This window comes from Amblyomma mixtum, chromosome 3, assembly GCF_055824585.1.
Source record: "Amblyomma mixtum isolate Tamu chromosome 3, ASM5582458v1, whole genome shotgun sequence".
Classification (NCBI taxonomy): Eukaryota; Metazoa; Arthropoda; class Arachnida; order Ixodida; family Ixodidae; genus Amblyomma; species Amblyomma mixtum.
Window position 1 is genome coordinate 258,159,757 of NC_143014.1, and position 71,911 is coordinate 258,231,667.

General features: G+C 48.8%; 2 protein-coding genes across 2 annotated transcripts; one reads left to right on the top strand and one right to left on the bottom strand.

The window, feature by feature from the left end:
- Nucleotides 1-19,657: 19,657 nt before the first annotated feature.
- Nucleotides 19,658-44,394, bottom strand: LOC149354519 (uncharacterized). Its single transcript, XM_089575996.1, has 2 exons — nucleotides 43,050-44,394; nucleotides 19,658-19,782 (listed from the first exon to the last, which is right to left on the bottom strand). Exons 1-2 carry the CDS (start codon nucleotides 44,314-44,316, stop codon nucleotides 19,658-19,660), a joined length of 1,392 nt encoding a protein of 463 aa, XP_089432122.1. The 5' UTR covers nucleotides 44,317-44,394.
- A 4,834-nt stretch (nucleotides 44,395-49,228) lies between these two features.
- Nucleotides 49,229-49,780, top strand: LOC149354520 (uncharacterized). Its single transcript, XM_089577518.1, has one exon. The coding sequence runs from the start codon at nucleotides 49,229-49,231 to the stop codon at nucleotides 49,778-49,780; it is 552 nt and encodes a 183-aa protein (XP_089433644.1).
- Nucleotides 49,781-71,911: the final 22,131 nt, after the last annotated feature.

Here is a 71,911-nt window from a genome sequence, read left to right on the forward strand (position 1 = left end):
CTGCGCGTTCTAAGACACCCTGACCTAGCTTCAAAAAATAGGGCACTGCCTCTTGAGTTATCATAGAAAAATTACCGACGATTACGTTACTTCCTAATGCGAAATTTTAGCGCAGCAAATAAGCTGTTTCACCTTTTCGATAGATTGAGGCAAAGAAATCGAGCAACACATGTATGCGCTATCACAGAATTTTTTTTTAGCAGACGGAGGACTTCCATCGGTCGTCTCGCTCATGGCTCAGAAAGAACTGGCAGATAATTTCGCAGTGGCGAACGGCAGCGGCAATTTCGGCTCGGGCGGTGCACATATACAGATCCGCCGCCACCGATCTGGCTCTCTGATTGCCACCGCACAGGGCGAACGGCAGCGGCAATTTCGGCTCGGGCGGTGCACATATACAGATCCGCCGCCACCGATCTGGCTCTCTGATTGCCACCGCACAGGGGTTGCAATGGAGGAGGAGCGAAGAAAGGAATTAAGTTCGAGCCGGCGCTTTGACAACCGGAGACTCGCAGGAAGAGGGGGGAGGGGGGCGGCGTGTACACCCAGCGGCAAACGATGGGGGCAGAAGCGCGCGCAGCAAGCGGACAACACGATAAAGGGAGGAGGGAAGAGATAGCAGCGACTGACTGATGCCGCTGACGCCGATAGTGAGTCAACCACAGCTGCGGATGAAAGGGGGGCGGAGCTGGTTACGAGGCCGACGACAACGCCGACGACGACGCGAAACCCAGGAACGGACGCCAAAGAGCTGCGCTCTAAAATTCTTTCCTGATCTGCCTTTTCCAGTATCGATATAGTTCTACGCTATGTTTCTTTTCCGTTGAATTCATCCAATTTTTAACTTCCGCGTTTTTACCCTGTCGTTTAATGCTCTTTCGCTCTCCGTCCTCATGACCGGCATACTTACTGGTTAGTTTTCTAGTTCTTTTCCGTCACTGTGAGTCAACGCGATTTCTGTATAAATATTTAAATACCTTAGCTGCCCACCTGTTATCGTCCAATTTCCTCAGGCGTTCTTCATATAGTATTTTAATCTTAGCTTCCCGTGCTTCGAACGATGCCCAGCCCATATCCCCTTGTACTCCCTCGTTTGTGGTTTTGCCGCGAGCACCTAGTGCTAATCTTCCAACAGCTCTCTGATTTACGTCTAGTCTCGACTGAACTTCTGCCCTTAAGCACAGAACCGCACTGCCGAAAGTAAGTCCCGGCACCATTATTCCTTTCCAAATACCTCTTAGTACTACTTTATATTTGTTGTACCCCCATAATGCCCTATGTTTCATTATCCCGGCGTCTCTTCGCCCTTTTGCCCTAAGAGCCTGTTCATGCTTTTCCATGTGTATCTGCCCTTCGTTTAGCTATATCCCGAGGTATTTGTATTCGGCCACTTTGGGTATTTCGTGGCCTTGTATTGTAAGCACCTGATCAGTTGTATCGTTAAAAATCATCACACCTGATTCAGTTGCCCTAAAACTGAATCCTAGAGCATCTCCTTCGTCTCCACAGCAATTAACCAAAGTTTGTAAACCTTCCTGGCTCTGTGCTAACACTACAATATCGTCCGCATACATTAAACCCGGGAGTCGCTGCTCAACTACATTTCCGCCGAATCTGTACGACAGATTATAACCTAAATTACTTTCTTCTAGCCTTCTTTCCGTATTTATCACGTAGAGCATGAACAGCAGCGGTGATAGAGGACAACCTTGCCTTAATGCTTTGTGCGCCCCCACAGTTGTGGTACTTTTTTTCCCTTCCCATCTAATTTCAACTTCATTATCTCGGTATATTTCCTGTATAAAATCAATTACCTCATGACCGATACCTAAATCTTTCAATATGCTCCACAGGAGTTCCCTGTTCACGTTATCGTATGCATCGCTTATGTCCAGAAAGGCTGAAAACAGAGGTCTGTTTTCCGCCTTAGCTATTTTTATGCATTGGGTAAGTACGAACAGGCTATCATCTAAGCGCCTACCCCTTCTGAACCCATTCTGAAGTTATCCGAGTATCCGATTACCTTCTACCCATGACTGCATTTTTAATTTCACCGCCTGCATTGCCAGCCTGTACATAACAGATGTTATTTTAATCGGACGGAAGAATTTTATGTTCATCTTATCTCCTTTCCCTTTATAAATCAAATCAATTTTACTCTGTCTCCAGCTGTGCGGAATTTGCTGATTTGTTATGACTGTCTCCAGAGCTTTTATCAGCGCTGCCTTGCTCCTTGGGCCAAGTTCATTAATCAGCTTAATTGGAATATCGTCTATTCCTGCGGATGTGGTTCTAGGAATATTCGCTTCCGCCTTTTCCCAGTTAAGACTAGTCAGTTGTAAGTTGTTCTCTATTGTGCTGTCCTGTGTTGCCGCCTCACTTGGGGAGATTACCCCATTGTCGTTGCTAAAAGACGCAGCTATAAATGACGTAATGTAGTTCACAGCATCGTCCCCCTCTAAATATTTTCCCTATAATCTGTTCCTGCGTTCTTAGATTTGTTTTTCCCAACCAGATTATATGGTTCCAGAATTTTCTTGGCCCCCCTTTATTTGCCTCGCGAACTTCAGCCAGCCATTTATAAGAGGACTGCTTCATTTTAGCCTGGACTAGTACCTGAACTTGCTGTTTCTTTTGTCGATAAGATTGCCATTTTTCGCCTACATCCTCTTCAGATAACTGCGCCCTCTTTGCTTCTCTGTGTTCCCTTGAAGCCACCCCTCGTTGTTCGATGGCCTCCTTAATTTCCATATTCCACCAGCCTCGTGGCTTCCTCTTTCCTCTCCAGCGGTTTACTCCTTTCACTTGTTTCATTTTTGTAGCGATGAGCAGCTCTAACTGATTATAATCCCACTTTTCCATGGGGCGTTTCTCGATTACTTCTTCTATATCGGCTGATATTAGCGCTATTTGTTCATCGTTTAATTTTGCGTTGTCTTTTTGACTTCGCTGCATTTCTCTTTTGACTAGGGCTCCCAACTGTAGACTAATACGTTTATGATCACTTCCTAGGCTGTACTTCCGCTCTTCGTCTATTTCCATTATTGCGAGCTTGCTATAGATGCCCTGCGACATTAGACAGTAGTCTATGGTTGTTTGCCTGTTACGGGATTCCCACGTGATTTGTCCCTCACATTTAGTTTCTCTATTGACAATAACTTGGTTGTGCCGCTCACAGAAGTCTAGCGTTAACTTCCCGTTACAAACTGTGTATCCATCCAGATCCTCGATGTGGCCGTTCATGTCTCCAAGAAAAATAATACCGACACCGTCTGCAACCTGCTTTATATCGTCATTGAGGCACTTAACTAGTTTCTTGTTTTCTTGCCTGCATTTTACCCGGTCCCTAAATAAAGTACCCCTAGCCATGTCCTTTTGCCAGCAATTGTACCTGATACCCAGATATGTTCTTTGCAAGTTGATTTTATTATTTGCCAATTTGTTCCTTGATGTATCAGCATACCTACTCCTCCTCCCTTCTTCTTCGTTGTTGTTCTGTTGCACCCTTCCCAGACATAGCCATCGATTAAAGGTGGATCTTCTAGAACCCTCACATGTGTCTCGCATAGAGCGTACACACCTACTGCTTCGTCCTTTAACTGCTGTTCTATTTCTAGCCATTTCGCTCTCTTTCTACCCCCTTGCATGTTTATGTAACTGATCCTGGCGTTAAATTTCTTTTTCGTAGTTTTCTTTCTGGGCCTCCTAGTGGCCATTTTGTTGGGCTCAGCCGCCATTGTTACATTTACTACATCGCTTCTACCTATCCCTACGCCCTGAGCCACCGTGGGCCCCCTAAAAAAGCTACCGCTCGGCCTCCCATGCGCCAGCCTATCTCTTCTCCTACCCTTCCTCTGAAATGGATGCCATCTCGTCCAAAGTCTCTGCTCTGTGCACTTCCTTGTTTATGTCTACCACCTCAAAGCCTTTCTCGAGGCTTAACTGCTTTATTTCTCGATTAAGATTCACAACGTCTTTAGCAACCTCTACATTCCTTCCTTGTACCTCCGGCACTGTACACACCACGATCTGCGCTTGCTGTGCTATCGTCCTTATACCGTCAACTCCCTCAGTTAAGCTTTTCCCTACTTGTGCGGCGTTACCATTCTGGACAACATTTACCCCGCCGCTACCACTACCAAGTTACGCCTTGCAACCTTCTCGGAAAGTTCAATTTTTGTCGCTCTCAGAACATCGTCCATTGTCCTTCCCGGAAACACCCCGACTGCTACCCGCCTATCACCCTTCACACGGTACAGAATAGCTCTTTTGTAGCGCCTCATGTTTGAGTCACCAGCGATAAGCACTAACGTACTCTGCCCCTCCCTCCTATCTTCCGGATCTTGCTGCCTCTTATCAGCGACAGTGACCTCATTTCCTGGAATTAGCTCGTTCCCTTCTCAGTATCGCCTCTCGACTTCCCAGATGCCACCTGTGCGTAGCTGTTCCTGCCTAAACATGTCTGACCTACTGGCTTATCGCTGTCCAAGCCAGTGCAAGCCCCATCCACGTGGCTGGCGCTGGAATGCCCGCCAGTGTGGCTTCCAATGGCGGTGCCAGCCGTTTTCGACTCCAACTGACAAAGCTGTTCTTGAAGCTTGCGCTTCTCTGCCCTCTCTGTCTGTAACTCTGTTTCTAGAGCATCCATCCTTCGCACTTGTTTGCTGTTCGCCTGTTCAGCCCTGTCCAGGCGTGCACCTAATACGCAGAATTTACACATAAAATCTACGCCTTCGGAATCCTCCACCGAATCGAACCGCGTTTCTTTTAAATTCACCGACGCCTCACACTTCATACATCGAACCTTCAGTAGCTTAACCATCTTAGCAACACTCGATTATTGCTTCCACCAAGTGCTAAGATATCTACAGGCTCGTGACAAAAAAAAACACTCGAAAACACGTGCGCAAATAAAATAAAATCCTGTCTACCGCAAATGCCGATCGATCACTTAGAAAAAAAATAGCTATCTCTCTAAAAGTTAACGCACAAAAAAGCACTGAAAACAAAAAAAAAACTGCCGGCCAAATAGTCCCGGCCGAATATAGGCCACTGACCTAAATTCTATTCCCTAACCTGCACTTCCCCTAACAGCCTAAAAAAACTATACACACTTTTAAAAATATTAAAGGAAAGTACTCATCTACTTTACGCAGTCGCTCTCGCAGTCGGTCCGGTGCCGGTCTCCGGACAAAACGCGGTACCACAGAAGCTTTGCCGACCAAAAAAATTAGTTCGGATTCTTTTGGGTACCCCCTCGTATGCTGCTGATTGCTGTATTACCTCGACCTCACTTGTGGAGCGGACTGTCAACATTTTCAAATTACCAGAACTCTGTTTTGTTTTGATGCCACACCTGGGTGGAGGCTTTTAATTTATCCAAGAGTGATCTATAAGATGTACCGGTAATAAATAGCCAGTGCTTACTAATCATTTCATGAAGGAAACTTCCGCCTAAATCCCAGCAGAATAGAAATATTTTGCGGCTGCTTTCTCGGTAAGTCGGTCTTCGAGAGCTCATAAACACGACATAAAGTTGAAGGCTAGCGGAGTTTCGAACTTCCCCAGTCGAAATTTCAAGCAGGACCCCTTCATTCTAAGGGAAATGTATCTCTCAAATTATCGTGCCGTCCTTGTGTGCTGTTGCATGGCGTGGGATTCATCACCTCAACCAAACATACCAAAGCTTCAACGCGCATAGTCACGTGCTGCTCGCTCTTTTCCAGCGACTACGGCTTTCAAAATGATCTACAGATATTTATAAGCGCCAGCGGTGGCCTGCTGCGGGAAATAAGAATACTTGCGCTTTTCACTATTTTATAATATTCTCAGCTCCAGAACAGGCATTTATGAAGAAAGGTATCTTGAAAAACCAACACATGTGTCTGCACGTACAGACTATTGCCGATAATTCTGTGGACACGCTTGCACAGTTAACATATTAAGGTACTGCTCCTTTCCTAAGACAACATATGAGTGGAATGATCTGTCAGAAAAGAGTCCCTCGCGGACCCCTTCATCTTTTATCTCACATCTTATAAATGTTCTGCTTGTATAAGTTTGACACGTGCTTCTTTTAGCAGCAGTTTATTCCAGCCTCAGTCCTAGTGCGATTGAAAGATGCAATCATCATGTTAGCCACTTGTTCTCGTCTGTTGCTTTTGTTTTGTCGTCGCCTTTCGCAGCTAGATTGTCATCTGTGTTCTCATATTCTCTTTGCCTCCCTTTTACAGTAATACCCGTAATGGCGTTGCAGGTATGAAAATGCATCATAACACATAAATACAAATAAATACTGGCTGATTGCAGCCAGCGGAATAAGCTGATTTGGGGAAATGGGAACAATGTGTTTTAGCACGTCACGTTTTATTTCGCTTTAGGTTCGAGGGTAAGATTTTAAGGTCAGGCTTCAGGCAAAGGTCGGTGAAATCGGTGAATGGAGCCTATAAAGTTCTGCCACTGAAATCTTGGGAGCGCTTGACGCACCTTAAGGGTACTGCGATAGCGGTGTGCTCTGGATACGTTTTGGTTTATGCTTTATAATGGTATCTGAGAGTTTAACGTCAAAAAGAAACTCAGGCAATGCAATGAGGGACGCCGTAGTGACGGGCACCGAAAATTTCGACCACCTGAGGTTCTTTAACGTGCACTTTCATCGCACAGTTCATGGGCCTCTTTATGGAAGTTGATGAAGACGATGACATGCAATGCTCAGCACGAGTGTGTGGCAGTTAAAATTAAGGGGTGATTGGATGTGGCGATACCATAGGACTGTTATGCAGTGGCGAGAGAAGCTTACCTGTTCGAGCCACGGCGCGTTCGAAACGCCGGGGCGCAGTTGCTGCAATATTTATTTTGTTCCTGCAGGTCGAGCCGGCTTCAGACAGACAGACAACCGGCTGTTTCGAGGTTAGAAGCCTCAGTGATAGCGCACTAAAAAAAAACCGCAAAATATAATTCACCCTTTCGAGGTTTCTAAGTACGGAGCAGGCGGGAATGCAACAGGTATGATAGCGCAGTTGCGTAAGAATATAGCACACCGCATTCACCAAACTCATTTTTCCCGACCTAGCACTGTTCTTACCAGCCAGCCCTTAAACTTTTTTATCATGTAATAAATTTGCCCGCTCGTACCTTCGTCTTAGTTACAAAATTAGTTTTTCAAAATATCTTAAAACAACAAAATCAAACAAAAAGCACGAAGTTAAAGTATACCTCACATGTTTATGCGCTGTAGAAAAGGTGTAGAATACATCTGAATGCGCGGAAAGACCAGCTTAATAACATTGAAAAAGGAAAATTAATATATCGAAAAAGTCATCCCGTGTTGCTTTGCGCCCCTCGATGACCTCGTCAAAACATCCCTACGACATGTCCTTTTCTTCTGCACGACGGGATACGGCGTGCTTTCTAGGGTATCCTAGAAAAGCATCGCAGCCTACACTTTGACGCCGTGGTAGCGGCACCGCGACGACCGTAGGGTGTGCAGCAATGTCCAAAAGTTACGCATCACCGCAATCGCTGAGAGCTGGGCGAATGCCTTGTCAGCGATCAATGCCCCTTGCAACGCAGGAGGGTGGTCTGGTAGGCCTGCAGTACACGCCATCGGTCAGGCAGGTGTTGGACACCCTCTGCGTGGCCGGGGAGGGCGTAGTGTCCCGGGCATGGCCTGCGAGCATGTTCCGAAGACAGTTTAGAAGCAACACTACAACTTTACATATTCTGTTGCACAACAAATTAAATTAAAACATGCGCAATAACATTGAGCACGTTATTGTTTTGTTTCCACTCGTTGTAATATGGCTGTGGATACTAAATTCTACTTTCGCGCAATTATTCTGGATGGGAACATAAATCAAACTACCCTAAAGGAGAAGAAAATAGGAGCTTTAGTCCGCCAGACAACAGGGGTTTTACTAAACAGAGTAGGCTCGTAGGCTTAAAGCTTAAAATATTTTCTTGGACTTTAGGGTCACGCAGATCCAGCACGATTTTGTACACTTCACGGTGTTTTGTACACTTCACGAGGATTTTCTATACTTCACGGTTTCGCATGTCTATTGGCTGCAGGAAAAACAAAAAGAAATGTCCAAAGCACACAATCGACGTATTGGTAATTTAAATATATGCCATTTTTATAAGGCCAGCTGTTTTTTGATGTTCACCTCTGAAGAAGGAAAATTCTCCTGATAGCAGAGAAGCTGTACAGACATCACAGTGTGATCCGCTTCAAGGCTGCAGTTACCGTGTACACATCCTTCGCTACAGGCCTATATGTTCGTTAGAGATGCTACTGTCTCTCCGCATTCCGAACTGTGCATCCTCCAAACGACGAGAGCCTTCTGGAATATTCCTGTGACCGGCACTCAGGTTCTCACAAAGGATGGCGCTGCTGTGTTTCGCAAGCGGACAGTTCCAGGAGAGCAGCTTTCGAAGTTTATTGGATGAAATTTGCCGAATGTGTTGTCCGTGGGAGATTTTTGTAAAGTTCTTTTAACTAGGACTATTTTGAGGGAAACTTCGCTCAAGGAGTATTTCACTGTAATGGCTGCTATTTGCCACTACTCACCAAATACACAAACTTGGACGTTAAGGAAAATGGTTGAAATTTCATACAAGGCAGAAACGTACAGAAACGTACAGCCCCCTTACAAGAATGTAAAACTGGGCAATGTCAAAGGGAAAGAACAGAACAGATTGTATTAAAAAAGAAATGTGAGATAGTGGTATTCTAGCTAAAAATAACAAAGACATTAGTATTTACGGGGCATCCATTGGGAAGAACAGATACTCACGGTTGTCGAACACAGGGTACGGCAGGGTCAGCACTGAGACAGGGGCTCAAGAGAATAGGAAACTTACAGCTAGAAAGCCAGGACTCACTGGACACCTCTAGGAGCGCCCTCATGTGGACTGATCGTGACGGTTCTACTACGCCTCCTTTTTAAATTAATAAATGCTCTGGAGCCTTCTACGGCTGCACTCCAGAGAGCGCCCGCAGTAGCAGCCGGCTTGGATGAGATTATTACTTAGGGTGTACAAATGCGGAATTTAGTTTAATCGGAGAGAATATGTGTGGTAAGCTCCGAACATTGAATAATGAAAGATACGATGGTAGTATTCAACTGATAAATGAACATTAAAGCTGTGTGCATGGGTTGAACAAGTAGGATCACCGCTTCAAACAGCGTTGAAACAATTCAGTGGAAAAACTTCCATTATTCGCATACCCAACAATTCCGGACATAATGTTGAGCGGGAAACCTTTTACGAACGCCATTCTTGCATAATTATTGATACAAGAGTTCCTTATAACAATCAATATATCCACAGATCACCACATGGAAGTCTCGCTTTTTTTTCTATAACGTTTTTGCTATTGTCAAAAGCGTTCCCCATTGGTTTTCTATGGCACTGTTCGATGCTATGGATGGAAACACTTTAATTAAAAAGAAAGATTTTCCCACATATCGGAATAGTGGTCCATTACCTTTAATAGTTTCACAGGAGTATCTTAAATTTTTTCTAATTTTCAAAATTTCCCTCCGAGAGTGTTGGACATCAGCGAGTATGCAGCAGCTGATGCTGACGTTACTTTCGTTATCATGCCAAGTTCGCGTGTTACTAACGAACAGAATGGCCGTGGAGCAATCCTCAGAGTCAAGGGTTATGGCCGGTTTCACTTCCTTTCCCGTGTTGGCACGCATGAACAGCAAAAGTAGAAGCGAGTGTGGGGAGTTTCACCACAAATTCCAGGCTTCGCTCACTTTCGCGCCTTGCCTGGCATCAGCGGAGAAATTAAGAGAACCAGTGCAGAGTTCCATGACAGTTGACAAGAAAAGCCTCTGCTGTAAGCACCGTAAAACAGGGGCTCTTAGTTCCAGCACTCTTCATGCACTGCGCTGTCGACGATCGACGGCACCCCGGAAAAATATCCCGAACACTTTATTTCGTTTTCGGGTCGCACATCCATTCTTTGGTTTTCCTCCATCGTTAATCACTTACCGCTAGTTAGTCAGTCGTCTCTTAATGAAAAATTCAGGGGGGTGCTTTGTTGACCTAAAGCGCGGAGAGGCGAAAGCCTTAAGCGCGGTGTCGCTGCTAGTGTCGCGATGTGTGGTTACGATGTTAAGCTTCGCCTCTGAGTGTGGAACGCGATAGCGTCCTGCAACGCTGTCAGGGAGTCCACAGAACGCCATCGCCCGTTGGGCTCTACGTCTTGCTTGTCAGTAAATTAGTTTTTGAGGAAAGGAAATGTATCTGTCTCACATAAGTCGGTGGACACATGAACCTCGCCTTAAGGGAAGGGAGGAAGATGGGAGTGAAGGAAGACACCGTATTCACTAGACGCGCCTTTGTTCATTCGAAACCATCGAGCGGGCATGGCGGAGCGGTTACCGTGCTCGTCTCACACTCCGGAGACCGGGGTTCGAATCCCGAACTCGACGAATTTCCTAATAGGTTTTATTTATTTATCTGGCCTGACTAGAATGGTTTTTTATGCTAATTGGGTAATGAAGAAATTAACTAAGCTCAGTCCCACTTACTTCGAGCATCACTATATCATCCCTTTAATTGGTTGCATGGTTACTAGCCAAAGTACAATTGGCCTCGTTTGAAATTCGCGCACTGTGACGTCACGACCATTTCGACCATTTGAAAAGCGTGACTTCTGTCGACAACCCCTGCTTACAACGATGAGGCATTAAAGGCTTCCGCCATAAAAATAGGAAGTATTGCAAATTGGACGCATAGTTACTGTACACACTCCAAAACGAAATAAAAGCTACCACTTGGCGCACAGGATGGTGCACAGAGCCCCGTTGTTACGGTGTTGACATCTGTGAAGGTCTCGAAAGCAGTTACGCGTACAAGAATGTTAAGGCTCGTGAAAACACTTCCTGTTATTCAACCTATTTGGAAAATTCGCGTCCTTCTAGATAATAGAAATACACTGGAGGCTAAGATCACATATTGATTATGCTGACAAGAAACGTAGAATATTCTTATAATACATGACATTTTCAAAATCTAGTAAAACCTTATAAATAAAAACAGTAGCGCTGGTCAGGAAAGCATCTCTCGTTTATGACTTACGGCCGCAACGTCGCCACCGCTTAGCCTGTAGTGAGTACCCTGCACGACAGTATAAAATGCGCCTCTTGTTCATTGAAGCGCCTCGCTCTCCATCTAATACATTTAGATAGAGAGTACGAAGAAAGTTCCCAGGACCCGAATGAGTGGTAGAGCACTGCCTCATGCCGCTTGTTTGCTTTCCTTGCTCCGGGAAAATGAGCATGGGGAAAGAGCTGTCATTACGTTGACTCTTCGTCTTCATGGGCGCCGAGGGACTTTGGCTCACATGCTCACACATGCACATCGCTCGCATTTCCTCCCATACTCCTCCTGCGTCTGACTACAATTCACCTTCGCTAAAACGAGCCAAATGGCAGCTGTAACACTGACCTCGACCTGCACGCACACTCCTGTGCTTGGCGGGACCTCAGCACTCAAAGGGCCCAGGATCCATTCGCAGAGCAGATGTGCCCAACTGTTTCCGCCTGCAATAAAGGAATATCAGTCATTTCTGCCCAGAGCCCGCGGGAACAGCAACTTTGATGTCGCTTTGAATTGTTCTCATTACAAAGCCAAGCTGAACTGGGACTTTCTACAGGGTAAATGTGCAGGAGATGCACACCGAACCAAAAGCTCTCGGACTCTCCAGCACGCCATTAAAAATGATATTATGGTTCGTTTTTATACAGTGACAAAAGAGGAGTTCGCAGTAGGAATAAAGTTGTCTCTTCGTTATTAATGGGCGAGCATTAATTGGCTCGGTTGGCGAAAACCCCGCCATAGGCATAAAGCCGTGGCAGGCACGCATGGCAAAAGAGCGTGGTGGAGACGCGCACGCGAGTGACGAGTTCACCTTCAATGCGACACCCCCCCCCCCCCCCTCCGACAAGAATAACCGATTACTCGATGAATGGAAACAGGTCTGGGGGCCGCCCTCCTCCTACCTGGGCACGCTATACAATACCCCCTCGCTCGATTAACAAGGCAGACCAGGCTCAAGATGGGAGCGTCTGGTCCCCACTGCCCCATGCATTGGGCGAGGTGCCACCATTGTCGAGCCTGACTTTATGTGGTATAAGTAAACAATGGAGTTGCGTCTCCGCGAGATGCGCTAGAAACTACGATGCACCCCTGTCGTATTCACGTAAACGCGGATACAGGTTACACACAAGAGAAAGCCCGGACGCCGCCGTCAGTTGCCTTCAGCTTTCGGAGAGTGCGGTGCGGGGCTGTGGAGTCTTCATCTTCCAAGTTGTATCGCTCGCGCCTAAGTCATCTGGCTTGACAGCAAAGCGTCGCCAAGGCGGAAGTTCACTGCCGATGAAGTACGTGACTATTGCAACAAAGCGAACGTGCAAGCGGGCTGCTGCAGCAAAATAACGTTCACCCCTCAAGTCCACGGCAAGTCAGCAACACACTCAGCGACAAGCAGTGCTCTCAGATTTAGACATCGTAAAAATTGCATAAGTGTTTTATAATTTTTGTTTCAAATCATGTTTCTTTTGAAGTTTTATTGAAACCTTTAGTGATGCTGCTCATCTGGTATGAAAAAAGGTGAAACTTTCGTTACAGAAACAATGACAATTATGTTTCAGTTTATTCATCGCAAATTCAACCAGTTTTATTCTTGAAGAAATAAAGCCTAGTTCCTGTACAGATATGGAGGTTTTTTTTGCTTTATATGTTCATGTTTCACAAAGTTACATTTTTTGCTAGATGCCTAGAAGCTCTGAAAGTTAATTCGTTTGAGCCCTCCTCTTGCCTGTCAATACATAACTGCTTTCGCTGTTTCCCTGGGCGAATCAACACAATAGCGGTGAAGAAGTGGCGTACTGATGGGGTCCAGAAAATATCTCTGTGGCGTGAATGGATGCTTCAATATCTCGAGCAACCTGGACCGGTAAGGATGCTTTTGTGAATGAAACGACACATTAAGTATTGCAAACACCATCGTCCCATCACATGATATTATTCTGTGCACGTCTGACCTTCGGCTTCCACTTCATATCGGCAACATAAGCCGGTTGAATGCAGTTCGCAGGCACAAACAACGATCTTACCAAAGTCTCCAGGCTGCGCGGTTTCCTTCTCCCTCGTAATAGCGAAGTTCTTACGACTTCCCTTAAACTCAAAAGCTCTTGAATGGTAAGCATGCGGGTGCTACATACCTTACAGAGATTTAGCATTAGAGAAGTAGCATGCAGGATCCATTTACGGCAAAGAAGCAAACCATGCAGCCTGGTAATTTTTGTCAAAGACAGTGCGTAGTTGGTACCTCATACCTCCTTCGTGGTGGCGGCGGTGGTGGGTCGTGAGCAGGCACATAGGAGCACGGCGTGCAGGAGAGCGTCGTCGCAATACTGGCAGCTGCGGGCAGCGCTGGATGAGATCAACATGTGCAGCGTGATCCTGTGCCCACCGACCACCCCGAAGCCGCGTCGCCGAACCACATGGTGGCAGTGGCTGGAGTCCTGGGAGGCCAGGTGCTGCCGCCACTTGATTAGGTTGAGATAGAGGGTGGTGTTGCCGTGGTACCGCATGGAGATGCCGAGCCTCACCTTGAGGACAAGGCATTCGCTTTGTCAGCGCTCGGGCGCCGAAGACGGTTGCCTCAGAACCTAGAAAATAGCGCGCGATAGTTACGTTGGTTTTAATGATAACTTAGCGATTGGGGTAATTTGCACCAACCGCAGATTATAAAGGGTGGAAACACCGCACCCATAGGGAGGTGTCAGGGCCGGGTTTCGAAGAATTAAGCACAGGCTGTAACAACCAATTCATACTCTATGACCGCAAAGTGGCGGGGTCTGTATGCTTAATATATGATCTGTGCAGAAACAAAGTGCGTCTTTCTAATGCACTGGTGATGCCAGCAACACTCACCGCAACCCTGACGCCTAGAGCGCTCTTTTTATTGCGAAACAATACTACGCCAGGTTTCAGCTCGTCGCGTAGCTCATGGTCGGTAGTAGCCACGTTTGACCTTGAACAGCGTTACTTCAGCCGCGCTCCGCTAGATGGCAGCGCCGTCGGCGCGACGCGCGGACGGCGCTGCAGTGGAAGTTGGCAAAAAGCAAATCTTCAGTGGAAGTTAGCAAAAAGCGATTGCAGGATTGGTGGCTGAAAAGCAGAGATGTGACATCAGGTTAGAAGTGTAGGAAACCGTAGGTAATGAAGATGGCGAATCTTAATGAGAATTGACAACAGAGTGGAACAACAATAAAGAAATAAAAGCTGAGCATGGTGGCAATTGCGCCACCCCGTTTCAAAGGGGGCGCTCCTATCCATCCATCTATTCATACATCCATCCATCGTGCGGCAGCGGCGCAGAGCAGTTTTGTCTGTTAAAAAAACTGTCGAGGTTGGGAATCGAACCAGGGCCTCCGGCATTTGAAGCGCAGACGCTACCACACCGCCACGAGGGCTCATGGTTTGTGCATGAATAAAGGCTCGTCTAGTGAATGCATAGGTCTCATAAATAGAATGAAAGGAATAAAAAATAAAATAAGAAAAAACAAGTGAAGAAAGAAAACAAAGAAAACAAACAAAAATACAATAAAAATAAAAATAAAAATAAAGTAAAAATGAAACAAAACAGCGAACCAGGAAACGCTTTCGCCTTGCATCGATGGCATTCGAATGATATCAGTTAAGCAATTAGCCTAATTTCTAGTCAGACCACATATATAAAAAATAACACCGAGTAGCAAATTGGTCGAGTTGCGGAATCGAACCAGGGTCTCCGGAGTGCGAGACGAGCACGCTAACCACTGCTCCACGCCAGCGTTTTGTCTTTATTGCAACTGCTCAGGTCTCTCCTCAAATCCACGCACTAATCTTTCGCCTTTTCACTGCTCCACGCCAGCTCGACCGTATGTTAGAATGAACAAAGGCGCGTCTAGTGAATACGGTGTCTTCGTTCACTCCCATCACCCTCCCTTCGCGTTACGGCGTGGTTCAGGTGTCCACCGAGATATGCAACACATATACATTTCCTTTTCTCAAAAACGAATTTACCGACGAGCAATGCGTACAGCCGAACGGGCGATGGCGTTCTGTGGACTCCCTGGCTGGGTGGCGGAATGGTGACGTGACCAAATATGGCGGCGCCCATACAACCGCGCTGTTCAGCGTCTATAAATGCGCGCTTGCCTTGGCGTTAATGCTATGCAGTCCTCTAAGGAGAAGTGACAGCGACAGGAAGAAGCGAGAAAGCGACAACGTGCACAAGAGACGCCCGAACAGCGTGAATAACGTCTTTCAAAGCGTCGGGCTAAGGATGCAGCTCGGAGACAGCGTTCTACCTCGTAGAGTGGTTTCACGTCATCGGTCACCGATTAATCTCAACACCTGACTGCTTAGGAACGCCGCAATGCTACCAGGCGAAGGCAAAGCGCCGAAGAATCGACAGAAGAACGCGCACACCATTGGTTTGGTTTGGTTTGGTTTGGTTTATTGGGGTTTAACGTCCCGAAGCAGCTCAGGCTATGAGGGACGCCGCAGTGAAGGGCTCCGGAAGTTTCGACCACCTGGGGTTCTTTAACGAGCACTGGCATCGCACAGCAATCGGGCCTCTAGAATTTCGCCTTCATCGAAATTCGGCCGCCGCGGCAGGGATCGAACCCACGACTTTAGGGTCAGCAGCCGAGCGCCGTAACCACTGAGCCACCGCGGCGAGGCGCGCACACCATTGCTCACGCAATTTACCCGGTTTAACCAGAGCTAAACCACTGCCAATTTATTTTGTTCAATGATGAATGAGCAACGGTAGCCAAAGCAACATTTTAGTCCATGATGTCAAATGAACAGTTTGGTGCAAAAACTATCCCTGCTAAAAAAATCGAAATGGCATGTGATTTACAGCTTAACCGCGTGGCTTCTGCTCCTCAGCGCAGAATTCTGTTTGATGTAGTACATCTTGGTTAAAAGCCGATGACTGCCGATCGGTTGCTCAAAAGATTATTTGGGGTATGAAATAAACCGTAAAATGTAAACATTCTGTGATGTATTTTAACGTAGCTGCTGGTTTCACGTAGATATTCTCAGCAGACGTCCATGAAGTTTTTTCTCATTGAGCTGTTTAATTTCATGAACAATTCTTCAGGAGCTGCTTCTGAACGGGAGCTCCAGAACGCCTTGCGAAATTGTTGCTTGGCCATTCCTGCGTTGCGTGCAATCTAAAGATAATCCGTGCGTCGTCCAGGCGGTCAAATAATACAGCATATGCGCTGCGGCATTCCATCGAGACCCCTGGCTCCATCGATGCATCCGCATTGGGTCTTAAGAGTCGTACAGCAGTTTCTAGCAGCAAGAATTCTCTCTCCACTCTTCACGACTCAATACCCTCTGTTACGGTGACTGAAAAGTAGTCCGTACCGAAGGCACGCCATTCCCGCGCAACGCCATATAAAGAGGAAGAAACACGGATAAAGCTCCGGACTTGAGGCTCGAAATAATTTTTACTCGGTATCTCACGCCCCCTTCAGGCGATAGACTGCCTCACCTGCGGTACTGAAAGCTGCCCTAATACCTGTTTTCTTGTTTGAAAAAAAAAGGTGAGCACATTCATTCTTGCTGCGTGAAATAAAAGGAAGGCTGCAAAACAGTATCACAGCGGCATATCCCTCGCCGATGATCACGTGCACTGTACACGCTGTGCCTGAGTTAACTAGGCATCATAAACGCAGTTCAGAAATGCATGGCACGAAAGGTAAAGGCTAGGGCTTGTTCACAGCGTTGGTCGTCTTTCCTATGTAAGAATGGTAACCGTACTGACATCATTGCAGCACCAGTCGACCACAGATGAAATTACATCTAGACAGCGAATAGTCACTGACCTGCACTTGAGCCGGAGAAGAAGGCGACCGGGCGTCCACGAGAGGGGCTCGTTCACGCTGGGCTTCACGCATCCACAGTGGTCGCCGGTGTGGGATGACAGCACTCGGTTAAGCACAGGGGAACAAGAAGCGCTTCCAAGCTGCAGGCAAGGCAGTACGAGCCGTCAAGGAACACGGCACATGGTAATATCGACGAATTGAGAATCTCGACTCTTCGCGCCACTTGCAGGGTATGGAAGCGATGCTCTGCACTTTTAAGATGCTAGAACACGTTCGTTGGCTGTAAACTCAACTCCTTAGCGCAAGACCCGTGCACGGGCAAGTTACGTCGGGGGTGTAATAAGATCTAGGGATCGTGTGCCATTTCCCGTTCCAGCGGTCGTACTTTGGTGCAACCTATTGGCAAAAACTCGTGTACCGAGACTGTGACACGCGTGAAGTGAGAGTTAGAGCACAGAACTTACCGCTCAGCCCCTAAAAGCAGAAGCTAAGCTTTGGAGCGATAAAAATATAAATTACGGAAGTTAACTCAGGGTTATTTAGGTCAGAGCGCGTAAACAGCTACTCAGCTTGCTACGCTCCGGAGTAATGTGTCTGGGGCACGAAGAAAATCCAGAAATGAAAGGTTTTTCCCTTACTTTATCACAGTCGAAATGATGCCACGCAAGGACACGTCAGATCAGCCGCCATGTTGCACGCGGTGAAGGCGCGAGGACGGCCGCAGTCGCAGATTCGATGCGCGTGCTTCTACCGCATTCGGAAAAGGAAGAAAAGAAGAAAAAGAAACAAATGAAGCAAGTGCTGATAGAAATAATTATTGCAGTGACTGGCTCACGAAAACTACTGATAATCGCTGGCTGCGCATGGGATGTATTGGCTAGTGTTGCCATATTTGGTATAACGAAATGAGTCCGTCCTCTGGTAGCCAAGCTTTTCCGTGAAGTCCGTGCGGTAGCGGCTACATAAGCAGTACAGTTTTACGTTTTACGGCTGCAATGAAGTGCCTCCCAGAGGCGTCAAACAGAAGTGACTTTATCGTGCGGTCCCAAACGTTATCTTAAATTCCGTTTAAGTAAACGAACAAGGTGTGAAATAATAACGTGGCTGAGAAAAAGAAACCTTTCTACAACCAATGCTTGCGATAGCAATAAGCGTTTATTTCGCAGGGAAATTTATCCAAAAATGTGAGATTGATTTAGTTACCGTGACTTTACTGTACGGCCTAATTTTGAAACCGGTATTTTACTATATCTGTTAAAGGGTTGTGAAAAGAAAATGAAGCTGCCCGGCTTTAATTTTTACTGCTTTCATAAACACTAGACATGCTGATTCCGAAATACTTCGGCTCAATATTGAGTCTGCATTTAATAAAGTCCGTTCCAAATCACTGCCTTTTTGCGCTCATGAAACAACCATGCCACGCTGTCGGCCGGCACTTGCATTACTCGACTACGTCATCTTAAGATATTGAGAAACGTGCAGTTATTTTTAACTTTCGTTTGCCATAAAATAATAGCTTTATCAAAAATTCAGAAAGTAAAACAAAGTTTTCCAATTATTTGCGCACGTAACTCTACTCCGTTAAGCTGCAGCACGTGGTTATAGATCGATCACGGTCCTGGGACCGGTTTCGGTTCTGCTTCTCCATCAGTGGCTCTATATAGCGTTGCTGGCGTGAACCTATCTAGGTGGTGTTTCTTGACAGCGGTGGTTTGAGTCAGAGAATTGAGCTGAGCAAGTTCAGCCCATCTCGACGACTCTCTGTTTACAAGAACTCGTACGAACGAGTCAGCTATCGTGGCGCGCATCGGCTCCGCGCTTCTCTTCTTCGCTGCAGAAAAATGCTTTCCGAAGTCCTTCGTAGGTTACTTCCGAAGCGCTGTCCACTGCGGCTTCGATGCGAAACAGGCCTAACGACGACCAGGGCAGCCAGGCAGGCAGCAGTGCAGGTCGTCGCCCGGCGCGCCCGCGCCCAGCGCCATTGTCGAAAGCGCGCTACACAGGCAGACATGCTTTGTCGCCACCTTTGTGGTTGCCGAAAGCTGATTAGTTTTTTGCGGCGAGAGTTTGTCTTTGGTGTCGTATGCAGTTCTTGTTCACTGCTTCACTAGCTACAGGAAGCTAACGACAGAAAAAGAAGCACTGAAATCCCCTGAGCCTATCAGGTCTGCTGGCCATGGGCCGAAGGACCATCTGCGACAAGTGGACTAGTGAAATCTCGTAAATATATACGGCCTTCACCATATTGAGCCCTTTTTCCCGAATTAAAGCTGTTCTTTCGAGTCGATCCTTAATACTATATAATCTGTAATAGGTTTCCATCCTCATACCTTCGTCCTAGTTACCGATTAGTTGTGTGAAAAACAATGTAAATAACAAAATATAGTACAATACACAGAATGTTTCGGAATAGTATTCGTATTGATATACTACAAATAAAAGCTGCAGCATAAATTTGCATCCGCGAAAGCGGGAACACAGTAACTAAAAACTGCGGCTGTACAAATTGTCGAAAATAGTCCCGAACTGATTTTCGCCCCTCGACGACCTCGTCAAAATCGCCCTCCAAGAAGTGCTTCTCTTGCGCACACCGGGATAGGCCGAGCTCTCGTTGGTCACATGGCGAAGCACCGCAGCCTACTGTTCAAGCTGTGGTTTGGACACAGTGCCGGCTCCAGTATATGCAGCATGGTCTAAAGACAGCGCATATACCAAGTTGCCGGCAGCGAATGACGCATCAGAAATCAGTGGCCCTGCCAGCGCTGGAGGGAGCCCAGGACGGCGGACGGCCCCCCATAGACGCCCTCGGCCAGGCAGGCGTTGGACGCGCTCGGCGTGACCGGGGAGGGCGTAGTGTCCCGGGCACGACCTGCGAGCGTGTTCCGTAGCGAATATTGAAGCGGCACCACTGTCTTACGTATTCTGTTGCGGAGCAAATTAAATTACAACTTTCACATTATCAGTGGGCACATATTTCCTTTCTTGCCAGCCTGCGTACGAGGGTGGCCAATACCTAAAGGGGTCGTGAAATTTATATCGAAAATTTTGAGCGGCATGTGTATTTGGAATTCTGACCTTTCATTCTATAGTACACGTTAGGTCGCTTTATCGTCCGTGTTGACTGATTAGCGAAAAAAAGAACAATTTCGGTTTCCCAACGTGCGTCCTCCTCAGCTGTACAGCAGTTGTCATCTTGAGCAGCCAATCAGTGACTTCTTTACTCAGCACAATATGGGGCTTAGCGAGTCCTGTTTAGCCATAGTTGACCGAGGTCAAAGCACCGTATGGACTTGAATGTGGCGTGAAAATAACGTCACGCACAAAAGCCATCGTAACTCCAAAGCAAGGAATTAAAAAATGGCCGATCTTTCCTAGCAACAGCGTCGCCAGCTAGAACGGAGTCGGCTGTTGTGCTTTGAGCCGTACAGCGACGCTTGTGCGAAAGCTTCTCCAGCGTGCCGCACTGGTCGCCGCTTCAGAACTACCTCCCCATTGCAAGCACAACGGCGGGCCAGCGGCAGCTGCGAGGTGATTATGGAAAGAAATTTGCTTGTATCATCTATACATCCTAAATCAAGTCGGCATTGGTAAAAAACCCTCAAAAATGCTACCTTTTTCACATTCCTCTTTCCCAGGGTTTATTATTTGCGTCAAACAATCGTTAGCTCATTTTTTATAACGCCGGTGGATGGGAACCAGACTGGACGGCCCGCCTGCAGGCTCGATGTATTTCACGGTCGCAAAACGAAAAACAAAACTGCCATGGTATCCGAAATTTAGGCTGCCTGCTATATTCCAGCAAAGGCAGCAGCCGAGCTTTCAGCAACGATGCCGCCTGCGGGTGCGCCGGGTGACTAACTGCGAGGCTCCGTGGCTGCCCTGGTCGTCGCTAAGCCTAGCTGGTTTCGCATCGAGACAGCAGCTTAGGGAGCTTCGATACTGGTCAGTGCTGTAATAAAGGTACTGTACGATAGCACTGCTAGCCTCACTTCATTACAACGGCCATAATCCTGGCACAGCCTAGCTTTCAGTTTCGGTAGAAGCTGTAGAAGGCGACAATGGTGGAAATAGGAAATTCAGCTTTTGCCATCCGATTGAGTTTATTATTGATGCTCTCATAAATTAGTTGTGCGCAACACAGCCAAAAGCACTGCAAGCAGTACGTTGCGATGACAGGTGCACTGTTTTCGAATGTGCCGATCAAAACGGCAACAATAATGTTTCTGGTCGTGGCAAGTACATCCAGCATGCGTGATCTGGTGTTAAATTCAACTTAATATCTAAAAACGATAGCTTGATATGATCTGGTAATTCCTGACTAAAAAGTTAGTTCCTTCCCGCGTCGTCTAAAAACAGATAAAACCACTTTCACTGTTACAGCCTACATCACATGATACTGATCTTCAAGAAAAAAGCAAATGAATCGTCTACCTATCTAAGATTATTAGGAGTTATCTCGTCGCCGAAAACGCGCGCCAGATCACGGACAATGCTGACCAAGAAGGTATCAGCCAGTACAAGCGACACAAACCAACACAAATATTTTTACGCTCAACTAACATAACATGGGACAAGTTTATCCTGGTTGTTAAAAGACACTGAAGGAGTGCGAAGATAATATTGAATATTACGTTGTGATAAAACTCATTATGATGTTCTACACCCTTCTCGCTCTTGCTGGTGTGTGTGCTGTATCCTATGTTGATAATGAGTATTAAGCTCCGACTGTCGAGTAATAAGCGATACAATGTTACTGTTGGAGAACCGACAAGCCCGCAAGCTATAGGCATGGGTTTGATCGGTGTGATCGTTGGTTCAGTGTTGTAATAATTTAGTGCAAAACATTCCATTAGTTCAGCGACAAGAGGGCAGTTGATGCTGAACTAAATTAGGTTAGCATGCAATGTTACATGTTGCTCGTGAGAGCAACGGTGGCATGCAGAGCTGCTCTCCGAGCCCCCACTCATTCCCGGCTTCACTAACTTTCGCGCGCTGCCTGGCATGAAGAGAAAAACTTAAACCAATGCAAACTTCCATAACAGTTGGCGAGGACAATCGCTGCCATAAGTTTCGCATGACAAAGGCATCCTCGGAAAATCGCATTCCATACATTGCGCCTTTGATGACGGTACGCCAGAATAGTTTCCCAAGCACTTAAATTCCGTTTTCGGGCCATATATCCTTGCTGGGCACGACTCCGTAGTTAACGATGCACCGTAATCTTGTCCGTCCTTCCTTAATAAAAAAGTAGAAGTACTTTAATTTGAAAGCATGTTTACTGTATACACGCGCCATGACGAAATAGGGGCCAGCGCTTAGCGCACAGGATGGCGAGGAAAGCCACCATGTTACAGCGCTGACGTCGGTGAAAGTCGCAAAGAATGTACCCACACAAGAATGCAAAGGCTTGTGAATCCACTCCGTGTTATTCAATCTCTCTCGAATATTATGGTCCTCTGGGTTATCGGAAATACACAGGGGAATAACCTTTCAAATTGATTATTCGCACAATAAAAGTTTTTATTCGATATTTTCGAAATCTCGGAAAACTGCAAGTGAAAACGGCAGTGCTGCTGATGTTAAGGGTGTCTTGATGTCAGCGCGCCTCTGGCCATCGAGGCACCCTACTACCTCGCTCTTTTACGACGTATGGCAGTCACGTGACGCCGCTTAGCTCCTGCGCCTGCTGTTCCTGGAACTTTCCTCGGTCCCCTTTTGATGGCCTTTAATGGAACGTAGATACACCGTCTGCTGGGCAGGAATGACAGGTAGCGACGCAATCGCGTGCGACACGTTTACACTGCTTGCTCCAAGAGGATGACCCTGGCTAAACAGCTGTCGTTAACAGTTTGTCAACTGTGGCACCGACGTTTGTGTGCCTTCTATGACCCCCCACGCACATCCTTCGCATCCCTTCACGTGCTCCTCCTGCATGTGACCACCTACCATCTTCGCTAAGACAACCAAATGCCGACGGTTCCGCTCACCTGAGCTGCGCGCTCATAGCTCTGCATGGCGGGATCGATACACTCGTGGGCGCCAAGGAACTGGTCACAAGCAATGCATCGCAGAATCCAGCACTACCGTCCGTGCTGTCCTCCGACACATCGCGAGTGTCCAGGAGCCTTTCGCACTGGAGATGTCCCCAGCGGACACCACCTGTAGTAAAGCCATATCACTCATTCCGGTCCAGAAACAGCGGGAAGAGAGGCTCCGATGTTTCTTTGTAAATTGCTTTTAATAAAAAGTTAGGACGAAATGAGACATTCCGCGGAGGAACTGTGGAGGAGATGCAAACCGGAACCGAAACTTCTCTGGCTATCCAGCACGCCATTGAAAATGCTACTATGGTTGGCCGGGGAATGAACGCTTTCGTAGCGTGAAGGACGGAGGGACGCTCTCACTAAGAATTAAGCTGCCTTTTCTTTATGTGTTTCAAATGTTGTTTCATTTGAAGTTTTCTTCAAACAATTCCTAACATACTGGGCGAAAAAAAATTTAAAGTTGGAAGTCTGCAAGATAGTGTTATGGAAATATTGTAGGTAATCGTCCACTCTTCTTATATGCAGCAAAATCTGTCTTTTAAAGTATTTCCATCGATCGCATCGAACTTTTAATGCTGCTGTAAAAAACCAATGCGGAGCAATTTTGACGATAACAAAAATGTGAGTAGAAAAAAAAATGCCAGTCTGCCGTCGGGTGAGCAGCGGATATATTGATTGTTGCAGTGAAATTTTACATTATATGAAAAAATAGCGTTCATGAACGGTTTCTCGCTCAAAGACGCTTTTGTCTAGAATTGTTGGGTGTGCTTAGCGACGTGACATACTTCCTTCAAAGAAAGACGAAACTCTCGTAACAGAAACAGTGGTAATTATGCTTAAGTTTCATTACTGCTCCTGCAACCAATTATATGTCACAAGAAGCAAGCTGTCGTCCTTGAAGGGGCATGAGACTTTTCTTTGTACTTTGCAGCTTCATATCGCTCAAGTTAATGATACCGTTTGTTAGATGATTACCGCTTAAATTTCTTTAATTTGGCTCCCCTCAGTCCTTCTCTCACCTGTCAAAAGATAACTGCTTTCGCTGTTCCTCTCCGCGATGCAACACGATGGTGGTGAAGGAGGGAAGAACTAATACAGATCCGAAGAATATGTCACCTGTGTGGCGTAAATGGACGCCTCACTTTCTCGACTAGCCCGGTCTGGCAAGGCTCCTTTACTCGACGAAACAAAGCACTATGTGCTGCAAGCACCATCGTCCTGCCAGCTTCCTATTATTCTGCGCATGTCTGAACTGCTTCTGCTTACGCTTCTTTCGCTAGCATAATCAGGGTGAATGCAATTTTGCAGGCACTAGCTACCGTCTTTTCCAAAAGCGTCCAGCCTGCCTGCGTTTCTTCTCCTTAATTCGTATATGGTGGGGAACGTACAGCTTTCCCAAAAATCAAAAGGTCTTGAAAGAAGAGGAGAAGGGTGGTCCATAGCTTACATTGATTTAGAGCCAGGGAGGTAGCCTAAATGCTCCATTGTACGACCCAGAAACAAACCGTATAGCGCGATTAAAGACGGCGCGTAGTGGGTACCTGCTTCGTGGTGTCGGCGGTGTTGGATCGTGAGCACGCACATTGGCGTGCAGGAGAGCGTCGTCGCGATAGCTGCGTACCGCTCTGGATGCGACCGATATGGGCCACCCCAAAGCAGCGTCGCCGCCCCATCTGATGCCAGTGGCAGCTGCCACTCAGCTCGAAGGTGGACTTGCGGTAGTATGGCCTTGCATCCAAGGCATTCGCTTTGATGGCCCTTGACGCCGGAAACGGTTGCCTGAGAACATGCAAAATAGCGTGCCATAATTATATTGGTTTTAATGGTACCTAAGTGACTGAACGATTTCGCTGCAAACGCAGGTCGTAAAGGTGGAAACACTGAAAGCACGAGGAAGCGACAGTCTCCAGTTTCGTAGGAATAAGTTCAGATAGTAACAACTAATTCATCCTCTATGACTGCGAGACCTCGGATGCTATGGGACTAATACATGGTCTATACAGAAATAAAGCGTATCATTCAAGGGTTATGGCGAAGCCAGCAACGCTCTCCCCAACCATGAAGCGTAGCGCACTCTTCAATTCGAAATCATTTCTCGCCTCATGAGTGGCATGTACAGGATGTGTCACCACGGGCTGCGGACAGGAAGTGTGGCCACAGCGCGTCCTCATGAACGGTCGATCATCCACTAAGAGTGCAATAATGATTAATAAAGACTGAATGGAAAGTGTAAATGACCAAAGTGCTAAATAAAATTATTAATTAAACAAAGCAAGTAATTTCGCTAATTACTGTGGGTAATTCACGAAATTCGAGAATTATTATAAATTCTCCCAGAATTAAATAAATAATAAAATCTGTAATTAAATGTATCGTTAATTAATTATAACTAATAATAAATAAATTACTAATTAACTGATTAATCAATTACAGTGTGTTATTAAGTAATACCTATTTAAATAGCTAATCCCAATGATTGCTTAAAAAAAGAGAACGGTGGCGTCATAGGCGTACTTTGTTGCACCATTAGGAAATGTATTAACAACGGGACCCATGTCTTTGGATGTGGTCGAACCGAAGTTAGAGCGTAAGGGTGTGCAGAAACGGTACCCAGGTAAAGATTTCGAAGATATAGTAACACAGGATGCAATCGAAATCGAAATGCTTTCGAATTTCCACACGCAAGGACACTTCAGTGCCTCTTTAATGTTTTTCACCAACCAGGAATGGGTGCTCACAAGGAATGGGTGCTTCTCTGCAATGGCTGCAGGTCGTTGATGCCTTCGTGGGCGGGTGGGTCTCGGTGTGGACCAGGAACACGCCGACGCGGTACTGCAGTGAACTCTGCTTGCTGTCCGCGTCGGCAGATGAGGCCAGCGCCGTCTTGAGGCACGCGCTCGACAAGTCGCCCAACTACAATCTCCGCCCGAACTGTGCGCCTGCGCACGGAGCAGAAGAAGAAATTGACGGCCGATTTGCGCAGTTACGCCAACGGCGAATCAGGTCCGCTAGCAGGCACCTCTCTTTTCACTTCGGTTCCGGTGTTCGGCTCCATTGTCCACGGATGGAAGCTGTTCGCATAGCGATAAGTGGTTAATGCCTGTATTGCGGAATTGGTCATTCTGCACTTTACATTCGTAGGTCCTTGGAAGTCCGCGTACCACACCTGACGCAATGGCGCACCGCTTAACCGCTGCGCCACTGCGCCAGGAGTGGAATGAGGACTCACAAAGATCTATTAATGTAAAGATGAGAATGAGCAGTTCCGCATATACGGGCATTAACAAAAGTAAAGTTTCACAGGTCCTTTCGTCTTCCTTATTGCACCAGCGGTGCCCCGCCAGAGACGGTTTGTTCCAACTCTAAGACTGAAGCTTATTTCTTCGCACCAGGGGTGCCCCGTCAGAGACGGTCTTGTGCTCAGTTGAGACGCAGGGATAAAAAAAGGCAATAACTGAAGATTTATATGCAAATATTTACAGAATATACAAGTTAGATACAACGGCAACAAGACAAACAACCAAAAGGTGGATCTGGCTAATACTAGGGGAGGCCCCTACTCGGCGTAGCCGAAGATGCGTAGCATCTCACCTTAGCCCAGAACCCCGCTTCCAGCTCCGGGGCCCGGTTTTAAAGCCCTAAAGGCCCGGTCCACATTTCGTGGCTTCCAATCATGTTACAATGTTCACATGATTGGTTTAGGGAGAGCCTGACCAGCCCTCCAGCTCCCGTAAGGTGAAGAACCCTCTCCACCACAAAATAAAAACAAACACAAATACACATTCGTGCCAGCACGTGCGCGAATCGGTACCGCGGGGCGGGGGGGACACCTGAATTTCCCGGCGCGTTCGCAAGCAGCCGCGTTCCAATGACCCCGCGTACACTACCGACCCTTTACACGCCCCCCCCCCCCCCCCCAAGATTCTACAAAGGGCTCAAATGCCACTTTTAGAATTATAAAAAGAAGGGATCGGTACGGGTCACAAAACCACCCTGTGGGTGACATACCGCAGCTACACAAGTACTGGCAGCGACAAAACCAAAAGCAAAATAATGCACACGCGCACCAACACATTACAGAAAATGCTTACGGGCACCAAGAAAACAAGCAAATTGCACACTAAAATACACCCAGTGGCATGCCTGCCGTGCGCCGTAACACAGCGTCCAAGTTGGTGGGTTGCACCCAGTTCACCACCACCGAGTAGACACCCTCGTCCTGCTCGCGAACGAGCACACGCACACACACAGACACTCGCAACTTGAGCGTTCAGTAGCACTCGCACGACGTCCGTAAGTGGCCACGTGAGCCTCCTTAGTCGCACCGAGCGTCCTTGTGTGCGTTCGAGCCACTACGCGTCTCAACACAAATAACGCCTAACTGCCACTCGGCTCATTAGGCTGGTGCCACAGCAGGGCAAGAATTCAAAAATTGCTGCCCTCCAGGATCGAAAACAACGTCCTGATCCTCGATAAGTCCAAATCTTTGACCCCACGACGCACCTGAGGGCCCGCTCTCTCTGGCGCGCCGGTACGAGCCGCGCGCTGCATAAGGAGCATAGCCCCTGCCCTGTCTAACCGTACCACTGACGCCGGTTTTGCTACTCTTGATCTGGCATACTGCAGCACGGAACGTACTTCTCCACGCAGCGACTTTCAATTTGAAAGCCACGCCCTTGCCTCCTGCTACTTCGCCTCGCTTGGAACCATTTGCCCCGTTCCTCCACGAGCAAACACTGATGTTGCCGTTCCCTGCTTGATAGGCATTTGCCGGCTTCGTGGCATCGTCTAACTCTGAGGCTGCATGAGACCCCTCGCAGTGAATTGACCCTAATTTGCCTTGTGGCAAGTCGCCACTCATTTCCGGGTCCTCAAATGACCTGGCCGGACACACCTCGGGTGCGTTCGACAATTGCACGGCGCTCCACCCGGTAGGCGCAACAGGCCCACCTCCGTTCTCTGGCTCGGATGGAACGCTCCTGCCATCACGAACGCTTCGGGGCACTTCATGCCCTATGCCCGGCACAGTCTGTGTTTGCAGCAATGCCAAATTTCCTTCTTTCACTCGCTCGCCGATCTGGCGTCTGTCTTCACTGGTCGTTTCACGCTGGACCAACTGCTCTTTTTCGCAGCTTGCCTGAGACCAAGCTTTTATTCCTGAGCTCGCGTCCGCGTCCCTGGTCTTATCTGGGGTAGAGCTAATCTCTGCAGATTGATCGTTGCCCTGTTTGTTGTCGCACAGTTTGGTCTCGATCGCCCCCAGATGATCTGACTCGGGCTGCTCCCTTTCCTTACTAGCCGCCCGCGTTGGCGGAAAAGCTGTGATATTTCCGCGCCCTTCAGGAATCTCGTTCTCACTTCCTGAAACATTTGCGGCCTTTCCTAACGAAGATGCGTTCCCGCATACCGGCTGATTGCTTTCAGCGTCCTCACTGCTATTTTCATGACCTGTGCATGACAAGCAGAAGGCTTTACCTTCCAGCACAGGTGGCCTCTCGTCTCGCGACTCGGAGCAGTTGTCCCTCGCTAGTTCACTAGCTCTCCTAGTCTCTTTGAGCTCAGCGAGCTCCAGCGCTAGCTGCTGGCGCTTTGCTTCTAATTCCTCCAAGACGCACTTAACATTCTGAGGTTTCTCCTCGCACAGCGGCGCTTTTCCTCCATTCACTTTCGCAAGTTCAGCCTGAAAGTACGCTAAGCGCGCCTTCGCTAATTCCACTTGGTACCTCACATCGAGTGAGGGCCGGCATGGATAGCCCTCCATACCGCCGTCTGTGTCCCTCAACTGTCCTACCGGCTCGAACACAGGGACGTGAACAATGCGACCAAGGAAACTCACGGTTTCGATGCGTCGATCCGCATTGCCAGCTCCTTGGCGTCGGAGTCCACCGCCACTTTCCCCGGACGCTGCGATGAGCTGTCGCACGCCGCTGCTCCGCCGCCGGTGACCGTCAAGTTATCGACGCGCTGCTTTTCTGGACCGTATGCAGTCCCGCGTCGCTGGACTTCTGCCGTGGTCCTTGCGTCCTTGCCGCCGTCTCTCCGCAGGTCCTTTCTCGAACGCTGCTGTTGCCTGATCGTCGCCTTTCTCCCTGCGTTCAATCTTCTTCCTGCGCCGTCTTCCGATGGCCGCAGGATCCTGTCGACTGCGCCAGTAAAGTTTCACAGGTTCTTTCGTCTTCCTTATTGCACCAGCGGTGCCCCGCCAGAGACGGTTTGTTCCAACTCGAAGACTGAAGCTTATTTCTTCGCACCAGGGGTGCCCCGTCAGAGACGGTCTTGTGCTCAGTTGAGACGCAGGGATAAAAAAAGGCAATAACTGAAGATTTATATGCAAATATTTACAGAATATACAAGTTAGATACAACGGCAACAAGACAAACAACCAAAAGGTGGATCTGGCTAATACTAGGGGAGGCCCCTACTCGGCGTAGCCGAAGATGCGTAGCATCTCACCTTAGCCCAGAACCCCGCTTCCAGCTCCGGGGCCCGGTTTTAAAGCCCTAAAGGCCCGGCCCACATTTCGTGGCTTCCAATCATGTTACAATGTTCACATGATTGGTTTAGGGAGAGCCTGACCAGCCCTCCAGCTCCCGTAAGGTGAAGAACCCTCTCCACCACAAAATAAAAACAAACACAAATACACATTCGTGCCAGCACGTGCGCGAATCGGTACCGCGGGACGGGGGGGACACCCGAATTTCCCGGCGCGTTCGCAAGCAGCCGCGTTCCAATGACCCCGCGTACACTACCGACCCTTTACAACAAACTAACGCTGTTGCGTCATACCCTTAAAGCGGAGCTTAAGTGTCTCCCCCAATTGCCCGTCTGTAAAGAATCCTCCGAAATTTCGGGGAGCGGAAGATTACCCGTGGTGACTGTTGTTACCAGACTGCAATTGCACACGTGCCTTTACAGCGACCGCAGCTTTGGGAAGCGCGGGAACTCCTTTCTGGAGAATAAAATTGTGTAAAAAATTTGTGTTGAGAATTTCGCTTTGAAAAGCATGTGTTTTCGAACTTACATTCCACACCATCGAACGTCTAGTAGCTGCTTCGATACTGAATCTTTTCTACGTCATTTGTACCCACATTTCGTTCTGCGTTGCACTATAAATTGAGAATGCACCACTGCGGGTCTTCAATAGATGTCAGTAATGTCCAGGAAGTGTACCGCCTTTGCCAAGAGTAACCATATGCCTTATGGTTAGGTCCTTACTCTTAAAGTGGAGCCGTTATGGCTTCCCTCAAGATTAAAACGTCTTGAAAAGTGAGGACACGAGTTTTCCTCACCTTACACTGACTTAGAGCTCGGGAGGAGGGCATAAGTCCTCCACTACAGGGCTGAATTAAAAGCACACCGTACAGATCGGATGCTTTTCGGTCTTTCAGTGGTTGACTGGAGAGAAGGCGCTTTCAGGAATGCAGAAATGGGTGAAGAAAAGTTGGTCCCCACACCCTTACGAAACATTTCCCGAATTCCCCACAAGTGCATTTAAGGGCATCACCAAGAGACGTGACTTGCGACTATTCGCGCTAAAAAGCCGTAATGAACGAGGGGCCTCGTGTGAATGGGGACCTGCATCTGCGCAATTCAGTAAGGTGTGATCACTGATCTCCACTAGGTGGCTGGATGCCGCATTCCCGCTTTCCGAGACGAGCGCGAGTGAAGCCACCGGAAGTTGGACCGCTTGTCCCGGAAGTCGGGTGTCTGCTGTGTATTTCAATGCAAAAAGTCGCGACTTTCGCCCTTTCGTTCTCAGTTTTTTGCGTTGTTCTCTTGTAATTTCTGCTGTTATATGAAAGTAACAAGCAAGCTGAACGCGAGAAATGTGAGCATTGTGTGCAGAACCCTGTAATTTCAGAAAAATCGAAGAAAACAGGCATGCAGGTCTCACCCTGCCTCGGCAAAGGGGTACGTGCATTAAACACTATGTTCTTGCCTGGTTCTTGTCTGCTGAGCGTGAAGGAGAAGTAGTGGGATGACGATGAGGCTAGGTCATCTTAAAACCGAATTTAGGAAAGGCACAGCGCGAGAGGAACGACTAACAAGAAAGACGAGCTGCAGAAGCGCTATTAGAAGTCAACTGCACCAAGCACCACGAATAAAAGCCCATTCAAGCTTAACTTGCTACAGTACGAAACAGTACATGACACGCTCCGTCGAAAAAGCAGTACCATACCTTTTGGAGGCGCTAATGTGAACCAAGCGAACACCTTCGACACCTCACAAGATAGTAGCCTAGCCCTCGCTCCGGTTCGGTCTAAAATAATTCGGTAGAATGGTCGCTGCAAAGTAAGCTGCCTGGTGAATGTTTCAACCTATTCTTTCTTATGATTATCCCCCATTGATAGCATAACTTGGGCTTGAGCGTGGGAACAAGCATCACAGTAAAGAGCAGAGTTGGCGAAGCTAGGCAAACGAGACGACACCGAGCCGAGTAGACGAGGCTCCATACTTGCTGCGTGTAGTGACGTCCTGTCGTCTGCTAGTGTCGTCCCATTGAGATGCAATGGACCCTCATTTTTGAAACGTCTTTCCCGAAGACTTCGCTGGTCTCCTCGCTCAGTTGACGTCGCAACAGGTAGGCATTGTCATGTAGAAAGACGAGAACGACGAAAAGACGAAATGCTAACTAGGAAAACAAAACTGGAACTGAAAAACCGTGCTGAGGTTCGATTTCATGCACTGCCAAAGGCTGACTTCCGGGACAAGGCCACTTACTTCCGGTGGCTTCACTTTCGGGCGTCCGATGCGGCATCCAGCTCCCCTAGTGGAGATCAGTGGGTGTGATCGTATATTGTTTTGAAAAGATGTGGCAGTTTGAAATTAAAGTTTAAAGAGTGCGCCAGATCTCCTCACTCGGCTTCAATTCATGTACTAGGGGCAGAAGAAAAAGTGACTGTTCTCTCCTGTGCGGCCGTCTTTAAGCCTACAGCAAGTCAGCCGCATAGCGGCCCTAGTTCCGTTCTGTGGGGTCAAAATGGAAGTCGCTAATCTGTTCTCTGATTTTAATAATTTTTTCTTGATACAAGTTACAATCAAAAAGCAACCTTGATAATTTTATATATGAGAAAATATAATCAGATACAAAAATAATATATTTTTTAGCATAGACCACAGAACTTCCCACTCGGATGGTTTAGTCTTACTCGAATGAGTGCATTCCGCAACGTGTACACTGCAACGGTCTCGCTTGGGTGTTGTATGCGAGACTGTAGCAGCTGCTGGGCTCTGTCATTTTGTACGCCATTTGTGAAAGTCTTCAGAAGCACCTTGAAGGCTTCCCAGTTCGTAAGGCTAGCTTCCTCATTCTCAAACCAGATTCTTGCTGGTCGCTTCAAGGCGAAGAAGACGTACCTTAATTTCGTGGCATCGTCCCAGTTGTTGAAGATAGCCACACGGTCGAACTGTTCTAGCCATTCTTTGGGGTCGGCGCCAGGCGAAGCGTCGAAGGTTGGTGGCACCCGGGGCTGCTGCAGAATGACTGGAGTCGACGTCTGGGGCAAGCTCATGGTGGACGTTGCTGTTTGCTTTCGCTTCCGGGCAGACTGAGGCCGAGTCCCGAACTCAGGTGCGTCCGCTAGCAGATGTCGGCTTGCGCAGTGGACTGGAGTCAGGTCCTGCGGTGAATGACTGAGAGGACTGCCGTCACGACTCGCAGGGGGTGTCCGGTACATGGAAGGCTACCCAGCACCTCCCTCCAGATGTCACGTTGTAGTGACGGCAGTCCAGCGGTCACGAACACAGCAACAAGACTTGCAAACGAAGCTCTTTCTTTGGGCTGACTTGCGCCCGCAAAAGAACTAAACAGCACGGCGGCGGCGTAAGCAAGAAACGAGCTCGTCACGAATGCCAGCCGCTCGCTGCACCGCTGAATTTAAAGCCGACATGGAAACTTCGAGACAACCGGTCAAAATCAACTACAGTAATCTGGAAAAACGCAGATGCAGTTCTTCATGGCTGTGATCAATCGAGATTAGTCCGGTCGCTTCTCGCGTCACTAACACAAATGATAACGCCCCGTTCCTGCGGCCAATTGAGAGCGAACGAACGGACACTACGATGATACGTGGCAATATACTAGTCTGTTGCTGTGGTTATGCTCAAAAAGCAGCCGGAAATACAATAATACGCCAAACTCTGTGTGCGACTGAATTCCAACAAGCTGCAGCGGGATGCACCGGACCAAGTCGGACACCATGCGCCGGTATCATCGCTCGGGCGATACCAGAGGCGCACCCGTGGTAATGGCACCGTATGTAAAACTTGCGAATACCGGCATCACTACAGCCACCACCGAAATCTGTTCCGGTTTTTCCCCCTCCATACGGACCTTTAACATTTGGCGACATGGGGAACCACCCACAACGGCAGAAAACTAACAAAAAAGTAAGAACGAACTGAAGCTTGCCCTGTACGGTATGTTGCTTGCCCGCTCCAATGTATTGAGTCGATTTATCATAGCGCCATTATTGCGGTCGCTGAGAATATGAAATGTTCTTTCTTCATCCCAGCTTCATTCTGATATTTTTTTATAGCACAATGAGCACTGCTCACCGTTCACACAAGTTTAACGTTTATGTATTTTTTTATTTCGTACCACGTTTCTTTCCCTCGCATGACAATAACTGGTGGAGAAACTCGGCGCTCTGATGAGTCAGTTACGTGTCAGACTCTAGCGTGATATAATCGTCTCAAATTATTATCGGAGGGAGGGAATAAAAGTTGCAATCAGTAACTGAATACAATACACGTCTTGACGGCACGACGAGGCCCGCCTGCGAAGGCAAAAATGTGTAGGAAATCGTACTGCGTCATGTGTGGGCACGATCACTTTATCAATCTCATCGGATGCACATAGTGTCGCATGCTGAGGACCCCTTCACCCGTAGCTCGACGCACGGGACCTAAAACAATTTGGCAGTTAAGGAAGCGCTAAACTTTTTTTAAATTCATGGTCTTTGAATTAGGTATTTCAGTTCCCGTTATCAAGGACTGCACAGCTATCACCTGAGATTGCCTGTTTCCTTACCAAGGAAGAGTTGCATGATTCGTTTGGCGTAAGCGTGTCTTTAACACTCGGTAAAGATTGTGCATCGCTGCCGCGCGCTTCATTACCGCTGTGAGCACAGATTGGAGCAGAGCAAGGAGACGATAGACACAGAGAAAGACCACGGCAGAGGCGCTTCGTGTCCGTCATCGTGCTGTGGCCAAAACATTTGTGTTGAGAAGTTGGATCAACCATCCCGACGATCCGCGCTTTTTGAGCGCTGTCAGCTAGAGCTCTTTCAGGACAGCCGCCGAGGCATGTTCTAGTTGAGAAATCTTCGGCACACGCGCGTCGTCTCCGAAGCTCCTCCAGCCTACACCGGAAACCTTTCTGTGGTTCCGATGAGCAGTATGGGTGAGGGCGAGTGACGCGTATTTTACTGCATGGGACAAAAGAGTGCTGACCTCGGCCGTTCTTAAACACTTCCAAACAGGAAGCTGAGCGGCGCCTAGATCCGTGGCCTAGATGTTTCAGATGGAGTGATGACAAATCGTGTGTGAAAAAAACTAAGTCGTTTTAACTGAAGGTACGGCCATCAGGTAGGAACTCTGAATTTCCTTCCGAAGTAAGGGTAGCGTGGCAATAAGAATAAAGCGTTGGCATTCGTGAGGCAGTACTCACGCAAGCACTTTGGTGGGCATTACTCATCCTAAGTATCCAAAACCTCCTCAGGTCTTTAATAAAAAAATAAGCGATAACTCATTGCCTTTAGGTCATAGTGCAGTGGCACGGGGCAGCGATAGGATGCGCTGAAATAATCGTGAAATCTCAGATTTGAAGGTTTGTGCCACTATAATCTGACAACGCTCATGATTGTGGCTCTGCTAAGTACTAGGTCCGTGATGACTGATTCCAGGTCACTGCCAGATGGCTTGGTTAGATGTGGCCCTGTGCGCGGCACAGCTACATCTGGTAAGCAGCCCATGGTATACTGACAGCAAACGCGTGCCTTCACCTAAACGACGCGTGAATGCCGCAAAACTTTCCATTAACAATAACGTCTGGAGCATCGGCTACAGACAACCGTAGCAACACAAGGAAACGAGACAGTCAACGCCAGAGCCTTTAGCGTATGCACCACGAACGCGTGGATTTCACAGATGTATGCCCCATACCATGTAATGCCCCATGTAATGCCCCATGTAATGCCCCATACCAGGGGCCTTTGAGGTATCAAATAAAAAAAAATCAAGCTTAGTTTAGCGAGGACATTCATGATAGTAAGTTTTGCTGTTGCATTGAAAGATAAAGGGGAAAGTAGTCAAAAGTCAAACCCCGCCTTTATAGGCCACGCATTGCCCTTTCACAAGCTGCACTCATGTTAAAAGTTCATCACATTAACCGGATACCCAGCCCGGAAAATCACTTAGAATATTATGAATTCCTAGGTCACGTGAGTTTTCGACAATAAAAAAATTACGGGACACTTTGTCAAGACTAAAGTGTGAAACGGCAGAAGCCTGGCGCCATTGCCAATGATGTATGTTGGGGTCTCATAACTGCCTGTAGGAATGCGTCTCAACTAGCCATGGACGTCTACGGTCGCTACTTTGAGGCGCGAGAGGCCGACCCATCCGCAAAACACACTGCCGCCGCCGCGCCGCGCCCAAGCAGACGGCCGCCACAACCGCGCTTCGCGACAGCGACGTCCGGGCACGCCGCCGAGCACAGGCCGCCGCGTGCGCCGATGCGATGAGTCAGCCCGTGCAGCGCCAAGCCGCTCCGACACCCGCGCCTGACGACAGTGACGGCACACACGCGCGGCAATCAGGAGGCGCGCACATGCGCTTTGCGACAGTGACGTCACGGATTGGAGGAGACCAATCAGGAGGCCGGAAAGACTGGACAGATTCTGCTAACATATGACCTTGACAATGAGTCATTAAAGGCTTCCGCCTTAATATATTTGAAGTGTAAGGGAGACGACGGGCCTATGTGCGACCCGCATGGCCATCGCCTGGTGCACGCTCTTGGCTGGACTAGCTGATCTCGGACTGCTGTTGGCCCTGCTCCCAGTACGAAGCTTCTCCCTATAAACCCCACCTTACAGAATGAAATTATCACACAAGCCTTAGTAATAAGTTGTCTTGATGGGCACTGGTAAGTCGGCTGAAGACTCTTCCGGAAACAGCGTCTATCTCTATCGTACCTGACCGGCTGGGATAAATGGGAGACCCTGTTGAGCTCCGCTGACCCGGGCACGCAGATGATCGCGACGGACCTGGCCACCGATGTCATGGGCCATCATGGACAAATGAACGTCTGAATGCAGTGGGGCAGTGCTGGGGCCCAGGGGCCTACGTCCCCTAAACACCCTTCAATCAATAAAGTTGCTTCCTCCTCCTCCTCCCCCCCGCGGCCCTTGACCTCGAAGGCGGGGCAGGTGGCCGTCACAGGCGCGAATGCCTGGTTAGTGTCTGGCTTGACGAACTCGGCGACCGGCGTACGCCGGAATGAACGCGCCGCAAGGATCGATGGTTGAGCGCCGCTATCGCGGTACAATCCGATTCCCTGGCCACCGGCGGTGAGGAACTCAAGCAGCGGAGGCATTCGTTCCGGTGGGGCCTAGGCGGTGATATAAGGGGCCAGACCAAGAGGAGTGGTGAGTGTATGGGGTCACCCGCGAGCAGCCGGCCGGGAAGGCGCGCTTCCGTGCCAGCTATGCGCGGGCGTTCTCGGGTCCCCAACCCGTGGCGCAGAGTCACAGCCACGGCGGGTTCGGACGAAGTAGGCAACGAACAGAGTACGCTAGGAAACCGTTTATTTACCTAGCGCAAGGCAAAGCACACTGCGGAAGAATGTTCTATCCGATAATAGATGGTTCAGCAGCTTACCAAGTCGTCGTCGACTGGCGTTGGATAATCCGGGAGGGCGCGGGCAGGAGACGGGGTCGGCGGGGCAATCGGGCAGTCACCACGGCGAGAGGAGAGACTAGACAGCCTTTGTTCCCGCGTGAGCTTCGCCTTTTAACCCCTACGACATTACCTCCCTCTTGAGCAACTTGTTGCAATCAAGAGGGGTCGTTCACCCGTCCCTAAGACGCCAGAGCGTAGGCGTGACGTCACGTCCGAGCTGAGGGTGAGGAGAGTTGCCGGGTGCCATCCTCTCCCCATTCCCTGTGGCGTGCGCTCTCGTCTCGTGACTCGGCGCGGGGCGGCGAGGGATATCTTATATCCCACATCCTCCCCTCCTTAAGAAGCCTCCCGGACAGAGAAGCGGGCGCAACGTTACTTAATCTTCTCCGCCATCCAGGGATCGAAGTTCTTCGGCTCCCGCTGGTACACTTGTTGATGTCCGCGCCACGCCCGCACCGATCAGCTGGTCCGAAGGCTTGACCACCCGCGAGATGCCGACGTCGAAAGGTGGCTTGTTACCGGTCGCCGTCTTCCGTGTACGCGCGGCTGCGCCGCTCCGGTGAATATGGTCGACCGCCTCCTTGGCCCCGGCTTCGATTGCTTGGAGGCCAGGTTCGTGGCTGCGCCACCCTCAGAGACAGGGTCAGGTGGCTTCAGAGGCGAGGGCCGCGGCGCTTCCAACGTAGATGCCGGGCGGTTGGGCTGCCCTGGCATGCCCGGTTAGCTAGCGAGGGCCCAGGGTTGAGGTGGTAAAGGGGGCCGCGGCTGCTCTTTCTTCGTTTGGACAGCTTGCTCTTGGGTAGGCGGGTGCGGCGGCGTACAGTCGGCAGGCGTTAGGCAGGCGGTTGGCTCCGATGCGGCGTGGCAGGTAGCAGGGGCGCCTGGCTGCTGCAGGGAGGCGGCTTCAGGTCGCGGGCTGGGCGTAGCGGCGGGCCATGGGCGCGGCGCGTTGCCGAAGCTGGATGGTGGCTTCTAGTTGGTAGACGTGAACGATGTCGTTCTGATGCGCCCTGCTTCTTTTCCATCTGCGTTGAAAAGGTCAACACAGAAGTAACCAACTCCCGCAGCGCGTGCTACGTAGCTGTACGGCCCTCACGAGAGTCATGAGGGTTAACGCAAGTAAGTCTTACGTAACATTGATTGGCATGAGCGGCCCGTACGTTCATGCATCTAACGAGACTGCGTGTCAGCCTGCGCCCTCGCTCTAGTCCGCGCAGGCAGATTTTATTTCTGCCTACGGAGCAAGTTATAGCGGGACGCGGAATTCGCCGGCTGATCGCAGCGCTCGTTTTCCGACTGCGGCGCGGGTCGGGCTAGGTCCTCAACCCACTCATCTCGCTGCACGTAACGTTTCAGGTCGCATACGTGCACCGGTCTGCCTGTCGGTTTCGACCGCAAGTCCTCGAGCCTGTAAACGAGCGAGGAAAGCTTCTCTCGCACGCGAAACGGCCCGATCCATTTCGGCGCCAACGAGGCCGCGAACTGTCTGCTAGCATCGCTGAGAACGTGTTGGCGCCGAAGCACCAGATCGCCCACTTCGTAGCGAACATCCCGGTGCGAGCGGTCGTACTGTGCTTTCTGCTGCGCCCTAGCAGTGCTCAAGTTTCGGCGAGCCTTGTGTAAGGCCTCCGTCATCTTAGCGCGCAGCTGCGTCGCGTATTCAGCTCGTGCTGACGAAGCGACTGGCGTCTTCCTGCTGTCCGTTAGAACCCGGTCCATCGGATTTAGCAGCTCTCTACCCAGATTGAGAGAAGACGGTGCATACCCAGTCGAGCGGTTAACGGTCGAACGCAAAGCGAACGCGATCTCCGGCAGGTAGGAGTCCCAATCTTTGTGCCTCTCAGAGTACGCGACAAGCATGTGCTTAATGTTGCGGTTGACTCGTTCCGTGGGGTTCGACTGAGCATGATAGGTGGTCGTTTTCTTGTGCTTAATGCCGAGTGCAGCGCACGAATCTACGAACACCTTCGCAGTGAAGTAGGACGCGTTGTCCGTTATCAGCTGCTCTGGGAAACCGAACCTGGTGAATACGTCCATCAGCTTCTCCATGATCACTCGTGCCGTCAGCTTTCTAAGGGGGAAAAGTTCAACCCACTTGCTGAAGTGATCCGTGACCACCAGCAAGAACTTGTTCCTGCTTGGTGTCGTGGGATACGGTCCCATGATGTCACACGCCGCGATTTGCCAGGGAGTCTGGCTGTTAATCGGCTGCATGAAGCCGGGCGGTCGTCCACCCCGGGGCTTCACGCTTTGGCACACATGACATGAGAGGGCGTAGCGTGTTACGTCCCTTTTCATGCCAAGCCAGGTAGCAAAGCGACACAACTTAATGTAAGTCTTGGGGCCGCTTGCATGCCCAGCGATGCACGAGTCGTGAAAGTAGCGTAACAGTGCCGCTCTCAACGCTCGCGGTATCACCACCTTGAACGCCTCGCTTGTGTCGTTCTCGGATGGGATATACGAGGGGCGTTCAATAAAGATTTCCCCTGACCCACTTCCTTTGGACGGAGAGCAACGATACTTCGCATATTTATTAGTCCTTCTCTACATAGGTGCCACCCAGGGACACACACTTCTCCCATTGTTTTATTCAACTGTAAACACCTCGCTTGTAGAAGTCAACAGGTTGCACCAAAAGCCATGTTGTGACTTCAGAAATCAGAGTCTCATCATCTGGAAAATGCTTGCCCTTCAAATATGACTTCATTGTTGGAAAGAGGTGGCAGTCTGATAGTGCAAGGTCGGGTGAATAAGGGGGATGCGGTAGAATTTCAAAGCCGCAGCAGCGTGCTTCCATCTAGGCAACATGTGAGTTGTGAACTGGGGCATTGTCTTGCAGAAGGCGGACACCTTTGGTGAGCATGCCACGTCTCTTGCTTTTGATGGCCTCCCGCAATTTCCGCCGCAGTGAAGCATAGTATGCCTCAGTAATCGTGGCACCCTTTTCTAGGAAATCCATCAAGACTACTCCGTGCTGGTCCCAAAAGACCGTGAGCATGACCTTGCCCGTCTAGGGCTGGGCGCGTGCCTTCTTTGGAGGCGGTGAGTCCAAGTGCTTCCATTGCATCGACTGGAATTTAGTCTCCGGATCACAGTGATGGACCCAGCTTTCATACTGTGCAATCAGTCTGTTGAAAAAGTCCTGCTCGTTTCCATGGCACATGATCAAAAGAGCCTGGGAGCATTCGACTCGTTCCTGCTTTCGGAAAGGTGTGAGCAGCCGGGGAACCCAGTGAGCGGATACCTTACGCATGTGAAGATGGTTCTGAATGATTTTTTCCACGGACCCCACACTAATCTTGATATTTTGGGCTAGGTTTCGAACGGTTATGCGGTGATTTTCTAAAATTGCGGGCTCCACTTGCTGGATGGTTTGTTCATCGATAGCGGTGTGAGGTCGCCCTGCAATCGGAGCCGTTTCCACCAAAGTCCGACCACATTTGAATTGACGATGCCAGTTCTTTACTACATCATATGATGGGGAATCCTAGCCATAAACCTTTTTCATCTCATCGAACGTCTCCCTTGGAGTGCGGCCTTTCAAGTACAGGAACTTGATGACTGCTCTGTATTCCATTGCATCCATTATCACACCTCACACCACTTCAGCACGTGTGAAAAGAAGACCGTTATTAGTTGAGGGTTGCACATTGACACGTGACCTATAGGGACTTAAGTCATTACACATGCGCAGTTTCAGCATCCTGCATTAAGGAGAAGTGAGTCAGGGGAAATCTTTATTGAACGCCCCTCGTACCTCAGCAGGACGCCGTCGGAATCCAGCAGATAAGAATCCAGCGCGCTCACAGCACTACCAGCTGTTTCCAAGCGCTCCGCACCGACAGCAAAACCAGCTGTTCCCGTGTGCGCGGCGGGCCGGCCGCCCGGCTCCCGGAGCCCGTCGAACACTTTTCGACAAAATGAATCCATCTGCTGAGCTTCGAGCAGCTCCTTTCTGCTGAACACGATCCCCACGGAACTCGCGTAGTCCACGTGGTTCACGCTCTCGCCTGGGGTCAACGGTCGGTCCGTGTCCCTTACATCGGCTACGGCTGGGGACAGTCCCACACTCTCTCCCTCTGTCGGGCGGTCGGTCGCGTGACCTTCCTCGCTCTGGACAGGCGCTCGCGAGAGTGCGTCAGCCACGGCGTTGTTCTTCCCTCTGCGGTAGCGCACGGTAAAGTCGTAACGCTGCAGCAACAGGGCCCAACGCGCCAGGCGGCCGCTCGGCTCGCTGAGTCGTCTCAGCCAGGTGAGCGCCATGTGATCCGTCTCGATCACAAATGCCACCCCGTCGACGTAGTAGTCGAACTTCCGCAGAGCAAAAACTATCGCGAGACATTCCTTCTCTGTCACCGAGTAGTTCCTCTCTGCCGGCGCCAGTGAACGGCTCGCGAACGCTACCGGTCGGAGGACGCCTTCATGCTCCTGAAGCAACACTGCTCCTAAGCCCAGGTCGCTTGCGTCGGTTTGAATCACAAACTCCCTGTTTAGGTCGGGTAGCTGCAACTCAGCCGTGTCCGCGAGCACCTTGGTGAGGTTGCGCAGTGCAGCCTCTTGCTCGTGACCCCAACTCCAGCGCTCGCCCTTCTTCAAAAGCTTTGTCAAAGGTGCCTGCAGCGCTGCGCAATCCGGGATGAACTGGCGATAAAAGTTCGCCATTCCCAGGAAGCGTCTGAGACCAGCTAGATCTGACGGCGACGGAAACTTAAGCAAAGCCTCGAGTTTATCCTCGCACGGCAGAATGCGGCCTTTGTCGATCGTGAACCCCAACAGTGTTATTCGGGTCGCGGCGATCTGCGCCTTCTTCGGGTTCAAACTGATTCCCGCGGACCTCAGCCTCCCTAGGATGTCCCTCAAGTGGCGCAGGTGTTCCTCGAACGTTTTTGAGTACACCACGATGTCGTCTAGGTATGCGAGCGCGTGGTGCCACTTCGCATCTCCCAGAACACGGTCCATTAGGCGCTGATAAGTAGCGGGTGCTCCTACCAAGCCAAAAGACATTCTCTTGAATTGGAAAAGACCTCTGTGACAAGTGAAAGCAGTCTTCTTCTTATCACGCTCATCCATTTCAACCTGAAAGTATCCACGGCTAGCATCGAGCGTAGTAAAGTACTTCGCCCCACCTAGGTTGGACACTAGGGAAGAAATGGTTGGTAGAGGGTACGCATCCTTTCTCGTAACCTCATTCAGTCTGCGGTAGTCCACGCAAAGCCGATATGTATCGTCTTTCTTGGGAACTAAGACTACCGGGAAGCCCCAAGGGCTGTTAGACCTCTCCACAACGCCAGTATCGATAAGTTCGTCTAAGGCGCCGTCTAGTGCTTTTCTCTTAGCCAAGCTGATTGGTCTAGGATTGCACTTCCAAGGCAATGCATCACCCGTGTCTATTCTGTGCCTTACTAGTGTAGTGAGGCCAGACCGGTCTGTGAATGTCGCGTTGAATTCGTAGAGGAGAGATGACAAACGTGCCTTCTCCCTTTCCGATACGCTGTTCACCTCCGACAACAAAGGGTGCATTGCCCTCACTGGCACGGTAGAACAGCTTTCTACCGCGACAACATTCTCTGTGGGCCCTCTCTCAGCGGCGACTGTCCGCCCGCATGCTTGTTTCCGGGCCGGCGGGGGTGATTTTCCACGGTCACTCCCCGCTAGCTCCGCGTTCGGAGCCGTAATTGACTGCGAGGCCGCGGGCGCTTTTGCAAAAAGCTTCAAGGCGCCGGTGGTGCGCTCTCGATAGCCTCCGCTGGCTATGTCTATCACAATGCCTGTCTTGGCTAGGAAGTCTCGCCCAAGAATTACAGGAACGGATAAACAGGGAAGATGAACGAGGCGTTGTCGCCGCACGCGTCTTTCCCAGCGAACCACTATCCTAGCTGCACCGCTGGATTGCGCTGTGCCGCTCGCGAGGCGAAAAGTGGTATCGCACTCTCTCAACCGGATTTTGTTCTGGCGGAGATGGTTTAGCACTTCGTCACCGAACAAAGAAGCGCTTGCCCCTGTGTCGAGTAACGCGGTGAATTTCTTTCGAGCTATCGTTAGCTCGATGAACGGCGCTGGCAAGTCAACAGAACTTCCTACGCGACATGCCAAAGGCGCTAATAAACCGGGGTTCTCTGTGTAAGCCGCGCGGGATCGAAGGTCGATCACCGGCGGCTGTAGCCGTTTCCCGACCGTGTTTGGTCACGGGCGGGGAGGCGGCCACAGTCGTGGGCGAAGTGCCCCGGCTGGTCGCACCGGTAGCAACGGTTGTTCGGGCTCCGACGGGCTGGGCGCTGGTCGCCACGTTCCGGTCGGTCGTCTCGATCTCGCGGTGCGGACGGTGGGGGCCGCTCGTGCGGCCGCGTGTCGGCCTCGCGATCTCGGCTACAGGTGTTCCGCTCTGCGGCAGCGTGTGCTGTTCGCAGCGCGTAGCTGAAGGGGTCCAAAGCGCGGTCGGACAATTCCCAACCCCTCGGGACACGCTCGTCAGCAAATTGTGCTGTCGCTTCAGCTCTAGACGGACTACGCGCTGAGCTGCCATTCCACGCGCAGCGCGGCTCGAGTGACTGCGATGCAGGTGGCGGCGGCCGATACGCTCGCGCAGAGAGGATGTCTCCCTGGATGCGCTTCGCCTCAGCAGCTAGCTCGTCCAGATCTCTAAACCTGCCTCCTCTCAGGTAGGCCACGAAAGTCGGGTGCGCTTGTCGTGTGACACGCTCAACTTTCTCCGTATTTGTGGCGCGAGGGTCAGCGAGGCGATACAGTTCGTCCATCGCTCGGACGTACTCCAACAAAGACTCGTCAGGGTGCTGGGTGCGGAGTTCCAGCTCTCTCCTCAAACGCCACTCGTAGTTTGCGGGGAGGAATTCGTCGCGGAAGCTTGCGCTAAACTCCTCCATTGTCCTCGCTCGGTTGCCGGTTAGTCGGTACCAGCGGGCCGCTTGCTCCGTCAAAGAGACAGGCACAACACGCGCGAGCAGTTCGGCGTCTGCAATTCCTGTCGCTTGCTGATAACGCAGCAGACGGTCGAGGTACTCATTAGCCCCTGTTCTGTCATGGTACCCCGTGTAGGTAGGTACGTCTATCCTAAGACGGGGTGCCTGGGCCGGGGCTTGCAAATTGTTTTGCAACATACCCGCTAAGCTCTGCATAACTTGCATCGCGTTCTGCAAGAGCACCTCGGATGACTGCGGACTAACGCCCCCGGAGTTGGGCGCAGCCGCTGATGGCGTCGAACAATGAGGCGTAGGTGCCCTATTGTTCGCACCACGGAGCGGCGAGGTGCCCGATGTGGTGCCCTCCGTACCAGGCCTAAGTCCTGCCGACGCGCCCGGGAATGCAACTCGGCTATTCCGCGTGGAACACTCAAGATTTACGCCTTCCAAAGGCAAGTCAAGTAGGGAGCCCTGGCTCTGTGCCGCTAGCTCTGACAGCATGAACAAAGACTGGAAGTCAGGCCTATCAGCTGCCATCCTTTGTTAGCGCGTCGACAGTCGTTCGCTCCAACAAAGTACACTGCTCAATGCCTAGTTCGCCCCACGTTCGGGTGCCAAGATATGGGGTCGCTCGCGTGCAGCCGTCCGGGAAGGCGCGCTTCCGTGCCAGCTATGCGCGGGCGTTCTCGGGTCCCCAACCCGTGGCGCAGAGTCACAGCCACGGCGGGTTCGGACGAAGTAGGCAACGAACAGAGTACGCTAGGAAACCGTTTATTTACCTAGCGCAAGGCAAAGCAAACTGCGGAAGAATGTTCTATCCGATAATAGATGGTTCAGCAGCTTACCAAGTCGTCGTCGACTGGCGTTGGATAATCCGGGAGGGCGCGGGCAGGAGACGGGGTCGGCGGGGCAATCGGGCAGTCACCACGGCGAGAGGAGAGACTAGACAGCCTTTGTTCCCGCGTGAGCTTCGCCTTTTAACCCCTACGACATTACCTCCCTCTTGAGCAACTTGTTGCAATCATGAGGGGTCGTTCACCCGTCCCTAAGACGCCAGAGCGTAGGCGTGACGTCACGTCCGAGCTGAGGGTGAGGAGAGTTGCCGGGTGCCATCCTCTCCCCATTCCCTGTGGCGTGCGCTCTCGTCTCGTGACTCGGCGCGGGGCGGCGAGGGATATCTTATATCCCACAAGTGAGACATACCGGGGCCCTGCCATGCGTAAAAGGGCTTCACGCTCGTGGTATCAGAGCACAATCACACATGTGGATGGGCGCAGGAGCGTATTTGTCGTTGCTGCCCGCGAAAGAATAGCGGTGAATACCCACAAGGTGGATACCCACGAGCAGGTAGTGACTACCCAGATTTGTAGATTGGATGCAGCACGAAGGATGCTGTATTAGAATAATTATCAACTCTGATTTAGTGACAGAGATGGCTGAGGGTGGTAAAAGGGCCTATAAGCTTCAGTTTGTTGAAGACAAAGAACAAAAGAGCGGAAACAGGAATAGCAAAAAAGAAATGACCGAAATAAACAGATTACAAACATTAAGAAAGAATATGATGGAAGATGTTTTGATTCTAGAAAAAAAAATCGAAATGCGGAGCAAATATTTCTATTGCTTAATCCGAGCATAGAAACACAAAGCATAGAACAACCGCTGAAGACAGGTGTAAACTGAGTTTCTAGAATGAACTTCTAGCAGTCGCCCCCTTAGAAGCGAAGCGGTGACTGAAGAGAAAAAAAAATGTATTGTTTCTTGCTCAGCACAATTACGACACAAAGAGGAAATGGCCAGACCAGGCTTATATACGTAAAAAATTAGCTGCGCAACACGGCAACGTAGTCGGCTGAAGAACAGTTCAAGTTTACGCGACCGTCAATCTTTACTCCTCCAAGGGATCAAAAGCTGCTGAAAATCTAGTTTACATCCCTCGCACTCTCGCATTAAAGCGTAGGTAAGAAACCTTGCGGCCGTAATGTTGCGCACAGTTTGTTGTTGTAGAGGTCAACGAGTGGACCACTCAGGGCTGCCTCCGTTATAAGCATCGGCAGGATCATTAAAATGAAGGCCCCTAAGGACGGGAACCCAAACGAACCGCATTGATGGGACATCAGGAATGATCGGAAACGTTGTTGTTGTTGTCCTCTAAACTTGAGCGTAGAGCAAGCAACGCGAGCCATCCTAATTTGTCTTCTGCTTCGTGTTCTTCGTACGCGTGCACCGGGGAGAATGCAGACGTTTCTAAGTGGGGAACGGGAATGTGTGTATGTAAAACAATAAAAGCTGGATGCAGGAAACAAAAAGCCGCGCATTAACTGTAAATTCATTTTGGAGAGGTTTGTAAAACTAAAAATCACCGAATTACAGGTGTCCGTCACAAAAAAGTTCAATCAAAATTTTGGTATGGGCTAATCGGTGGCTGATCTTAAAGGGTCAGTCTACTCACCGAGATGAGTGTATAAATAATGGCATATTCTGGTAGTTGGCACCCTATAACATCAATAACGAGGGGTCTGCGCCCGGTTTAGGCAGGAATTTATATTTTATTTCGGCGTTAAAAGTCGCGTAAAAAAGCATGGTGGCGACCCCACACGTTCATTTTGTTCAAGAAAGTGGTAATCTTTTTTTGTAGAAGCATAAGTGAATATACTACGTACCATTTGTATGCCCCAATGTCAGAGAAACTCACGTTTTGTTCTAGTAAACTGTAGAAGGCGTACCGCTCGCTTTTTCTGTAAATCACATGAATATTTATAATTACACGTACGCAGAACGCAGGCACATTCCCACTTTTAGTTCAGCGTATGCTAGCAGAGACGCAAAAATAAACTTAGCCTATAGTGGCGCCATCTGGTCGTCAGGACGGAAACCATTGCTGTAAACAAACCGACTCTCCACTTAAGCCTAGGAGCGGCAGAATCGTCACTCTAATTATTAAAATAAAGCAAAATTTATCTCTTATATGTTTTCTTATAGGCGAGATGAGACGAAGCGAAAGGCCGGCGCCCCATTTATGGCCAGTGAACGCACTGAAAAAGGCAGCAACAACGAGAATTCAGTCCGAAGCGAGAGGTCCGGCTTCGACGGGCGGGCGCCGCCATGTTTGTCGCCGCGCGGCGGAAATCCAGATGGTTGCCAGATGAGACTACCATCTCATACAGATGTGTTCCCACATTAATAAATTCTATTTTAAAATGTTCTACCGCACTCCTTGGCACCACAGCTGGCTAAACGGTAATTTGAGTAAAGAGCTATCGGTTGCCGCAAAGAAAATATGGTCGATAAAATTCAGTAGACTGACCCTTTAAGGAAAGTATATGCAGCGCAAAAAACACGGACAGCAGATAAGACACAAACAACAAGAGTGGACACAAACAACAGGACAGAAAAAAAGTTCACTATGCCTAGCATGTAACGAATCCCTACTTTACCCAAAGTAACCAGGCACATGTGTTTGTTTCTCCGCCGTCTAGCGCAGCACTTTATGGCACCCTGAGAGTTTTCTACTGTCTACAGATTTTTTTTTCTCGTGGCTTCTGCCGCTTGGTCTTGCAAAGGTGCCTTCGCAAGTATTATCACTGCAGAGCTATTCCGCTCGAAAGGAGACGCAGGGAGCACTCTGGTGGGAGCGTTTATCTACTTGACGGCTCTTGTACCCTCTGCTTCACGGTGCTGTCGCTGGTTTCTGTCCGCTGTTCCGTCATTGCAATTAAGTTAGCTTGTCCATGACTATTAGATATGCTGTAAAAAAAGACAGAGTGAAATCCCCTTTTTAATGCGGACTGCAAGACACTAATACATTGTCGAGCACATGACTCCAGGACGAAGCAGTCAGTGCACCACTTTGCCAAGCGACTCGCAGTTTGCCACCCAGCGAGTATGAAGGGACATGCCAATGCGCCTCTGGTGGGCGAAGTTTGTCTTAAGACGACAACAAAGATGAAAGTCGCGCGACCGATTAGCGCGTGGTGTGCTCAGCAAAGAACATGGATCCGAAGAGCTCCCGTCCTGGACGAGCTTTGAAAAACTCGGCCCCGAAGCGCAGGCCCGTGACACGAGGTAGGCAAGGGCGCCTACACCCGGCTCGCAAACCATGGATGTCCTCAAGACTTATACGACTTGCAAAAAAGAAGCACAGGATGTTTGCTGAATTTATTAGGCCTAGGGATACTTCACTATTGGCCCGTTTTAAAGCATTTCGAAACTCTTTGAACAAAGAACTCAAAACAGCTAGGACTACTTACCACAATAACCTTTTTGATAAGGAACTCTCCAATCGCCCTAAAGAAAAATGGAGGCGCCTTAATCTACTTTTGAATAGTATTACACATCCAAATAACATGACAAGTTTAGCAGTTGATGGAACTAACCTGAGTGGGTCTCGTTTGGCCGGTGCTTTTAATAAATTTTTTACTACCGTTGGCAGTCGGCATCACAGCCCTGACTTCTCAAAATTTCTGGGTGATAGAATTTCACAATCCCTCTTCTTTGAACTTATCAGATGAAAATGAAGTGTACCCTATTTTAAAAAAACTTGAGAGAAACGACAAGCTTAGGCTCTTGCGATCTCCAGAGTCGCCCAATAAAGTATGCCCTGCCTTCAATAGTTCCCTGCTTAACGCATATATATATAACACGGCGCTGACTACAGCCCACTTTCCTGATGATATGAAACTTGCTAGGGTGGCAGTAATCTTCAAAAAGGGAGATAGAAATATTTTAAGTAATTACAGGCCCATATCGGTCTTACCTTTCTTCTCCAAGAGGCTAGAACGCGTAATTCATCATCGAACTCATAACTTCCTTCTAAAGCACTCTATTATAAATGACTGCCAATACGGGTTTACCAAGAACAAATCAACAAAACATGCATTACTTGATCAAAAAGAATATATATTAGGTAATATTGAATCCCAGAAGCTCACTCTTGGAATCTTCGCAGATTTCAGCAAGGCGTTTGATACCCTCAATCATAACACCCACTTTGCAAAACTTGAACATTGCGGTATACGTGGCCATGCCCTCAACCTTTTCAAGTCATATGTCTCCTCGCGTTCACATTATGTTGTCATCAATAATTGCAGCTCTGATGTCCTACAGATTTCAAATGGAGTGCCTATACTAGTCCTATACTTTTTAACTCATATATAAATGGCATCATTAATATAAACAACGAGATAAAATTTACTATTTATGCTGATGACACCACTTTGTTCTGTTCCTCCACTGATATTAATCAATTAACCGATTCAGCGAACTTAGTATTGACTGCTCTGAAGGAATGGTCATCCTCAAACTCCTTGACAGCAAATAAGGAAAAAACAAAGGCTATAATATTTCGTGCTAATAGCAAGTTGGTAGGGAATGCACCACCTATTTTTTCAGTGGCACAGAAATTGAATATGTTCAATCATTCACATCACTTGGCGTAGACTTTACCCCTTCAATGGCATGGGATGCTCACATAAACAAGGTCTGCATCAAGCTTTCTAAATTCATAGGTATCGTCTCTCGCAATAAATATATCTTACCTACAAATATAAAACTTGACCTTTACTATGCATTCTTTTTCTCATACTTAGGGTACTGTTATTTGGTATGGGGAAATACTACAGTGTCCAATTTGCAAAAGCTTTTTCTTCAACGGAAGAAAATGCTACGAGTCATTACAAATTCCTGCTATGACGCCCCAACTCGTACCATTCGAATAAAATACAAAATAATTCCAGTTCCTAGGTTGTTTGAGTACAGGTTTGCCTGTTTTTACAAAAAGCAGACGGCAAGAGATGACCCCTTTCTGTCCCGTATTATGCAGCTGGTGCTACACAACACGCCGTATACCACTAGAAACGCTGAAATGTTTTCGGTACCCAGATGTAGAACAAAGTATGGTTTTGCTATGCTGAAATATATACTACCAAGATGTTTGAACTCTTCTCTTTATAACAATATAAACACAATGTCTTTTCGTGCACTTCGTGAAACTTTTGTTGATTAGGTAGTATTAGTACTTAAATACATATGTCGACCGTTATTTTTTCTTCCCTTGTCATTGTTTAATATATCTATCCCCCTAACTGCATTACAGCACAATCTGTTTTGTTTGAGATGTGAATTGTTATTTGTATGCCGCAAGAACTGCCGCTGCTGTCATCGTCGACTTTTCGGGTAAGAAGCCCGTCAAGCGGTTATTGCGAACCGCTTTTATTTCGTCACCCACGCTTTCTGTACGGCAAAAAGCGAAATAAACATTCATTCAGTCATTGACTATATGTCGGCTCTTGCTTTTTACGCTTGCCCGTCTTCTTGTCTCCAAACATTGCACCTGCCATTTTTCTTTCAATAGCTCGCTGCGTTGTTATTTTCGTTAGCGTCCTCGTCTCTGCCCCATCGGTGAGTCCATGCAAGATGCGCCTTTTACATATGTTCCTATTGAGGAATATTGGTTAACATGCAGATCATCACCTGAGGACGCCTGCCAAGTACATCCCGACCCAATCACCTATTCACTTACCATTCCAGTGCTTCGCTGCCTATCGTAAACTGCTGTTCCGTTCCGAGACTGTTGAAGATCACTTTAGATGTCTTCGCTTGAATTTTTAATCCCACCGTTCTGCTTTTCCTGTTTTGCTTCGTACTTCGCCCCGGAGATAAATAGCAGGGCAATGTCATCAGCGAACCACAGATTACTATGTATTCTCCGTTAGTGTGTATCCTCAACTGGTCACACTCTGAATACCCTCGGAAAACAAGGCATGCTTGGTGAGCTTTTCAAGCATAATATATATAGGCGATTTCACTAACGGATGAGAAATCAATCGTTCTGATCGCAATCACTTTCACTACAGTAGCACTTGTCATTGTGCTGAAAAGCTTATAAAATGCACAGGAAATTCACCGTCGGCAATGGCATCTAGTTGCTGCCCATGAAGATCCTCGCGGGAGTAAAGAATACTTGTAACAGTCACAAACAGCTTCAAATCAACACTTCGCGATACCGCCAATGTGTGCGTAGGTTTGAAGGGCAATCAGTGAACTCAGTGCAGGCGGCGACAAAACAACTTGGGGAGACTCTCGTTCCCCGCTGTTGCACACGGAGAAGTTCTAATTCACTGTCAACACTCGTAACTGCCGTACGCGGCCAATATTATATGTTTCCTTTCATAGCTGCCACCACGATCAATCGAGGCGGGCGCCGAGCGGCAGGGAGTGTTCACATTGGCGAGTCGAGTTCGCTGCTCGCTTCCCGATACCTCTCCCTCCGAACAAGAATTGGCAGTGGAAGAAAGGCGCCGTTCGAGTGCTCTCTTACCCTTTAGCTCGCACATGACGGTGTGATGGAAAGAAATGACCATGCTCAAGGGCAATGCGGCTCCGCGAGCCCGGAAAACTGTACTGCGCCAACGACGAAGCCAGCGGTGGCGGCGAGTTGTCAGCCACGCGAGCGTCTCCAGACCCAGTGGCATGCGCACGACGAATGGCGCTACCGCGGGTCAGCTTCCTTGTTCTGGCTGCCGCCGCGTTTTGGTCCCACCATGTAACATTATGTACCTCTACTATCACATGTGGAGAAAAGGCCCAGGACACATAAGAGCCATCCGACGCGTAGTCAGAGTTCGCGAGATAGCACATCGTTCATCGTCCATGAGGGAAAATTAATCGCAGTTATCGTCCCAATATCGCCAAGGCAGCATGCATTTATACGCACAATTGACCTGTTGTTTATATAAAACTACTGGGATATATATTTTCTTGCTTAAATTTTTTTAGCGGAGCACGAAATTACAATGCGGCTTAATCATACGAATGAAAAAATATTTTACAGCGTCATTGATTGTCTCAGCGCAAAATTTCATGACAGAAACAATAACATCTCTTAAAATATAGAAAGAACAGCCCGATCCAGCAGAAGGCGCAATGCGGCCGCGAAGCGTGTATGTCTCGACCCGGACGCCTAGAAGAGGCGCGCGCGCAAGCGGCTGCTATGCGCTGTGGCTTCAATTTCCTGGCGGAGCAAGAACCCGGATGTCACGTGACGTTTTACTCCACGACGCTGTGGATTGGTTGAGAAGCTCTGCGCCATGAGGTCGCGCCGCAAGAAATAGGTCAGCGAACGACTGCACCAAAAGGGCCGCTGGTGACTTGTTCGTGGCTCCCATTTCGTGACAAAGCAGCGTAATTTTGTCGCGATGGTCGCGCCACATAATTAAGCCAGTTCTTATGACTCAATGACACTTACGAGTCGCGAAGGGAGCGTGACTGGCTCCCGCTTGCGTCCAGTGAGCGGCCGACTGTACTGACGTTCACATTTGCATGGGCGACACGCGGGTCGCTTTCCCGAATTGGTTTCATTCGGAAGGAGAGTTGTCGATCTTGACTAGTGCCGCCAACGAGAAACCGGATGCTGGAAAAACTTTCGTTCACTTCCACGGGGCCGCTGACTGGTTACCCGTTTGAGAGTCGCAGTCGCTAAGTTAAAAAATCTAGCACCATCCGACTGGCCTGCGACTGTATCTCTACGACCAAAACGGTCGCACAGCTGTTGTGGTCGCACAGCTCCTGTGACTAGCAGGTGTAAATGGGCCTTTAAGGTAACGATGTTCGCGAAATAATGGAGCTACCCATATCCGCCCTACTCGGCATTTTTTCCACTCCTCCTCGGTGGCAGCTTCTTCTTCAGCCTTCCCTCTTCGAGGCGAAGTCCAGGATGTAATCTCACAAAAGCCTGCACGTCGGTTGGGTTTCCTCGCCATCACCATAAAATGAATTTCGACGATGAGCTGTTGCGCATTTAGTTTGTGCGTCGAAAAGATAAGACATCGCGACACCACTAAGCTGCGATTGCCTTTCATTTATTAGCGCCTATGTGCAGCCTAAGAAATTTTAATAATACCGCGAAAGTCGACTGACTGCTCATTGAGCACCGCATGAGGGTTCCCAGCTGCGAACGAGGCGAGAGCACACGCGTGCCTATGAAGCCTACTCCCATTACGAGCGTATTCTACCGCGCTTTCTCTTGCGCGTGACAGACGGTCCCCTGTTCTTATACATGAGAGACCTTTCTTAGACCGCTGGACATACGGAGATAAACTGCGTGTATTCGCAATTTCCCGACCGTACTTATTATCAGATTTGATATCTTCAACTCGCACCAATTCAGAGGTTCGGGGAGTTTCTTTACAGCGATCATGAGAAGAATCAGCACGCTAAAAATGCTTGGCAGTTTTGCTGTAGTCGGCAGTGTTTTGTAATAGTGCAACCTTAACAACATGAAAAGCTATTTACACACAGTACTGTGGTTAGTTAATGATAAGAAGTAGCAGTAGTTGCACGGCAAGTAGCGCACTCTAAACTGACAAGAGTAAAAAAAGGTCTCCTCTGGCGCTCTCCCCTGAGGACAGCTCACTCCCTGCTTACTCCCACATAGGCGTGTTCGTGCTTAGAGTGTAATTGCAATCAGAGGCATAGTGGCCAGCGAATGGCAATTCATTTATGATCAGTCGGCTGAAAATACCTATGGACTCACCGAGAGGCCTGGGGCGGGGTGAAACGAGGCGAAGAATACTATGCCCCGTCATATAATGGGTTGCCTGCAGTTTGTATGCATGCGTACGGGGCGAACAAGGATGAGGCGCAGGCAATGGCGATGGAGCGTGGCTGTCAAAGTTCTGCTCGACGTACTTTTCTACACGCAGTTGAGGTGGTAAGTAAATTTGAACTAATTGCCATATAACACACTTCTCACCATGGGCGTCCGGAAGGGGGGGCAAGGGGGGGGCGGTTGCCCCCCCTTGGAATTACGGATATTATTTATGCCCTAGTAGAAAACAACTACAAACCTACCGCCTCCCCCATCCCCAGACATCGGGTGCACCCCCCTGAAAAATGTTCTGCGGACGCCCTTGCTTCTCACCCTTCTCTCTCTCACGGGGGGTTCCGTCCTGGCGTGAAGCACTGTTTAAACCCCGCCAATGATAAACGCTTTGCCCAGACGAAGGCAAATCCTCTTGTCGAAACGTTGGCAGGCTTCTCCTCCCTTGTTCACTTTGTGTTTACGTGTATTAGGAGGCCGATATGAGTTCTCGTGCATGCCCTCGTCTTTTTGCCTTTCGGCTGCCTTTCCCAAGAAGTGACGAATGAGGCGGTAAGCCAGCGTCTCTTGGCTACAGGAGTAGATGGTTTCACGGAAGCGAAGATGGCGGCCTGTGTTACTCTATCTCCCCTTAATTTTTTCTTATCTTGGCGGAGGTAATGGGATTAAAACGAACCGGTTACCTGGGGCTTTTTTTAGGCTTCTTCCTGAATCAGGTCTTTAAAATGTTCTCTTTTGAAATCAAAATAAACGTTTTAGTTAAATCTGTCCTCGAATAAGGCTGCTTAGCAACTTCGAATCACCAAGTCATCGCGCCTTACCATCAGTCTACGTGTATTCAGCACCATCCCAATTGAATCTCATTCGTGTCCATAATTTCGCTGCGGAATAAGACACTGCGAAGCAAGTGAGATCATATGACCATCTGGCTTCAGACGTGTCCGCAGGTCCATCCCAGAGCAGCGTTGCAATGAACCGTTTGGAAGAGAAAATCGCCATTACTGCGTGAAATTCTCCATATGATGCAGTAATAACCAAAAGTGATACTGAGAATGTTGGAGAAGCGGATGTTAAGTACGCAAAAATAGTAGTATTTAGCAGATCATCCTCCACACTGTTGGCGTACCCGAGAAATTTGAGGCCTTGAGAACAGTCCTTACGTTCCAATAACAAATGCAGCAAAATCCTACATAATGAAGCAACCCTGATACTTCAGATTGCGACTACGAACGCAGACCAAACGCCCGCTGTGTTCTTCCAGTACCTGCACTGAAAGGGAACAAGCAGTCCATCTGAACTTTTCGACTGCCGTGTAGTCGCAGCAAATGCGTCGCGCATAAAACGCATTTGAAATTTTCAGAAAATTACTGCCACGAGCGAAACAAGTATATTCTGCCTAATTCCGTTTCAGTGGCAATATTGCAGTCGCCAGGCTACCGCACAGAAAGCACGCCAGACTGAAAGCGCGCAGTGCTGGACTATAGCGTGGGAACCAACATTCCACCGCGAGGGGGGAAACGGCAGCTAGAGGTGTGACAAAGGGTGTCCCCACCCTGAAAGCGGGGCCGAGCGGACATCGATGGACCTTGGCGTTGGTTTGCATCGAGGCACACTATATCGGTCGACATTCGCTCGAAAGGACTCAAAATCTGGGAATTTCCCCTTCCGAAAAACTGTACAGGCCCTTAAACTGGGCCATTCTAGCACTGGCATCTGGGACTTTGAAGTCTTCCCTTTTCAATGCCACCTTTTTTTTTCTCCAGCCATACGTTCCCGCATTCGTGGCGTTGATTTTGTCTCCTTCCTTTAATAGAAGTTGGTGAAGACCAAAAAAAAGCACTTGACCACGCGCCACTCTGCAAATGCCGGCGCAACATAGCAGCTTGTCACGGGTTTGGTGAGCACGCGAGGTCATCACCGAGTCATGACAATGAGGGGGTTGGCCGTTCGCGATGCCCGGCGTAGCCGGTAAGCAAACGTAGTGAATGAGACAGAGCCGTGTTAAGAGGTAACAACAACAAAACAACGTTTATAGGTTCGATACGAAGAATACGACAGCTTTTACAGAGGTGCAATGGACATCCTACAAAACAATTGCGGGAAAACACACCGCATTAAATTGAATTAATTTATACATTGGAAAAAACACTTGTCTACACAGATCAGAATGAAAGCGAGAGACCAATTAGCGACACTCGAAGAAAGTTCAGAAGGGGAACGAACACACAGTTGACCGGGGTACAGCGTAACCCAGAACCGCGGCGGCAGTCTATCCACAAACACGCAGGCAGGGCAGCCCCCGAAGGCGACGGTCCTTCCGGAACAGCTCGCGGTTTCGAGGATGCGGTGCGGCGGCTCGGAGTCCCGGGAGTACGCGGCGGCGGCTTTTCCACAGAGGAGCAGACTGAAACTGGTGCTCATACGGCCCCTTTTTAAGTCCTCGCGCGCGAGCGGACTAGGCACTCGCGGCGCGCACAGAGTCGGTGTCGAAAAAGCCAAAACCCAAAAGTGCACCAAGCAGTTCACACACAAAAGAGGCAGCACGTAGGCACCTACACTTTGACACTGCATGGCCGCCATCTTAGAAGAGGAAAAAATTAACGGATAACTAAAAATGGTCTTGTTATTGATGTTCACTTTTAAGTAATTGGCCCTTAGTATAGTCTTTCCTGAACCTTAACGGTCAAGCGTTTCTGCACACGGCTCATAAGCCCTTCTGCTCTCGTTCCTTCTGCATGTCTGCAACTTTGGCACTATATTCGGCTGCCTCGTTTCGCTTGCGTCGGCATTTCCAGCAATTGTGGGGTTTAAATGGGGGAGATAAATACGTTCTCCCCGTTTAACCGCGGCTGACACAGTTCAAAACCGCCCGGACCCCACCCCGTGGATGTTCCTTTCGACTCCTCTCGCGAAGTACTCGCGCCCGCCGATGTTACCGTCGTGCTTAAGCCCTCGCCGCGCCCGGCCGCACCTCGTGCCGTCCACCGCCCGTCGGTCGCTTAGGCGGTCGCGTTCCTACTTCAAGTAGGCCTCCCTACTCGTCGGCCGCTTCGGCGGTCGCTTAGTCGACACTCACCGGGACAGCCTCACCGGGCCACCGTCGTCAGCTGCAACGGCGGCGGCCCCTCTTTCCTGGATACCCCCAGCAGCTGGCACAGCGGACACCGATGGCGGCGGCCTGCCCACCTCATCAAGGACTGCTGTGCTCCACTCGGGGACGAGAGCGGCCTACCTCCTGCCCTCCCCACGTGCTCCCTTTTTGTTTGCAAAGCAAGGGAGGACCACGCCGCAAGCACAGTATCTGTGGTGTTCGATAATTTCGTGAGGCCACTCTTATCTAACGTAGGAGCTACTGTCACAGGCAGGGCAGCATATACCGCAAAAAAGCTAGCCAGCAAGCCGCTCCAGAGGAAAGTGCTCCGTGGTTAGAATGAACACTATGCGAAAAACATTATAGATCTGGTTTAATCCCAGCCGCGGTGGCTCAGTGGTTACGGCGTTCGGCTGCTGACCCGAAAGACGCGGGTTCGATCCCAGCCGCGGCGGCCGAATTTCGATGAAGGCGAAATTCTAGAGGCCCGTGTGCTGTGCGATGTCAGTGCACGTTAAAGATCTCCAGGTGGTCGAAATTTCCGGAGCCCTTCGCTACGGCGTCCCTCATAGCCTGAGTTGCTTTGGGACGTTAAACCCCAATAAACCAAACCAAAGCAAATTAGATCTGGTTTAATCTCCGTAAATAAAGTATTGCGTATCCTATGTATCTCCATATAATTTTATTTGTCCTCCTTTTTGCTTGCAGCGCGCGAGAAAAAAAGTGTAAGTGCTCCTCGGTTCAGGCTATATGCGCCGAAAAACCTTATGCATTGCAGGCTGTTGTGCACGGACCTGCCCAACATTCGACAGGGAAAAAGGAATTTAATGATATCTACAACCGCCGAAAGCAAACCTTTATTGGATACATTAAAGTTCAAATTTTCCTACACAGGAAAATCGACAGCACTCTAATCTCTATATATAATTTAAGGCTCCAAACTAACTTTTACAGGGATAGCAAAATTAAAATTGACCGCTGTGCTCAAATGTAAGTAATTCATGTTTGGTGCCATATACAACTGCACAAATAAACGCTCTTATGACGATCTGCTTCAGCTCGGTCCTAAGTCTGCTTCCGAATTTAGGAAGATATTATACCAGCAAGCTACCTTGTCCTTTGCCGGCGCTGCTGTGCGGTAATTTCCAAGCGCGCATCGCATGCAGGCCTGCGACAACTGCGTTTTCGTGGTCTACGCGCGACCGCCTCAGGCATAGAGTTAATATTGTTACGCGGCGGCCAGCCGAAGAATGAGGCGTGGTGAACGATGGCTATGAGATGCACTCTAAGAAAAAAAGGTGTGATTTTAGTCCTTTAAGGGGGTAAATTCACTGACGCTGTGGCGAGCCCCTTTTGGTGCAAATTTGCACCCTCGTCGGGGGACTAAGTGTGTATGGTGTAAAGTTTAGGCTGCAATAGGACTAATGTTATTCCGTTTGATCAGGTGTAAGTATAAGCCCTTTATGACTAACGTTACCCTTCCTCAGAAAGACTGACGCTTAGGCCGTGAAAGTGCAAACATATGCTCTACTTTCTGGTGCATGTTTGCACCCACTCGGAATAAGCTTATGCTCCATCTCAAAGCGTAAACTTATCCTCCCAAGGGCTACAATTAAGCCTTTTAAATGAGCTTACTACAACGCTCCTGAAGTGCAACTTTACACCTTGTCAATGGGCGTAACGTTGTTCTGCAATAGGATATGGTTTTGATCTTTTCAGGTGCACCCTTACACCGTGTTAGAAAGGGTAAACTTACCCTCGCAAGGGCTATAGGTAAACCTACCTAATCAGTTTATAACAGCGCTCCCGAAGTGCAAGTTTGCACCGCATCAGTGGGCGTAACATTGCTCTGCAAGTGTGTATGTTTTGCTCGTTGAGGTGCATCCTTACGCCTCTTTTGGTAGGGTAACGTTACCGTCCAGAGGACTGTAGGCTATCCCGTATTGCAGTGTATTGATACACCTTCTCGAAAGTAAGGCACAGGCGCGTTCGCTGTGATACTTTTTGAGCCTGGAAACTAATTCCCTGTGTAAGTTTGTGGTAACGGTGCATCAGCTGTAATGTATAACTCACATTGCAACCAAACGCACCATTACCATACACCTACAGAACAAAGCTACTCGCTGAAAAGGCATGATAACTACCTCATTTACGTGCAGTTCAGACATTTTTTTATCCACAATCCTGGTTATGTTTGTGTTAGTGCGATAAGTTTGTGGCGTGCCGTGCAGCACATCAGAAGGCAGTTTTGCACTCCAGTGACAGTACACCAGTACGCACGACAGGGTTTATTTCGTACTGAGTTTAAAATGGCAGCATAATTCTCAGTAGTCTTCTGTCAACGTCGTGATGGCATCCATTGTCCAAGTAAACCTGTGTGAGAAAAAAAAAGATCGTTGAAACATGCGGGGAGGTACACACATTTAATGCATAAATTTTAATTGAACATTTGCGGAAACCCGCAAGTCGTCTTCTCCGCAAATTTGTTTTCCAAAAAAAAGGTCTCGAACCCATTGGGTACACTCAGTCTTCGAGCGTATGAAAACTGCGGATTATCGCACTCTGCCTGCAGCAGCCTAGCCAGGAGAAGGAGGGAGATCGTCCTTTGTCACAGTGTTTCCGTGTTCTGGCTAAGAGTGTGGGGATAGGAGGGTTTCGGAAGGGAGGAAGTTGAAGGCACGGTGTTGTTCAGCAGAAAAATTTTTAGAATGCTATATATGAGTTAGCTCACTACTGGGCATAGAAACAAAGGCCCATTTCCTTCCACTTCCTGCCTATAGCCTCTACTGCAGTGCTACAGAAGGTTGACTGCAATACCCTTTTCTATACTGTACCACTGTACTATTTTGACTGCCCTCTCGGGGCCATCTTTACAAGCCAGTTTCCTCAGAAGGGGGAACTTGACTCACAATGTATGCGAGAGTGTCGTCTGGGAACGAGACCTTATGGTTGGAAAAGAAACCTTGCGGAGCAGCTGATTTACAGATTACAGGCCAAGAAAATAAATAGAAGAATGAACAACACAAGCTCTGGACACCAAATCATTGTAGAATCGTTCATGCTACTTGACAGAAGAACATGCATGCCCCTACAAGTAGACCAAACTGTAGGCTCCTCATTTGATGCACATATCAAACATGCAGTGGAAGTAGCGCGCAGCTCCAACTTCGAAAATGGCCTAGTTTTTTTTATTCTTTTTTTTTATTTGCAGCGTTCTTCCGGCGTTGATTCAAAGGGGCACGATGATGCTGCTGAAATCAGGAAGACATACGAAACCGAAACGCAGTATAATTGACGGTTATAAAAGAAGAGGCAGGGTATCTTTATTCACCTGTCATGCATGCAGTGGTGCTACCAATTAGTCACTAATATTATGAGCCTGGAACACTTTTCGCAAGCAAAAATAAACTGAAGAGAAAGTTGTTGTCCAGTTATGCTTTTGGCGCTAGAAAAATTCCGGCTGAATTCAGAAAGTTTAGCTCCTTATCGCAGCGCCTGCGTGCAACAAAGGCGCATGCGCACTGAGATCATGCGTTTCTTTCTGCAACAACTTGCAAAATTATATACGTCAGATTCTCAAGAAGGATGGTTTCCGATTTACAGTCAACAGTCTCGCATTCTTTCTAGAAAAGGAAGGTGGGAGAAGCCCCTAATCTATTTCGGCATCGACTGACGCATCTCCCCTTTTGTGAGCCGAGCAGGATTTCATAACGCAGACTTGGGAAAAAATCTTTTTTTTTTGAAAATATCTTCTAAGTCAGCGGCAATTTTGCAAGTGGTTAACTGTTTTGAGGGTTTACTGACGTGAAATAGCAATAGAAAAATGTTTGCGGGTGAAGCTTGTGAACGGCTTGGAGAAAGAACTGAAAATTGGTTTTGAGGAAAGGAAATAATGCAGTAACTGTCACACATATCTCGGTGCACTCCCGAACCACGTGCGTCTGGAACAAAGATTGCCAAATGGCATTGGGCCGCATCATAGAAAGTTTTGGTCTCCAATTATTTTTTAGATTTCAACCATTCAGAGCAATCATCAAGGTTCGTAAATGAAAGTAGGACTCAACCTCTGAAGCTTAAATGCCCTATTAGCTGCACTCTTGCTGGAGGTTGCATGCAATTTGCAACGTACAGGGTCAATCACACTTAGAGAGAACACGGCTCCACGTGGCCGCGTGCCTGCGGAGTGCCTTTACATCAAACCCGTTGATGAATCAATGCACAGTGGTGCACGAGAAGAGGGACCTCGAAGTGGTGCTTCGTGTCATGCGCCCCGTTGCACGGGTTTGTTACCGGCTTTGGCGCAATGGTGGTTGGTCGCAAGCCACGCGGAGCCTTGTTCCCTCTAAGTGTGATTGACCCTGTACACCCGCCGTCAAGAGCTGATGAAAGGCGACTGCATCGAAAACACGTAAAAGCTTCGCGCCCAAAACTTATTGCTGGAGATATAAGGGTGCTACGCAATTTGCACCAGGACAATTAGTCTGCATATATTTATTCTAAGATGCACGGAAAGACGATGACGAAATTGAATTATTTTAGTGAAAGTGTACATGAGCATAAGTAATTCCTCACCCTTCTACAAAATACAAGCAGATAAACGTTCGACAGTACTTACCAGGATTGATGACGTCGTCGCGAAGTAAGCCTGTTGGCAGGCTATCGAAACGCGTTATTCCCTCGGCGACTGCACACCACAGAGTCGCATAGCAGACAGCGTGAGAAGCACCGTCCAGAGGCGCGAAGTGCAAACTACATCCGGCAGCAGCTCCCAGTGACGGGTCGCGCTCTATTCGCGGAAGGACGAATGAGCGAACCCACGTGTCCTTTGCAGCCTTTCTTCATGCCTTTCACCCTTTTCTCCTTCTGCAGGCAGATTCTTGCTTCTTCTCTTCTTTTCCTTCTCCGAACCGGTTTCCGCTTGTCCCTCGTGTCTGCTTTCTTGGTATTTCACCTCTACCGTCTCCGCTTCCCCCAGAACAGCCGAGGAAAGAGAGATGAATACAAAAAAAAAAAAACATTTTTTTCCCTTTTTCCCCCCCACCTCTTTACAATGAGCAGTGGTACAAACCGCATTCCTTGCTCAGGTAGAAAATGAGGACGCAGCTGGCACAGCTCTGTTTGACATCAGTCTTGTACACCTTACAGAAAATAGCAAACCGATTACAATTAATATGTCTCCATCGGAAATGTAATTGATTACCGTGGAGAATTATACCTGTGCTACGCGGTTGCGTTAGAATGGGATCTGAGTCGAATGGCATTCGAGACTTCGAATGGCATTCGGACTCGACGGACCCCCACGGTGCTGCAGGACACTTTCCAAACCCATTCGAATAAGCCTCAGCTTGTTTTAAGAGTACAATGAAGACGACAGCGGCAGTCATTGCGGTCACACTAGTCCGACAATAACACTGTCACGGTCAACAGCAGCATGTGATTATAGTGAACTATCTAATGCGCTATAATGTGACTGTAGTGGGAAAAGTTTTTTAGGTCAACGACACCGACGAATTCGATCGGCGGACAGTCAGCCTTCGTGTCCTCGGCAGGTCGGCGGCTGAGCGTGAATATATTCGCGCTTCAACATTATCCGTGTTAGAAATAAGCGAAATGAACGGCTTCATTTCAAATGTGCACAGGTGAACACTCACCAACGACAAGCGCTTGCGAAATCAATTTTAGTCGACGACTCCCTTCCCTTTCGCGACGACTAGGCCTAGCGAGTCCACAGGCTGAGGTCTGTGATTGCGGCGGTTGTGAATAGCGAATTTACAACCAAATGCCAATGGTCAGCGAGTGTAGCTACGAAAATTGTGAGCTGAAGTCAACTATTGCTTACATCGCAGGGCGCACATATGATGAACGGGAAGCGTCGGTGTGACCCAGACCGCCGAGCAGTGCTTTACGGCCAGTAGCAGTCGTCGCCGACGCTAGTTTGTGGATAACAAGTTAGGCCATTTCATTTAACGCGGATGGTCACCAAACAAACTTCTGGATAAAGTAGTTTAAAATAGAGTACTGCTCACGTCGGAAGAAGCAAGGACAATTAGTGATAAGTGCCGTTCCTACGCGATGTCAACAACCCGGCTGTCATGTGTTTCTCAGGTGAGCGATCACATCGGCGCTTCCCACAGATTGTCGCACTGCCTAAACAAGCACGGGTACAACCGGTACAAAAGAGGAGAGATTGTTTAATATAATTAAAGCGCAGATTGCGTTTTATTTCATGAAAACGAGCACTAGATGTTCGTACGCAGCGATGTAAACAACAGTATCAGTGCAGTCGTCCTTATCGGCGCACTCCTGGGGAAATTTAATGGTTTGAAATTTCATACATCTGAAATTCAAATTTCATGAATTTCAAATGTTCATTGGTGTACTTCTTTCAAGAGGATGCCCCAGGTATCAAAACAATGCAAATGTCAGCTTGTAATTATAGCAGGAGAGCAGATGAAGCCAATGTGTTTTAAACATGTAGGTACTAGTTTATGAAGCCTTAGGTAAACATACATACATAATCGAAAAAAAAGGTGCATGAAGGGATGGTACACAGGATGGTCCACAGGATGTGGGACAAACATGGATATGTGCGCTTATCTGAAAGTATTGAATTTTTTTTAAAGGACACACTTAATAAAAAATAAGTTTTACAACATTTATTTATTGCAGCATTTACACATTTGTCTAGCATTCACACTCACTTGCGCTTGCAGTGCCAAGTCAGTCGGAAAGCTCGTAATGCGGGATAACTTCAAACCACTGACTGTACTCGTGCGAACAGGGAGTCAGCATTTTGCACAGACAGCAAGGTAATCGCGCAAAGACTAGAGAGCACGGGGTTATTATCTTTCAAGCGGTTATCAGGGCTGCGAATCTAAAAGGCTCTGGTAAGCTGCGCGTCCGCGTCTCTTTCGCTCCTGTATTATTCTCTAGCGAAAGCGTGTTTTGCAATATTCGTTCGTTCCTCATTGGGGTCACAGAAAAAATCCAATAAAACTGTACACAGAGAATTTGAAGGTCGGTCTTCAGTTTGGGTGCTCGGCAAGGCATTAGCCTCTGGAGTGGCGCCGCTAAGCCTTCGTTTCCATGTTTTTGGGAAGAGCTCATCCTATGTTTGATAGTTGAGGTCATTAAGATGTCGCAGTTTTCGGCCGGGGCAGCAGAAAGCTACGCCGTCGGCTCAGGGTAGATATTCTTCGTTGCTGGGGTCTTTTTTTTCTTTTCGCTTCCCGCTTCATTTCATGCTTTTTTTTCTATTCCTGACACATTTCTTTGGAAGCGTGGCGGACGCCATGGTGCCGGCAGCGCTGGTCGACACCTGGCCACGCCTGACTGATCTTTTGTGCAAGTGCTTCCGCGTCGGGGAACGCAAGAGAACCCTCACGGGAATATCCAGGGGGCTTGGAGAGGGGAGGATGAGGAGGGGGCGGGGGTGGACAGGATGCAGCCCCAGTAGTAGCTCTTTTGATTTCAAACCTCCAGGACATTCCATAAGTAAAAAAAAACGAGACCAAAGAAGCAAGCAGCCTCTTCGATAGTGGTTTAGGCAATGGGAGATGGACGAAGTGATTGATCGAGACTCTTGGTTCGTATTTAATTTGGAGAGAACGCCAACCAAAAAATTACTAAAAAAACACGTTTTGGAACCTACTGGTTCTTTCATCACGTGCGACTACGGGCGAGTTACAGCTTGCATTTTTAAGCCTTCTGCTAGTCATCCGCCGGGTCACTGAACGTAAACCATGGACGCAAGAGGGCGGAAGAGTTTCTAGGGAGCGGTTTACACTGCTCCGCGTCTGACTGATGACTCAAGTAAGAGCCTTGGACGCGGTCGGCATCGTACATCGGCGAGATCACAGTCATGGCGAGACCAAAAACTTCGCTGAACAAAATGGATGTCAAACAAATGAACAGGAAATGAAGCGCGGTGGCGGACACAGGGAGGCTTGTGACCACAAGACAGACTTTGAGGAAACTATTGCAGTGGACAGCGAGCCGCGCCCACGCAGAAGGCTCTTATCATGACATATTCAGCAGACGCGGAAACCAGGTTTAAGTGACGAATGCGCGCCCTTCTGCGAGCTTCAACGGTTTCCAAGCGAAACACTCTTGTCCCCTTTGGTCGTTTATAAATGCGGAGTCATGGACTCGCGACAAAAAAAAAAAAAAACTACTTGGACTAATTGCTGCAGTCACCGTGGCCGAAGGCGCCTTCCTTTCCCTCCGTGAAAGTCATGAGAGCGCAAAACGGGGACACGGACGAGGAAGGGAACAGGACGAGCGCTGCACTTTCAACAGGATTTATTCAGGGAAAAACGTTTAAATAGCCTTTGCTCTTATCCATGCTCTTGATCGCAGACAATCGCCTCTCACAGATACGCATCAAGAAACAGCATTTCACTGTGGCGAAGAACAACTGACGTGTCACTAATACAACTATCACCTCGCTTCTTGATATAGAAGGCTTCCACAAGCTCACGTTCAGTCCTATCTCGGCTTTTCAATAGCACTTTGCAATCATATAGTCGAGGCTTGCAGGCTACACGCTTCTCTTTCGAGCAGGCTTGGCAGTGGTCTGGAAGATGTCCTCTCTTGTTCAAAGAATTCTTGTGTTCAAGCAGGCGCTCATTAAGACAACGGCCGGTTTGTCCAACGTACACCTTGCCGCATGTAAGCGGGAACTCATAGACTACTGCTTTCTTGCAGCCAACATGTGGCATTCGGTGTCTGATGGTGCACTCTTGTACTTTTGTTCTTCCAATCCGTGAACACATTCCGGCGAGTTTTCGCGGCGCTGAAAATACCACATCGACGCCATACTTATTGGCCACCTTCTTCAGGTTATGAGAAGTGTGGTGTACGTACGGTACAACTTCCGGCCTTGCCTGCTTTTTTTCTTGAGGTCGGTTGTTTTCCTTGCTGCCCTTCAGCTTTTTCAGCAAGGTCTGCGCCACGGAGAGAACCAGGGAAGCCGGGAAGCCTGCTTTCTGCAGCCTGGACACCTGGGAAGCATAGCTTGAGTGCATGGCATGGTCGCAAGACTTCTTTAGTGCGGAAGCTAAGCACTGGGAAGCGATAGCCCTCTTAACGGTCTTAGAATGGTTCGAATGGAAAGGCAACAAATCTTTCTTTGCGCGTGGACAGTACTGCCAGCAGACGTGTGAAGGGTGGAAGGTTAGGGTGAGATCTAAAAACTGTAATTTGTTATTACTGCTAGGCAGTTCGTGTGTGAAGGTGAGACCCATGCTATTCCGACCAAACGTACCTAAAACATCAGCTACTGCTTCGTCAAAAGTAAAATCGTTATCTGCCAAAAGGACCAGGTAATCGTCTACATATCTAAAAACGTGGACTATACAATCCGTGTCAAGTTCTTCACTCAAGGAGCGGTCAATCTCAGATAAAAACATATTACAGAGTACCGGGGCGACACACGAGCCAATACAAATGCCCCTTTTTTGTAGATACGTTTGGTCATTAAAGTCAATAAAAGTGGCCTTGAGATAAAACTCAAGTAAAGACAAAAAATTGTCCACATTCAAACCGGTAGCGTTTTGAAAAGCAGTGGCTCCATTTCTGTCAATGCAATTACGCACTGCAGAATAGAGATGTACATGCGGAACAGAGTAGAAAAGATCTTCTACATCAATAGAAAAACCAGAGCTTATGTTCCTATGAGTCTGAAGGAAGGCTATCACGTCATCCGAGTTCTTAGTTGCAAAGGGGTCTTCTACTTCCAAAGTCTTCAGGTGCTTGAGCAAAAATTGGCTGATTTGTCGTTGCCAAGTTTCCTTTTCGCTTACTATAGTCCGGAAAGGCATTTCCCGCTTGTGTGTTTTGGCGGCGAAAAAAACCGAAAGGCTGCTCTTTTCAGACTTGTTGATGGCCCTGGCTAGTGTCTGCAGTTGCAGCTCATCACACAACGACACTGCATCTTTTTTCATTTGCGTCGTCTTCACTTTCACGGACCTGAAATTCTTCTTCACTGCTTCTATTGCCTTTTCGTTGAATAAACCGGACGGCATTGCCACAAAACCGCCTTCTTTGTCTGCCTGCACGAGCTGCAGATCTTTCGCTCTAAAAAACGAAACGACCTTCGCCGTGGGATCAGCTCGATGGCTGGGAGGGTTTGGATCCCTGACTGACCTGGTGAGGGTGTCGACGCCGTCCAAGAGGCACCTTTCCTGGTTTTCCTTCGTTGTTTTGTTGGCCAGTCGTCGGTTGAGGGCCAGCCATTCGTGTGGCCATTCGTGTGGCAAAACAACGAAGGAAAACCAGGAAAGGTGCCTCTTGGACGGCGTCGACACCCTCACCAGGTCAGTCAGGGATCCAAACCCTCCCAGCCATCGAGCTGATCCCACGGCGAAGGTCGTTTCGTTTTTTAGAGCGAAAGATCTGCAGCTCGTGCAGGCAGACAAAGAAGGCGGTTTTGTGGCAATGCCGTCCGGTTTATTCAACGAAAAGGCAATAGAAGCAGTGAAGAAGAATTTCAGGTCCGTGAAAGTGAAGACGACGCAAATGAAAAAAGATGCAGTGTCGTTGTGTGATGAGCTGCAACTGCAGACACTAGCCAGGGCCATCAACAAGTCTGAAAAGAGCAGCCTTTCGGTTTTTTTCGCCGCCAAAACACACAAGCGGGAAATGCCTTTCCGGACTATAGTAAGCGAAAAGGAAACTTGGCAACGACAAATCAGCCAATTTTTGCTCAAGCACCTGAAGACTTTGGAAGTAGAAGACCCCTTTGCAACTAAGAACTCGGATGACGTGATAGCCTTCCTTCAGACTCATAGGAACATAAGCTCTGGTTTTTCTATTGATGTAGAAGATCTTTTCTACTCTGTTCCGCATGTACATCTCTATTCTGCAGTGCGTAATTGCATTGACAGAAATGGAGCCACTGCTTTTCAAAACGCTACCGGTTTGAATGTGGACAATTTTTTGTCTTTACTTGAGTTTTATCTCAAGGCCACTTTTATTGACTTTAATGACCAAACGTATCTACAAAAAAGGGGCATTTGTATTGGCTCGTGTGTCGCCCCGGTACTCTGTAATATGTTTTTATCTGAGATTGACCGCTCCTTGAGTGAAGAACTTGACACGGATTGTATAGTCCACGTTTTTAGATATGTAGACGATTACCTGGTCCTTTTGGCAGATAACGATTTTACTTTTGACGAAGCAGTAGCTGATGTTTTAGGTGCGTTTGGTCGGAATAGCATGGGTCTCACCTTCACACACGAACTGCCTAGCAGTAATAACAAATTACAGTTTTTAGATCTCACCCTAACCTTCCACCCTTCACACGTCTGCTGGCAGTACTGTCCACGCGCAAAGAAAGATTTGTTGCCTTTCCATTCGAACCATTCTAAGACCGTTAAGAGGGCTATCGCTTCCCAGTGCTTAGCTTCCGCACTAAAGAAGTCTTGCGACCATGCCATGCACTCAAGCTATGCTTCCCAGGTGTCCAGGCTGCAGAAAGCAGGCTTCCCGGCTTCCCTGGTTCTCTCCGTGGCGCAGACCTTGCTGAAAAAGCTGAAGGGCAGCAAGGAAAACAACCGACCTCAAGAAAAAAAAAAAAGCAGGCAAGGCCGGAAGTTGTACCGTACGTACACCACACTTCTCATAACCTGAAGAAGGTGGCCAATAAGTATGGCGTCGATGTGGTATTTTCAGCGCCGCGAAAACTCGCCGGAATGTGTTCACGGATTGGAAGAACAAAAGTACAAGAGTGCACCATCAGACACCGAATGCCACATGTTGGCTGCAAGAAAGCAGTAGTCTATGAGTTCCCGCTTACATGCGGCAAGGTGTACGTTGGACAAACCGGCCGTTGTCTTAATGAGCGCCTGCTTGAACACAAGAATTCTTTGAACAAGAGAGGACATCTTCCAGACCACTGCCAAGCCTGCTCGAAAGAGAAGCGTGTAGCCTGCAAGCCTCGACTATATGATTGCAAAGTGCTATTGAAAAGCCGAGATAGGACTGAACGTGAGCTTGTGGAAGCCTTCTATATCAAGAAGCGAGGTGATAGTTGTATTAGTGACACGTCAGTTGTTCTTCGCCACAGTGAAATGCTGTTTCTTGATGCGTATCTGTGAGAGGCGATTGTCTGCGATCAAGAGCATGGATAAGAGCAAAGGCTATTTAAACGTTTTTCCCTGAATAAATCCTGTTGAAAGTGCAGCGCTCGTCCTGTTCCCTTCCTCGTCCGTGTCCCCGTTTTGCGCTCTCATGACTTTCACGAATATGCACCAACAAGCCCAGTTTCAAGTACTTCTCTTCCTTTCCCTCTTCCCTGCACAGCCCTTTCTACAGAAATTGTTTTGCGAGTGTGCCATGAGAAATTTTAGATGTGACAAAGTTTGAGCATTCATTTATTGATCACACGATAATTATTTACGACAAGCAGTATTCTGCTCTCTGTTTTTCTCTTGGCGCATAGTATTCAAAAGTATTTTTCAAATTTAGTGGAGAAATAAACAAGAAATTGCAGTGCAAGGGAGGAGGGTAAAGTGGCCGAGGACCCAACTTGCTTCCCAAAAATCAGTAGTTTTTCTTCTCTTCCTTTGTAAAAGATTGCCCTAGGCTCATCCTCGCCCCCGTCCTGCTAACGGCAAGGTTGTCAAGTGCAAATTGCATTTAGCTTATTTAAGCACTCGTAACGTCAACTGACGCAATACGTAAACCACGAATGTCCTATAAAACAACGTGAGCTTATGCTGTAAGTGCAATTATCACATTAAATCGAGGCCCGCCGATCTTGCTGTTACATGCAGCTGAGCGCGAGGAGGAAATATTACATTTCCTTGAAAATGGACACAGATTAAAATGCGCATAGAACGTGAGCGTTGGAGCTTATCGTCGCATCATGTCAAATTAAAGCATCAAATATTTTTTGTCGTACTAGAAATAGTCTATAAGAAAAAAAGCGCTAAGGATTTGCATTCCGTTTTCAGCACAGACTGCTCAGCGTAATTACTTGATGTGTTTGCCACACAATAGAAATCGACCATTATATACGTCCTTCACCGTCCCTGTATGAAGACGGCGCGCATCAAGGCACTCCTCACAAAATGCTGCACGAGCGCCCCGTCGTGGCACACGAGCAAACTATAGTCTTCCCGCTTTTTTAGGGGCAGGAACGGACGCGCAGTTATCAACACTGGTAGAGAGTGTAAGTAGGGTGCAAGTTTTCTTAAAGGGGGTAAGTGATGGAAGCGTGTTTTTAACGGGTGTAAAGTTATTCCTAGGGTCCTCTAAAGGGTGTAAAAGTCCATGCTATGCCCTTTTTACCCCTTTCTCACACCCTTTTTTCTAAGAGTGTGGTTTAGTGGTCGCTGGCCTAGCGCGAGCGCTCCGTCCCGCGCCACTGCCAGCTTCGTCTTCGTCACACTACCCGGGGCCTCCGAGCGATCGTCCCGATCGGTGACGAACAGACGGCGAAATGGCGATGGTCTTGAGTGAAGGATAGAACAATATGTAGAAGATGGTGCAGTGCTGGCCGCCACGATGAGAAAGATGAAAGAATGATGAAAGAAAAAAGTGGCGCGGGACGGAGCGCTCGCGCTAGGCCAGCGGCCATTAAATCATCTCTTGCTCATGGTTCGCCACGTCTCATTCTTCGGCTGGCCGCCACGTAACATTTGGTGTGAGGTGCTGGGGTCCCTTCATTGCCATCCTGGTCGCGGAGCTTCGGCGTCCTGGGCCTGCCGTGGACGTCGGCCGTGAGTACCTGGTCACCACCGCACGGCCGTGCCCCAGCCCGCCCGACCTGAACCGACCTCGCCGCTCACCCCAGCCCCGTCCCCCGCCCGGACCACACGAAACAACGACCCAAGACCCGAAGGACCCAAGACCCCACCGACCCAAGACCACACTGACCCAAGACCCAAACGTGAAGACACCGTCCCCCTGCCTCTGCCGTTCGGTGCGTCCAGAGACCTCGGCCGTCAGCTCCTGGCACCCTACGGCCCGGATGCTTCGTGGACCGGGACTCATTCTCTCATCTTTCTCATCGTGGCGGCCAACACTGCACCATCTTCTACATACTGTTCAACCCCCCACTCAAGACCATCGCCATTCCGCCGTCTGTTCATCACCGATCGGGACGATCGCTCGGAGGCCCCGAGTAGTGTGACGAAGACGAAGCTGGCAGTGGCGCGGGACGGAGCGCTCGCGCTAGGCCAGCGGCCATTAAATCATCTCTTGCTCATGGTTCACCACGTCTCATTCTTCGGCTGGCCGCCACGTAACAATATAACCAACTCTAGAGGGAAAGCTGGCCATTGAGCCCATGCATACCAGTGGACAACGCATGAACGCCGCCATGATCCAGCGGTTTGTGTATGTTGCCAGCTGTTTAGACACTCTCTAAATCTGGACAAAGAACGGAGTTGGAACCTGGCAACGTAGACCGTGGGAAGATGGCGGTATGCAGAGTAGCTATTGACTACGCTAAACTGCTGTAAACAACGGGAAATTCGCCGCGTTTAGACCATTTCCAATTGTATGCAGTGTCGCGTACCGACTGCAGTTTCATGAAGGTGGCTTGTGTGTACTGAATTGTTATTTGAAGGCAAGTACCGCGATTGTGACGCGCTTGGAGTGTATTTCGTCCGTAGAGCGCGCGGGATTTTGCATGTCCTCTGTTGCCGAGTGCAAATACACGTCGGAAATTTGCTTTGGCCCCAAAAGGACGAACACAATTCGCAAAGGAAACGTATGCCCAAGGTAAATGGAGCAACTGCTCTGCCTGGTTTCTTTTGAATGTTCAGCGTTTTGTTATATTAGATGTCGAAGGTTTGTTAAACTACCGCGGGCCTCTCGCATTTTTTTTTATCCTTCGCCGAGCAAGACTGCGCCGTGTCTTTACTCGCGCGGTACGAGCTCATAATGGGTTTTTTTCGTACGCAGCAACGCCCAGAGCTTCATCACGAACGACTGAAACAAGGTGGAGGCAGAAATATATGAAACAGCATGTATCGCTCGAGAAACTTTCGTTCGATGTGTAGCATTGTGCACACTAAATTGTGGGTGCTTGGTTGGTTGTTGTGGTGCTTTTGTGTTTTGTGCTTTTGCTTCTAATGTATGACACAACTTTTTTGCTGAGATTTTTTTTTGTTCCTCTGTTTGGTTTAAAAACCTATTTATGAGAAGCTAGTGCCGCTAGTGCTTTATACGCACGGGATAAAAAGTGTCCTGCGATTACATGTATGCTGTCTTGTTTTCATGCCGATTTCCTGTCACTGGCTCTGTTCGGAGCGATAATGAGCTGTGTCACATGCTTGTGCTGAGGATCATTAGTGTGCCTCTTTTCCGTCTAATAAACAGTTGGTAGAGTGCGCATGTGTTGTCCTTTTTCTTGTGTCGTTGTCGTTGCGCGGACGTTCATTACAACAGTGTTACCTTTAATTACCGTATGCCTTAGTGCTGAAAAACGTAATAAA

Bases quoted from the DNA above. Each gene is read 5' to 3' on its own strand.
- LOC149354520 (XM_089577518.1), top strand. From the start codon at position 49,229: ATGGCATGGGATGCTCACATAAACAAGGTCTGCATCAAGCTTTCTAAA.
- LOC149354519 (XM_089575996.1), bottom strand. From the start codon at position 44,316: ATGGCAGCTGATAGGCCTGACTTCCAGTCTTTGTTCATGCTGTCAGAG. The intron at 19,783-43,049 runs GTGACCAAACAC...ACACGCTCGCAG, and splicing joins CTGTGGCCGCCTCCCCGCCC to GTCGTGCCCGGGACACTACG.